This window comes from Cenococcum geophilum, assembly GCF_001692895.1.
Source record: "Cenococcum geophilum 1.58 unplaced genomic scaffold K441scaffold_22, whole genome shotgun sequence".
NCBI classification, from domain to species: Eukaryota; Fungi; Ascomycota; class Dothideomycetes; order Gloniales; family Gloniaceae; genus Cenococcum; species Cenococcum geophilum.
The window spans coordinates 1,772,209-1,844,297 of NW_027137580.1; the positions used below are offsets into that span (position 1 = coordinate 1,772,209).

General features: G+C 34.8%; 3 protein-coding genes across 3 annotated transcripts; all 3 read right to left on the reverse strand.

Annotated features, from left to right (window-relative positions):
- Window positions 1-31,231: 31,231 nt before the first annotated feature.
- Window positions 31,232-32,213, reverse strand: K441DRAFT_687305 (uncharacterized protein; the record flags this gene model as incomplete). Its single annotated transcript, XM_067652084.1, has 4 exons — window positions 31,232-31,316; window positions 31,427-31,649; window positions 31,770-31,955; window positions 32,162-32,213. The coding sequence occupies 4 exons, from the start codon at window positions 32,211-32,213 to the stop codon at window positions 31,232-31,234; spliced, it is 546 nt and encodes a 181-aa protein (XP_067503905.1).
- Window positions 32,214-44,690: 12,477 nt separating this feature from the next.
- Window positions 44,691-45,776, reverse strand: K441DRAFT_677605 (NAD(P)-binding protein; the record flags this gene model as incomplete). Its single annotated transcript, XM_067651084.1, has 4 exons — window positions 44,691-44,951; window positions 45,011-45,147; window positions 45,248-45,345; window positions 45,469-45,776. The coding sequence occupies 4 exons, from the start codon at window positions 45,774-45,776 to the stop codon at window positions 44,691-44,693; spliced, it is 804 nt and encodes a 267-aa protein (XP_067503906.1).
- Window positions 45,777-46,918: 1,142 nt separating this feature from the next.
- K441DRAFT_660285 (kinase-like protein) lies at window positions 46,919-48,569 on the reverse strand. Its single transcript, XM_067648681.1, has one exon. It carries the CDS (start codon window positions 48,525-48,527, stop codon window positions 47,133-47,135), a length of 1,395 nt encoding a protein of 464 aa, XP_067503907.1. The 5' UTR covers window positions 48,528-48,569; the 3' UTR covers window positions 46,919-47,132.
- Between the last annotated feature and the right edge of the window lie 23,520 nt (window positions 48,570-72,089).

Here is a 72,089-nt window from a genome sequence, read left to right on the forward strand (position 1 = left end):
TTAAAAAACATTAAGCCATTTACGTAATTAATAAAAAAAGAAGAACTGTGGGCATAGGGAGAGGAATAGAAGGAACTCTTTAAGAAAGTTAAAGAGTTATTTACCTAGGAGCCAGTTCTTAAGATCTATTAACTAGGACTAGAGATGGTTATAGAGACGGATATATTAGACTATATACTAGGGGCGTACTTTATATAAAGGCATTAAGATAAATAGTACCTAGTAGCATACTATAGTTAAAAGATAACACCACTAGAGTTAAACTATAACATCTATAATAAGGAGTTATTAGGTATAATTGCAGTATTAAAGAAATAGAGAGCATTCTTGCAAGGTATAGAAAAACTATTTATAGTTAAGACGGATTATAAGAACCTAATAGGATTCCTAACGATAAAGGAACTTAACTAAAGATAGGTTAGATGGGCAGAGATGCTTACAGAATACTATTTTAAGATTTAGTATACTAAGGGTACAGATAATATATAGGCAGATGCTCTAAGCTATAAAGCTAAACTATAAAATAATAAGAAGCCATTAGGGGCTTTACTGCGAAAAGATATAGACGGATTAATTAGGTATAATTATCCAAAAATTATAGCAACTTAAGAAGATAATAAACTAGAGAAAGTCTATGAGATACCGGAAAGCTTTTAGGTATAAAGAATTCTAGAAGCATAACTAGAAGATCTATAGATGGATATATATGAAAATTAAGAAGTAAAGTATATCTTAAAAAGCATAGCAGAGCAATTTATGGAAGAATTCTATAGGGGATTAACTTAAGGATATAATAGGGCTATGGGCTTAGTATTAAGACTCCAAGAGGAGTATATTATTAATAGAATCTAAAGGATAGCTAGAAGGGTCACTAGAGAGTGTCTAAATTACTAAAGGAATAAACTAATGAGGTATAAGCTATATGGAGGGCTATAACCTATTAAAACACTAGAGAGACTATAGGAGGTTATATTATAGGACTTTATTATTAAGTTACTAAGGTTAAGAGACCCTATTACTGGATAAGATTATAACGCAATCTTAGTAATAGTAGATAAGCTTATAAAGTAGGGATACTTTATAGCATATATAGAAGAAATATTAGCGGAAAATATCGCTAGAATCTATATTAAAGAAGTGTTCGCAAGATATAGAGTACTAAGTAAGATTATATTGGATAGAGATCTAAGATTTATAGCAGTATTTTAAGAGGTATTCTTAGCGGAGTAAGGAGTTTAAGCAGTAACTTCCACCGCATATTATCTATAGATAGATGGTTAAACGGAAAGATTAAATTAGACACTAGAGCAGTATCTAAGGCATTATGTTAATTATGTACAGAATAATTGGGTATCGCTATTACTAGTTATATAGTTTGCATATAATGCAATACCTTAAGAAGGAATAGGCATATTACTATTTAAAGCAAATTATAGATATAAGCTAAGAACATTATTATTACCACGGTAAGTAAAGAAAATAAATAGTATAGCTAAAGAGAGAATAAAGACGTTAATAAATCTTTATACAGACCTTATAGAATTAGTAAAGAAAGTATAAAAGAGAATAAAAAAGTATTATAATGCTAGGAGATCTAAGGGACTAGATCTTAAGGAGGGAGATAAAGTATAGCTACTACACAAAAATTTCAAGAGTTAATAACTAAGTAAGAAGTTAGACTATGTTAGACTAGGACCTTTTAAAATTACGTAAAGAATTTTACTGGTTACGTTTAAGTTAAACCTACTAGCTAAAATAAAGATCTACCCTATATAGCATATTGCAATGTTAGAGCCAGTATATAGGAATATTAAGCCGCTAGTCTACGAAGCAGATACGTATAAAGGATAGGAAGAAGACAAATAGTAAGTTTTAAAGATTGTTAATTATAAGGATATTAATAATAAAATATGGTATAAGGTTAAGTAAATAGGCTACACTAAGACTACCTAGGAGCTACTAAAGAATTTAAAGAACGCTATAGGAAAGGTATAGGAGTATTAGAAGAGATTAGGTTAGGTAGTATTAATAAAGAAGAATCACCAAAGAATAAGTCACCTAAGGGGGACCTAAGAAGAGCAGTTGCCGAGCTACTTAGATCTATTTCCTTCTCTATTAGAGGAGAATTTGTTTTTTTATCGCCAAGTTTCTGTAAACCTTATTCTATAAGTTTCTACTCCTTAAAATAAACCTTCTTATAGACCTTCTTAAGACGGATTAACTAAGCGGATGCCGCAAGACGAGATTTAAGAGCCTATTGTTAAGCATCGGCAGCTTCTTATTTAGTATTATAAGAACGGCGTAGTTCCGCTAGGGCAATAGACAGTTTATTATCTAGCTGCGTAGCAGCAGATTAAATATAAGACCCTAAGATAAATTAATTAGGGAACTAGACAACTATTAAGAGTAATAGGTTACGTATATTTAGTATTAGAGATAAAGTAAACGTTATAGGATAAACGAATATTCGCTTTAGTGTACTCTAAGCAAGAAAATAGTTGTCGCGAAGATAGGTTCGCTAACGCAATATAAACTAATCCCTCTTTTAAACAGTGAGAATACAGAGACGGTATAATCTTACTAAGAGATAATATCGCAGCGATAGTGCAAGCACGACGAGCAGTTAAGGAAGAAGAAATTGCTTTAGGTATAATAAGCAATAATATTAACCAAATTAATTAGACGGATATTACACCTTTAGTAAATAACTTAGAGATATTCCGAATCTTTAAGGACAAAAATAAGGAGGAGGAAGATAGTATTATGGACGCTTTAAGTATAATATTACAACTACTTAGGGAAGAGTTAGAAGAAGCTAGTTAGTTAATTTAGGCACGGTCCAAAATAGAACCGGTAGAACTATATAACGAGGAATAGTAACTGAGGTTATATAATATAATCTATATAATCTATATAATCTGTATAATTTATAATAGAGTAGATAGAGTATATATATATTACGTATAAGAAGGATTTTATAGGAGTACGGTTATGTATTTAAGGACCCTTAGTCCCTACCTAAATAGTTCCTTCCTTATAGTGATTCTTAGAATATAATTAGAGTTAATCTATTAGGCAACCACTCCACCAGTTATTATTACGTTGTTGACTTTTGTACTTACCTTTCCTACACACCTAGCCCAATAACGAGCCTATCGTAGTTCTTGCTATAAGGTTCCGTTATAGTTATAACCGTTATAGAGGGTGTCTACGTTTTCCTTAGTAGTAACTATAGGTGTGCGAGAGTCTTTAAGCTCCTAAAGCATCTGGGTATTAGGGCTTATTCGGCCGTCTTGCCTAGAGGGTTATATTATTGCAATCTCTCGCTATCAAAGGGACCTTTCTACCTTTGCGCGACGGCTTTCTATAAGGTATCTATGGAGTTTCCGTTTAGGTTATTACGAGATTTTAAGGGAGAATGGCGGCTATAAATAAAAGATGTAAACAAACAATCTGGTCCTTAAAGCCGACTACCCTTTTAAAAAAGAGTAGGAAGGATTCGAATATAAGGGGATCTTATAGATAGGGGGCTATAAGGACACGATTGGAACAGGATAGATTAGTAAGAGAGACAAATCTTTAAGGAGGTAAGGCCTCTAGGATTGTAGAGACTATATACTACAGGCACGTGCCTTTAGTACGTAACTGGTAACTATCTAAGGGGCGTTTAGGGGTTGTCCTAAGGGCAACCTAAAGTGTCTATAATAATATCCCTTATAGGAGCAATCTAAGCGGGCTACCCGCTCTACTAGCGCTGGCGCTATTTTAGCTATATAAAGCGTAGCTCTTCGTATTATAAATACGCAGAAGCTACTAGAATAGCTAGATAATATAAAACAATAGGAAGAGATCCCTATATCTTATATCCTAAAAATACCGAATCTTATTCACTAACAGCGTGGCTATTATCTACTAATAATTTTATTGGGAATAAGGTAAGCGGTCGTCACGTAACGCCGCGGCACTAGCGTGGCGAGGAGTCTTAGGCTCCTTACCCTTCCTCATTCCAATTAAGAAGCTTTATTAACTAATATCACTATAACCTACTCGAGTAGTCGTTATTAGTAAGTCACCGTATATAACTAATACTAATTAGTAGTTAAATATATAGTTAACTATAGAGCAGCTAGGTTTTTAAATAGAAGAGATAGTTTTATATAGGGGTGCTATATACGCTTATATAGAATAGATTCCAGTAATACTATACTACCTTAAACTTACGGAAAACTAGTAATAGAAGTGTTACTAAACCTAAGGTCCTAAGTTAACGTCCGAAACGTGTTAAATAATATCTAAAACGCGTTAAACAACATCTTAAATTGCTTACCTCTTAATAGCAAACCTATAAGATCCTATAAAACCGAAAATCCTACCTACCTTTAATGTACGACACCCTGTTAATTTTATACCTACTATAGCGTTAACCTACCTAAAGAAGTATAAGGAAGATATTAACCTAAAGATATAGAATAAAGCTATAATTAACCTTGTAAATGCTAATAAATAAGACTTAAATAGATTTTTATTATACCGTATAGCATATTATAAGGACAGTAAATACAATAATACCGCGCTATGGGAATATATAAAGGAGGACTTTATTAAATAGATAAAGGAAATATAGGCCCCCGTAAACAAGGATATTGTATAGAACTTCCGTAACTTCCTTTAGGAGAATAGAGTATTTATTTCTAAGGACGGGGGTATTATTAGAGATAATATTTAGGAGTAGGTTATTAACGCAAAAGAAGAGCATAAATGGACTTTATAAGAGATTAAGCACCAACTACGTACTATAAGGAAGCTTAACTTACGATGGAACCTAAGTAATACACCTTTAGAGACAAACCTACCTCCGCCTTTAACTTCTCTATATCTAATTTAACCTATAACCTTAACGTTAGATACTATACCCTAATGAAAGTAGGTATAGGATTTTATTGCTTTATAATTTAATAACCTTTAGACTCTACTGACTAGACCTATAGCCCCACTGTAGCCTATAATATAACCCCTACCTCCTCTATTTTAATCTTAAATTAGAGGTAGTTTAAAATTGCTTACAGAGCTTATAAAGCTCTATTTAGATTAGGAGAAGAAGTTTAGTAGGGAATTATATAATGTTCTTAATTTGGAACTACGTATCTTTTATAACTATTACTAGAAGGTAAGAATAGAGTCCGATTAATACCATAACGCCTATTCCGTTATACTTAAGGGCCGAGCTAGTACCTTCTATTATAATTATTTAGTAGAAAAAGGATATAATTTTAACCGCATAATATATAAGTTAAGATACTACTTTAAAACAGAAGAGAATAAGTAGCAGTATATATTAGAATGGAGAGAGACTACCTTTTTAAAGATTATTGCTATAAACCTAGGTGTCCCTTAGCTTAATTATCTTTAAAAGCTTTTTAATTAACTTTAGATAATTTAGCGTAGTTTATCCGAATTATATTAAAAGGACTTTAGCCTATATAATTAAGTTATTAGTATATGCTAAGGTATTAAAGAATATAACCTTGCTCTCTTTAATCCTGTAAATACTTATAAAGGAGTATATACTTAATTATGATCTTCTATTAGCACCGCTCTACGCTTTTAAGAAGTATAGCAATTTAACGCCTAACTCTAACCTACTTTAATTAACCCGCCTAACTAATATAATTATAACTAGACTAATTAAACATATAGTAGCTAGGGTAGGCAATACGGTAGAGGGTATAATTAACGACTATAAGGTAAAGGTAGAGGTTCTTATAGAGGTTTATTTTAAAGTAATTGCTAAAAGAAGTGCTATATTTATAAGAAACCGAATTACTGGTTAACTAGGTATTCTCTTAATAAGTAAAAGGAGGTATATAATAAGTTTCGCTAGAGTATAAAAAACGTTAGAAATTATAAGGTTACTACGGCCTACTTTTAAAGCTTCTTAGTTTAATATAAAGGTATAAAAGATCTTAAGGGTAAGGTTAATAAGGCCGAACAGCTCCTTATAAATATAGAAATTGAGGAGTACTTACCTAACTAATACTTTACTAAGTATGGTGAGGTAGATAGTATATAAACTATTACTATTTTTAATAACCAATCTACGCTCCATTTTACTATAAAGTTAGATATCTTTAATAAGCTAAGGGAGAGTTCCGCGTTCTCCTTTAATAATAGATACTTAGTAAACGTCTTCTATAGTATTATACCAGATACTAGAGCCGCAGGAGTATCTATAGTAGGAGAACCTTAAGTTTAAGCCCTTTAGCAGCTTAATAGCTCTGTTTAAATTAACTATTTAATAGCAGGCTAACATACAATTCGTTTTAGCAAGGGTACTATAATCTCTCTTAGCATAATTAGGGTCTAAACCCCCTTAGGGTATATTGCCTTTTATATCGTTCCTATAAACACCCTATTTCTATTTTACATTAGAGATATAAATTAATTAGGTATTAAGCTTAATAACCTTAAGGATATACTTATTTAGGGAGATAATTAGGTGCCTGTTATACGTAAGTAGGGTTACCTCTAATTACTCCTTTATTAACTAAAAAAGAGTGTTGCTTAGAGCCACTTAACTAAGTTAGAGTTACGCCAACTATACTATTATTTTAGCCACCTACCCGTTTATTAATTACTTAGGGTTCTTTAGTAAGTAGGCTGTAGGGTTAAGGTTAAGGTAATTAAGCATCTTATAAAGTACTGCTATTACTACTAAATAAACCAGAAGTCCTCTAGCCAATTTAAGTTTACCCTTAAAGATAACTATAACTTTAACTTCTATATTATTGTTAATATTATATATTTTAGCGGCAAGCTAGTACTCTAAGTTATTAACTTTTTAACCTTCTTCTAAGCCGCATAATTCTTAAAGGATATATTAGCTAGGAATGTATAGGATACCCTTTAATTATACTAGATTAATATCTACCTAGGATCCCCTAATTAAATCGTCTATAATATAGGAAAGAACTTCTTATTTATAGAGTTTTAATAATAGATAAAAGTAATGGTAATTAAGGTTAAGGAAGTCCCTATTAAGGCATATAATAGTATTAAAAAAGTAGAGCGATATTATACACCATTACGCCATATATATAAGATTATCTCTTTAGAACTAGAGGACGCTAGCAAAGAACTTACCTTATAAATAGCTGTTAAAGCTATTAATAATTCCGCTGGCCTAGATAGACTCGTACCTACGTTACTAGTCTTTAGCGCCTACCCTTAAATAACTAATAATTCTTTACTATCTCCCTCTATTATATAATGAGCTAAGGCTATTTATAAGGTAATAAAGGAGGTATAACGTTTCTACGCTATACGCTAGGTTAATAATATACTAGGAATAAGAAATAGCCTAAACACCTTAACTATGCTTAATTTGCTACTTTAGTCTAAGGTACGCGTATAGCGTAAAAAGGGAGGATAGTTAGGCCTATATTAACTTATTGTAATTAGTAGTTAAACTTATACTATTTAGATGCCTTACAGACCTACTTAATTCTATTTAACTGTTATTAAGCCTTATTATAAAGATAATAGTTCCAAACCTTTATAGGATGCTATAGAAGATACCCTAAAGGAGAGCTATAATTAATGTACTCTAGAAGGCGACTACGATTCTAATATAATTGTAGTAGATACGCCGCAACTATGACGCGGTAGAGGTCGCCTAAAGGAATTACGAAATTACCAACATCTTATTAATTTTAAAGAGTAATTTATTACTGCCATTAAGAATAGAGTTAAGCTATTAATGGCCTTTATAACAGCTAAGGAGAAGGCTAACTTTAAACTTATAAAATAGCTCTAAAAGGAAGGTTATATTATAACTTTAGGAGCTCCTTTCTAAGCATCTAATAAGTAGGAGATTAATAGTCTTATTATAAGAGGAGTCTTTAAATTTAAAAAGTATAACTTTACTAAATTTAATAGAGTCCGTATCTTTAAGTTAAGAATGGTTAATAAGATTAAGGGTAAAGCTACTAACACCCTATTTAAGAAATTAAGGCTTATTATCTAAGGCTATAACAACGATAGTAAGGAGGTAATTCTTATATAATCTTCTATGATTTAACGAGCTAGTTAGCAAGTTATTATTGCGCTAGCTCCCTCCTTAATAAAGAATAGAATAGCGGTTTATTTATAAGATATTACTTAGGCCTACACCTAATTAGAGACATACCTTTAGCGCTTAATATTGGTATACCTTCCAGAGTAAATTCGCTACCAGTATCCTAAAGATACGATTATGGTTATGCTTAAGCTATTATATAAAATCGCAGAGGTAGGAACTTATTAGTAGGCTACCTACAGCAAGCACTATAAAGAGAAGCTTTTAATAACTACTTCTATATTTAATCCCTGCTTCCTTATTANAACTATAGGAACCCTATTNNGAATCGTTANTATATAAACTAATAANATAATTATCTTAGGAGACGACCAATTCTTAGCTCTTAAAGAGGATAAGCTAGTAAAGGCAAATCTTATAGNAAAGCTNAAGGAAAAGCTTAATTTAATAANANTANTACTTTTTAATAAATGCATCCTCTCCCTAAATAAGGATTCTATTGCTTTACGCCAGAAGGGTTAAGGTAAGAAGATTAATATTATTAACGTTAATTCCCTAAAGTAAGGATATGTAGAGCAACGCGCTCGCGGAGCTTATATTGCTTCTATCTATTAACCTAAGGCTTTATTTAATCTCTCCGTTACTACCTAATACTAGGCACTAACTAAGGACGACATTCTTGCCCTAAATAAATATCTTTTTTAGTAAATGAACCATCTCGATTGGGGACTACTCTACGTGCCTATTAATCTCCCTACCGCTAAGCTCTTTGTATTTATTAATAGATCGTTTATAAATAATAAAGATTTTAGCTCCTAGTTAGGATATAAAATTATTATTACGAATAAATTTACTAGAGAGAATAACTTTATAATTTATAGCAATCTTATTTATTAGAGCTTAACTAAAAGCAAGCGCGTTACCTAAAGTATTTTAGCGTTAAAGATATATAAAATGGTTGGCGGAGTTAATATAGCAATTGCAATTAAAACTACCCTAAAGATAATTATAGATTAACTTAAAGTTCCTGTTATCCCTATAATCGTATATACCAACTTATATTTCCTTTATAAATATTTAGTTAAGCTTAGTACTATAAAGGAGAAGCGCCTTATAATTAATATTATAGCACTTTAGTAATCCTATAAGCGTTAAGAACTCTTTAAGATTTAATAAATTAATAGCTAAGATAACCTAGTAGATATAATAACAAAGGCAAACCCAAATAAGGCACTAGAGATGTTTATTAATATAAATACTCTACGTATATAAGTTAAAGGTTAGGTTAAAAGGGAGTCCCTAGAAATTTCTTAATTACGTAAGGTCTTAAGATGTCTAGGAACTTTAACTAGCGGTTAAAGTTATCTAATTAGTTAGATTCTCTTACTAAGACTTTTCTAAAGGGGGAAGTATAACATTCTACAGACCCTAATTTTAACTAGCTAATTAGGATTTCCTATACCCAGTATGGAAAATCGCTATTGGCTTGCTTATAACTAGCGCCTTAGCGGCCCCAACATAATATCTACCTATGACTTTAAGTAAGAAAGCACCACGTGCTAAGAGGTAAATTTTAGGATAGCGAGACTTATATTATAATGGTAATAGTAAGTAAGGAGGATTGATATTTATTACGCTAGTTAAGCAGTATTTATATATAGATGGCAACTATAAAAGAAGAGTTGCCAGTGTCGGGAATAAGGTAAGCGGTCGTCACGTGACGCCGCGGCACTAGCGTGGCGAGGAGTCTTAGGCTCCTCGCCCTTCCTTATTCTAATTAAGAAGCTTTATTAACTAACATTACTATAACCTACTCGAGTAGTTGTTATTGGTGAGTCACCCTATATAACCAATAAATTTAATACCTAATTCTTTAAGATCTAGGCATCTAACTTACCTACTATAAGCGTGATATTACTTATTCCCTTTCTTAATACGGAGGTGCCTTTTAAAAGTCTTTGCCGCTAAGCCGGCTTACCGCTAAGGCAGAAAAATAAGATTTTATGGGCAGAATTCTGCCACGTTATTAACTAACTTAGTTTTTACCAGGTTAATTCCGCAGCTTTTAAGTTCTTTTAATATTCTAAATGGCTACTAAAAGATCTACTACTAAAAGTTCTGTAGGCGGCTATAATTTAGCTACAAGGGCTTAAATTGTAACTCTTAGAACTTATGGAATCTTAGCTACTAAAATTGTAAAGACAATATAAATTTCCAAATAAACTATACGCGATATATATCGCCGTGTAGTCGATTAAGGCTTTAACGCAAGATCTTCTCCTCCTCTCGTCCTTAATACCTACGTAGATAATGCTTCTTGCCTTAGCTATTTATCTAAACAAACTAAAGACATTAAGAACGCAATACTAGAGAAGGTCCATTGTAATAGATATAGCAAAGAGAAAACATGCGCTTATATTGCTGTAGAAGTTAGAGGAGTTAGTGCTATAACCGTATAGCGAATACTTAGAGCCTCTGGATTAAGAAAGACTAAGCCTACGCAAAAGCCTGGATTAATAGAGAAGATAAAGCTTAAGACGCTTAAGTTCTATATAAATTACGCCGATTAGACTTTAGAAGATTAGAAGAATATTATCTAGTTAGACAAGATATCTGTTATATCTTAGGTTATCGCCGTAGTAGATATTAAATTTAATATGTTATAAATAAGCGCTTTATTAAGAGCTATATACTTAACTACTAAAAAGGCTACTTAGAGTTTATATTCTCTGGCTGTTTTTTATATAATAGGAAAGGACCTTATTATATCTAGTAGCTAAAAATAGCTATAGAGCGGAAGAAAGCTTAGGCTGTAATTAACGAGCTAAATAAGAAGCTTAAGCCTTATATATAGTAGGAGTGGAAGCTTAATATAGGTATTAAACAGATAAGGTTACGTAAACTTCCTAGACTAAAGCTAGAATAAAAGTTTATTAAAGCGATTAGTAGGCTTATACAAAATAAGGACTATAAAGGTATTAATTACTAGCGATATTAAACATTAATTCTTATACTAAAGCTACTACCTTTTACTTAAGAGTACCTTAAGGAGAGGCCTAATATAATCGTCTAGGACGATAAGGCTCTAGCTTACGCCTACTAATATTAATTAACCGTCTATAACGCATGGAATATTTAACGTCTTCTTTAGTATAGTAACTCTTTTAATCTAAATATAATTTAGCCTTACTGGCCTTATAAAAGAGGGTCATTACGCGTAAGGGAGCGCTATAGTAGAGAGAGGTTATAAGGAAGGAATAGTAGGCGGTATAGATATAACGGAACCTTATAGCAAGTACTACGATAGGCTTATTAATGGGCTAGGTATATAGGTAATGTAAATTAAAGTTAATAACGTAATAATAACTAGTAGAGTAGTTGCCTAACAGATTAACTCTAATTATATTCTAAGAATTACTATAAGGAAGGAACTATTTAGGTAGGGATTAAGGGTCCTTAAATATATAACCGTACTCCTATAAAATCCTTTTTATACATAATATACGTATACTTTATTTACTCTATTATAGATTATATAGATCCTATAAATTATATAAATTACGTTATATAACCTTAGTTACTATTCCTCATTATATAGCTTAACCAGCTCTATTCTAGACCGTGCTTATATTAACTAACTAGCTTCTTCTAACTCTTCCCTAAATAGTTATAATATTATACTTAGAGCGTCCGTAATACTATCTCCCTTCTCTTTATCTTTATTTTTTAAAGATTTCTAATATTTCTAAGTTATCTATTAAAGGTATAATATCTATCTAATTAATTTGGTTAATATTATTACTTATTATACCTAAAGTAATTTCTTCTTCCTTAACTACTCGTTATACTCGCACTGTTGCTACAATATTGTCTCTTAGTGAGATTATGCCGTCTCCGTATTCTCATTATCCTAAAAAGGGGTTAGTTTATGTTATATTAGCGAACCTATCTTCGCGATAACCGTTCTCTTACTTAGAGTGCATTAAAGCGAATATTTATTTGTCCTATAACGTTCGCTCTATCTCTAATACTAAATATACGCGATTTATTACTGTTAATAATTGTCTAGTTTCCTAATTAATTTATTTTAGGGTCTTATATTTAATCTACTGCTACGCGGCTAGATAATAAACTATCTATTACTTTAGCGAAGTTATACCATTTTTATAATGCTAAATAGGAGGCTACTAATACTTAGTAACGGGCCCTTAAGTCTTATCTTACGGCATCTACTTAGTTAATCCGTCTTAAGAAGGTTTATAAAAAGGTCTATTTTAAGGAGTAGAAACTTATAAAATAAGGTTTATAGGAACTTAGTAATAAAAAAACGGATTCTCTTTTAATAGAGAAGGAAATAAATTTAAGTAGTTTGGTAACTGCTCTTCTTAGGTTCCCCTTAAGTAACTTATTCTTTAGTAATTTTTCTTTATTAATGCTGCCTAACCTAATTTCTTCTAATACTCCTATACCTTTCCTATAGCGTTCTTTATGTTCTCTAGTAGTTCCTAGGTAGTCTTATTATAATAATAATTTATTACTTAACGTCTAATTTAGATCCATATTAGGCCCACGTAGACTACTCCTTATTTATATATAGGGAGAAAACTTAACTTAAGAAAGACTTAACTTGAGAAAATCCCGTAATCTATCTCCCCGCCTTTTAAAACTCGCCTTAGGTAGTTTTATTATAGCCTATTTATTTTACCTTATACTATATTTTATTATTAATATCCTTATAATTAATAATTTTCAAAACTTGCTATTTAATCTCTTCTTATTCTTTATATATGTCTACTTTGTAAACTAGTGGCTTAATATTCCCATATACTGGCTTTAGCATTGCAATATACTATATAGGGTAAATTTTTATCTTAGCTAGTAGGTTTAATTTAAATGTAACCAGTAAAATCCTTTACTTAATTTTAAAAGGTCCTAGTCTAACATAGCCTAATTTCTTGCTTAGTCGTTAACTCTTAAAATTTTTGTATAGTAGCTATACTTTATCTCCCTCCTTAAAATCTAGTCCCTTAGATCTCTTAGCATTATAGTACTTTTTTATTCTCTCTTATACTTTCTTTATTAATTCTATAAGGTCTATATAAAGATTTATTAACGTCTTTATTCTTTCTTTAGCTATGCTACTCGTTTTCTTTACTTGTTATAGTAATAGTAATATTCTTAGCTTATATCTGTAATTTGCCTTAAATGGTAATATACCTATTTTTTTTTATGGTATTATATTATATATAAACTGTATAACTAGTAATAGCGATACCTAATTATTCTGCGCATAATTAATATAATGCCTTAGATACTGTTCTAGTGTCTAATTTAATCTTTTTATTTAACCGTCTATTTGCAAATAATATATGGTAGAAGTTGCTGCTCTAACTCCTTATTCCGCTAAGAATACTTCTTAAAATACTGCTATAAATCTTAGATCTCTATCTAATATAATTTTACTTAGTGCTCTATATCTTATAAATACTTCTTTAATATAGATTTTAGCGACATCTTCTACTAATATTTCTTCTATGTATGCTATAAAGTATCCCTACTTTATAAGCTTGTCTACTATTACTAAAATCGCGTTATAGTCTTGTTCGGTAATAGGATCTCTTAATTTTAGTAACTTAACAATAAAGTCCTATAATATGACCTCCTATAGTCTCTCTAGTATTTTAATAGGTTATAGCCCTCTATATAGCTTATGCCTTTAGCAATTTAAATACTCTTTTATAACTTTTCGTGCTAAGCTCTAGATTCCGTTAATAATATATTCTTCCTAAAGTCTTAATACTAAGCCTATAGCCCTATTATATCCTTAAGTTATTCCCTTATGGAAGTCTTCCACGAAATGCTCTGCTATACTCTTTGGGATATACTTTACTTCTCTATATTTATATAGTATTTCTTCTCCTAGATGTTCTAACTGTTCTTCTAGCTGTGCTTTAAAAATCCTTTATGCCTAAAAGCTTTCTAGTGTCTTATAGACTCTTTCTAGCTTATTATTTTCTTAAATTGCTATAATTTTTAGATAATTGTACCTAATTAATCTATCTATATTTTTTGTAGTAAAGCTCTTAATAGCTTTTTATTATTTTATAGTTTAGCTTTTTAACTTAAAGCATCCGCTTATATATTGTCTATCCCTTTAGTGTGCTAAATCTCGAAATGGTATTCTATAAGTATCTCTGCCTATTTAACCTATCTTTAGTTAAGTTCCTTTATTATTAGGAATCCTATTAGGTTTTTATAATCCGTCTTAACTATAAATAGTTTCTCTATGCCTTATAAGAATGCTCTCCATTCCTTTAGTGCTGTAACTATACCTAATAACTCCTTGTTATAAATGTTATAGTTTAACTCTAGTAGTGTTATCCTCCGACTATAATATGCCACTAGGTGCCATTTATCTTAATGTTTTTATATAAAGTATGCCCCTAGTATAAAGTCTAATATATTTATTTCTATAACCGTCTCTAATCCTAGTTAATAGATTTTAAGAACTAGCTCCTGGGTAAACAACTTTTTAACTTTTTTAAATAATTCTTGCTACTCCTCTCCCTATACCTATAGTTCTTCTTTCTTTATTAATCGCGTAAATGGTTTAATATCCTTTAACTATTATGCTATAAACCTTCTACAGTAATTGCAAAACCCTAGAAATAATCTTAACTATATAACGTTCTCTGGTTCTTACTAATTTACTATAGCCTCGATCTTCTTTAGATCTATACTAAGTTGGCCTAGTTTAATAATAAATCTAATAAAATTGGTTTTCCTTATAAAGAACTTATATTTCTTAATTGCTACTAGCATCTATTCCTCCTATAGTCTCCTTAAAACCTATTTAATATATTCCCCGTATTCTTCCTTAGTTATTAAGTAGATAATAATGTCGTTAAGGTATACTATAATAAACTTATTTAAGTATTCTCTTAATATATTATTAATGCGTTTCTAAAACGTTACTAGTATATTTATAAGTCTGAATTATATAACTAATAGTTTGTATAGTCCTTTCTTTAACCTAAAGGCTGTCTTTTATTTATTACCTTCCTTAATCCTAATCTAATAGTACGCCTATCTTAGATCTATCTTTGTAAAGATTTATGCATTGCCTATCCTATCTTAGATTTCGCTAATTAAGGGTAAAGGATACCTATCCTTCTAAGTAATGCTATTTAACTGCCTATAGTTAATGTATAACCTAAGTTTTCCATTTTTCTTTAGTATAAATAGTACTGGATAACCCGCTAAGAACTATAATAGTCTAATATATCATTTTCGTAAGTTTTCCTAGACAAACTCTTTAAGTGCTCTTAACTCTTCTTTAGTAAGCTTATAGGTTAGAAAGAACCTTAGACTTATTCTTAGTTCTAACTCTATTTTATAATCCTAGGCTATATAATTTGCTAGCTTTTTACTTTTTGGGCTCTATAGTTTCTCACTATACTTATAGTATCTTTTTAGTATATAACTTAAGCCTCGCTTAGTCTCTTTATATATTATTCCGACTTAGTACTATACTAACTTAGTTTACTATTATATCTTATGGCGTTAAGTATCTTTAATATTAACCTAACCTATAATCTAATTAATCTTTAAATTATATTCCTGTAACTAAGGCATCCTTAATACTACCTTATCCCGTCCTAATAGTAGGATATTAAAAGATATCTTGATTTGTTTTCCTTTAATGGTTATCTAAATAGGTCCTATTTTAAGATTAATAATCCCTCCTCCGTAGGCTATTGGATCTCCTAAAATTATAACTAATAGGTAAGGTTGCTCCTTCTATCTATAAGGTAATCCCATTCTCTTAACTACTGCTAATAAGATATGGTTTCGCGTTGCTTTACTATTTATTAGCGCTTTAAACTGCTAATTTTACTATTTAACTTATAAATTTAGGTATTATCCTTAAATTCCTTTAAGGGTCTAAGGCTCTACTACTAGCTCCCTTTAGTCCTATAGGCCTCTAGTTTTCCTAACTATTAGCTGCTTAATTCTATTGCATTTAGCTTGTTCTTTAGCTAATGCCTAGTTTGTTTTTTGTCTTTAATATACTATAGATATATATTCTTTAGGTATTTCTATTACTATTATCTGTCTAAGTATTCTTCCATAAGGAATCTTTTTAGTTAAAGCGTTAAGTCTCCTAACTCTTAAACTTCCGTTAGATGCTAACTATGTATATACTTAGCATTTATATATTATTGCTTATCTAGCGCCCAATACATCCTTATAGGGTATTTTCAATTCTTTTCCTTTAGATTCTTGTGTATTTTATATATATCGTCTACGTATATAATCTATAATAGCGTATAGTATGCTAGGTGTTTTAGGTTAACTTTTAGCTTATCTTTATCCTTAAGTTTAAACCTTTATTATGCTAATCTAAACGTTATAACTTTATTCGCAGGTACTAAGATATGCCTTTTACTTCTTTAGTCCTCTAATTATTCCTCTAGATCCTTTAATGTTATAATTAAGGCTCCTTTAATATAAGTTATAGCCTTCTCTATAATTGGGTAGTCTTAAATAACTCTTTTATCTAACTACATATAGAAATCTTCCTACTCGTCATTATGTCGCTACCTGTACCACTTTTAGTATAGCTATTAGAGTGTATACGGCTTATCCATAAGGAAGTATCTTCTTATTACTGTATTATAATAGCCCTTTATATATCGTTCTTTAAACCTAGTAGGGATCCCTAGATCCTCTTTATTTTCCAGTTTAGTAAGCTACTTAGCTTTTAGTATGCCTGCTCTAGGCCTATTTGTAATTCTTTATACTAGTACTCTGTCCCTTATACGTCCTAATATGCTAGATCTCTTATTTAGTTTCTGTTCTTACTATGCGATAATTCTTTACCTAAACTCTTTTATGGTTTCTTTTAGTTTGCGTTTTATAGATAGATCCTTAAAGTCTACTTACTTCTTAATCTTAATATTAACGTTTTAATCCTATTGCTGAGCCTTACTCGCAATTTCTTTAATGGTCCTTATTCTGTTGCTAAAATCTTAGTCTTATAAGATTCTTAATCCTAAGCTTGCTTTTGTCTTAAGCTTAGCTCTAGCCTTAGTTTAACTAGGCTTTACTAGTGTTCTTATCTTGTTTTAAGAGTCTTAGATCTCACTTATCTCTTCTTAAAAATCTTATATTTTTAGGAAACTTTGTCCTAAGCTTATTTGTATATCGCTAAACTAAGCTATTACTCTGCTTTATTAGTTATCGTTTATTATAGGTCCTTAAGCTTGCCTTATCTTGTCTTAAGAATCTTAGTTATCTCTTATCTCGTCTTAAGAATCTTAAGCCTTTGGCCTTTTACCTTTATTAAGTGCTAAAGTGGTTTACTACCCTACTTCTCTTATGTCTTGCGAAGCGATAGATATTATATCTAGTAGGGTCTTAATCCCTACTAATGTTCCCTATTCTATAGTGGAATTATCCTTTACCTCTTATATAATATCTCTAAGGTTTATATACTCCTAGTAAGCTGCCTTCGTTACCTTATTATTATAAAATGTTTCGCCTATATTGAATTATTATCCTTAATATCCGATCTGTAAACTGGTTTATTAGTTCCTTTATATTCTGCTAAATATAGCTCTTATAGCTAATAGCTTACGCCATACTTAGCGTCCTTATAAATTTGGTATATGTTATTATAATAAAACGTAAAACTTTTAATTAAACATTCTTTTGTTCCTTGTAGTATATTATTATCCCTCTATATATATATATCGTCTACTAGTCTCGTTTCTTTTACTATATAGTAACTCTAACCACTTCTATAGTCTTTAACGTAATAACCTTATTTTCTATAATTTATATAAGCTCCCTCTTTAAACTATTTTTCTTATTATAGAGTCTGCCTAAATGTCTTCTGCTACTAAGATCCCTAATTTAGCCTCTACTCCTTAGATCTTTAATTACTTAATCCTTATCCTCTAAGTTTCTATAATTTTTTATTCCATCTTTTAGATTTTTTAGTACTACTTAGGTTTATTAGCTCTACGCTATACTATAGTTTTTAACTTAGCTTTAGTTGTTACGTGCTTTACGCCTTATATAACTATAAAACTCTATCCTAACCTTTCTTAGCCTGTTCCCTTTAGTAGATCTAATTATTAATCTTAATCGCTTAATTTATTAGTTTCTGTAGGGTTTCCGCATCTTCTATAGGATAATTATATTCTAGACTTTAGCCTTAAGTCCTTGCTTATACTATGCTATAAGCGCCTTATTATTCCACTTTACTTATATTACTAATGTCTAGAACTACGTTATATACTTAATTACTAAGGTTTATTACGTAATGTTTTGGAGTTTTCTTTCCGCTGTGGTTACTACCTCTAGGTCTCTAAATATTTGTATAAGTTGCTCTGTAAACCCTTCCTAGCTTATAAATATAAACCGTACTTCTTAATTAGTGGTTATTATTTTATTTACTTATATTTCTATAAGATAAGGCTTAAACTACTTAAGTGCCCTTCCTAATAGGAATAGTCCCGTATATGCTATTTGATCTATAGGTGTTAGTAGCTTAGCTCCTTCTTATATAACCTTAAAGTGCATTTACGTAAGAAATCCTTTAAGTTTTAATCTTTTTCCTAAGTACCTTTTAATTGATAGTAGCTTAATCTTTGCTGCTTCTATCCTGTTAATCCTATTTTCTAATATTATATTATTTTCCGTTAACTAGTTAACTATCTCTTATAGCTATCCGACCATTATAGGTTGCTATAAGTTAGTATCTGCTATACTAGTGTCGTTACCTAATCTTAAAGTAGTTGCCGCCGTCGATAGCGTTATAGTGGCTGCTTTTAGTGGCATGTTATTTAACTTTTTGTATTTAATACTATAACTAGGTAGTGATTATATAACGGAACCTTATAGCAAGTACTATAATAGGCTTATTAATGGGCTAGGTATGTAGGTGATATAAATTAAAGTTAATAACGTAATAATAACTAGTGGAGTGGTTGCCTAATAGATTAACTCTAATTGTATTCTAAGAATTACTATAAGGAAGGAACTATCTAGGTAGGGACTAAGGGTCCTTAAATACACAACTATACTCCTATAAAATCCTTCTTATACGTAATATATGTGTGCTTTATCTGCTCTGTTATAGATTACGTTATATAACCTCGGTTACTATTCCTCGTCATATAGCTCGACCAGCTCTATCCTAAACTGTGCTTATATTAACTAACTAGCTTCTTCTAACTCTTCCCTAAGTAGTCGTAACATTATACTTAAAGCGTCCGTAATAATAGAGAGATTTTAAGCTGTGGAGGATTCGGGCTTAGATTAAGCGGATTGTTAGGTATATTAAAGAGGTTATTAAGCTTATAGGGGGTAGTAAGTATAGGGAGGGTGCTATAGAGGCACTAAGACGCTTAAAAGCACCTAAGGATAAATAGGAGGATATCTAGATTTAGAAGGCGGTAAGCCAGGGCGGTCAATTTCTTAGCGGTAAAGACTTTAAAAAGGCATCTCCGTACACTAGTTAGAATTACTAAAGAATTGCTACCTCCCTTAGTATACCTTGCAGAACTATATTAAATTCTCTTTAAAATCTATATATCCCTTAAAAGCAGTAAGGAAAAAAGCTAAATATTAATACTTTAATAAGACAGCGCCTTATTACTAAGGCTAAGCTTAATTACTTTTACCAATAGAAGCTATTTAAAAAGATTACTTTCCTAGAGGGCGTTTTTACCTATAAGTAATCCTTATATAAGGCCTTTTAAAAAGAGGGCTATTTCCGCCGTATTACTATAGAGAAACTGCTTATTATACCTAAATAATAAGAGGCTAGGCTAAAATAGGCCTATTTTTACCTAAAACGGACTTTTAAGATATAGGCAGTAGTAATTTAGATAGATAAAGTGTCTACTTAAGCCAGTAAAGACTAGATCTTTATTACTAGAAGTGCTAAGGAGAAATATAATATTAATTGCTATATCTCTAAATTTAAGGAGTATTTAAGCTAAATAATTTATAGTAGTATCTCTTATAGAAATAAGGGGCCTTTAGTTATTTTTAAAAAGGACTAGTTAATTAAGCTTAGCTATAAAAGGAAAATAATAAATAGCGACGTCTGCTAGATATATATATTCCCTAATATTAAAACTTTCGCATAGGAATTATAGTAAATACTATAATACCAGCCTATCCTTATAGAGGATAATACCTTAATTTACTTAGTAAAAGTAACGCGCTTAGCCTAAGAGTAGAATAGGATACTTATAATAAAATAGCCGGCGAATTCCCCTAATTTAAACCCTATTAAAAATATTTAAAGGCTGTTAAAAAGGAGAATATAACGCCAGTTTCCTATAATAAAGGAGAAAGCTAGGTAGTACGCTAAGGAGGAATGGGAGAAGCCTAAGCCTAAAGAATTTATAAAGTATATAGGCAATATAAGGGAGCGTTACCTTGCTATAATTGCTGTAGATAGAGGCCTAATAAAATATTAATTATACTAAATAAGTATCTATTTTAATATAGCGAGTAAGTACTAATAAAAGGCGCTTATAGAGAGGGCGGGCAGCCCGCTTAGGTTATCCCCTTATAATACCTCTTAAAGTAATACCCACGGCCACTTTAACGTATTTTTACCTTTTTTTAGGTATAAATCTACGCGTTTTAATTAGCGTAATTAATACGCGCTTTTAACTAAATATATATATATAGTGTATATATATTCTAAAGGCTTATATTACGTATTATACGGGCTATATACTTAGTAAATAGCTTAATAAAGAATCTTTCCTTAAGATGGCTTACCTATGCCAAATTACTAGAGCAGAGCATCTATTTGCAATGCCGTTTATTATACTCTTTTTTTAAGCTATATACTCGTCTTTGCCACAAGCTTAGCGCAGTATTTTAAGCACTTTTTTTAGTTAAATTGTTTAACTAAGGGCTACTGTTACTAAATATAAGGCTCTATAGCTGTTACGGGACACCCCCGTAATACCTTATACACGTCCACCTATTTCCACCGACTTAGCAACCAGAGACCGACTACGAGATAGTAATTTAATAGCAATCTGCGGCAACCTAACGGTAACTTCTTATATTCTACTATATTCCACTAAGTTCTACTAAGTTCTACTAAGTTCTACTAAATCCTACCAAGTTCTACTAGGACTATTACCTAAATCCTATTCTGCTCTATATACGTATTAACTAAGCAACTAAGTCTATAATATACACCCTTTTTTCCTATTTTCCTACCTTCTCTCTTTACGTAACGCCTTAACTTCTTACACAGTTTATATATATAGCTTAATAATATCTACCTTACTATATATTATCGCCGCTTATACTTACTCTGTAATATTATATTACGTTAACTTTATATATTACCTCTAAAATATAGAACGACCCTAAAGCCCCTATAACGGCCGCTAGTATTATATCCGCACTTTAAGAATAACTAGTAGAAATATAGAAGTCTTTTATAGATACCCTTATACAAAACTAAGCTACTTTAAATTAATAATAAGCCGAATAAGAAGTATAATACTAGCGATTAATTAAGAACCTCCAAGAGGAAATCCGTATACTTAAGATACCTATGTTAGGGCCTTAAGACCGAATACTATCTCTAGAGATAAACACGCGGAATGTAAGCCCTAAACCTATAGCAGCTGTCTACCTTAAACTAACTACTATACTAAAACGATCCGAATAACTACTAGATCTCCTAGTATTTACTAATAAATAATAAAAACTCTAATTATTTTTAAGCTAGCTTAAAAATAAACTAACTAGTAATGCTAACCGCTACCTAACTAAAGCTAACCGACTCTATTACGCCTTAAGCCGACTAAGAGAAGAAGCAGCTAACCTTATTAAACTTCTTTAGCCAAACTTAGTATAAAGCCTAGTTGTACTTCTTAAAGCCTTATATAGTAACCTAAACTACTAAGCTACTGCCTAAAGAAAGATAAACTATATAGCTTAAGGAACGAAAGGTTTTCTAGTATACTTCTCCGAATTTAACCGTTATATAAGGGAAACAGGCTGGAACGACTCCGCACTAATCAACAGCCTCGTTAAATCTCTAAGCCCTAAACTAAAAACCTCCCTAATAGGCGTAGACCTACTAGAAGCCCTTAATGCTTACGTAAACGTTATTAATAAATGGTATAATAATATACTACGCCTAACACCAAAGCCCGCCCCCTAATATAATACGGCAACCCTATAAACGTCTACTAAGTCATTATCTTAGCCTAAGCACCCCAACGCCATAGATATTAACACTAGGACCCTAGGATATACCCCACTAGGGTTCTCTAAATAAGAATAACGTATTAAGCTAGGCCTCTACTTTAAATATAGAAGTAACTCCTACCTCTTTAACTACTGCTCCGCCCCTTTTTAAAAAGATCTATAAATAGTTAACGCTAGCAGCCCACCGCCCTAATCCTCTAGCCACCGTCTCTAATCTTTATCTAGCTTTAGCTTAATAATTAGTAAGCACCATTTGCGAGGATAAAGCTTTAACTGACGTTCTATAAGAACCTTACCCTAATTACCTCTAAAAGGAAGGTTCCGGAGCTAAGTCGCTCTCTAAAATAGCTCTGCTATAGGATCTTATTAAACGTATTTAACGTTATAAACTCTAACTCTTAGGACCGTAGCATAACTATTAACTACCGTCTTTGGCAGAATAGTTAATAGGCTAACGCTTAAATCCTAATTAATATAGGAGTTAGCGGCATAGGATTTATTAATAAGATCTTTATATAAGATAATAGTTTTACCCTAACCCCCCTTAACCGGCATATTAATGTATTTAGATTTAATAGTAAGCGCACCGTCTTAAGCCGTATTACCTATATAGTAACCCTAGGACTCTAATACCTAAATTATAAAGAACTGATTAAGCTTTTTATTACTACCCTAGGTTACCTAGTAATCCTTAAACAACCCTAGATAAAACTATATAAGGTAACCATTAATTAAGACAACCTTAAACTTCTATTTACCACCTCCTGTTATAAGCAGAAGTACCTTATTACTCGCTGCTTAGACCTAGAACTAAAATCTAAAAAATTTACCAGAATTTACTAGTCTAAAATTTCTACAACTATCCACCCCGTACCCGAGGAATCCACTAGATTCTACTAGCACAAGAATTCTACCAAATTTTACCGATATAAGAATTCTACCGACATCCACTAAAGATCTGAAAATTCTACTAAACTCTATAAGTTATTACTAAGTACTATACTGCCCTAAATTAAGCAGAAACTTAAGCTTAGTATATAAAACTACTAGAAGGACTAGTATCCTATAATAAAAAGAATACTTAAAAAACCCGAACCTAAATTTAATACTAACTCCGTATCTAATACTAAACCTAAACCTAAATAAGAAACTATAGACGAGCTAAATAAGTTTAGTACCCTAGATATCCGTATAATTGGAGCTACTCTATTAGTATAACTTGCTAAGAAACCTAAACACACGATCTTTGCTGTTACTATAGCTAATATTAAGAAGGCCTTAGCACCGAAGAAGTATACCAACCCCGCTATAAAGGTACTAGTAGAGTACTATAACCGCCTAAAGGCATTCTTATAGAAAGAAGCTAATAAGCTACTGGGATACCGATTATACAACTATAAGATTATACTTAAAGAAGAAAAGCAGCCTAGATTTAGACCCCTATACGGGATATCCTAAAACAAACTCTAAGTGCTATAAAAGTATTTAAATAAGAACCTAAGTAAAGGATTTATTAGAGCAAGCTTATCGCCTATAGCCGCACTAGTAATCTTTATTAAGAAACTCGGCGGCGGTCTATACTTCTATATAGACTACTAAGCTCTTAACGCCGTTACTATTAAGAACTAATATCCGATCCCGTTAATATAGAAGATACTAAACTAACTAAGTAAGGCTCGCTACTATATAAAGCTTAATATTATCTCTATATTTAACCACCTCCGTATAATAAAAGGAGATAAATAGCTTAAAAAACCATTATAGTTTTTCTATCTTTTCTATAAATTTATTTGCTTCTACGACTTATAAGGTATAATAGGCAGGGCAAGGAACATTACTAAAGGGTTTAAAACCCATTTGTAGGTACTAGCCGTAATTAGCTAGAAATAGGGAGACTTTCATAGTTTCTAAGACGGAATTATTTATAGTAAACTCGGCGAATACGAGCTAGTTAATCTAGTTATCTTATAAATATAATATATATATCTAAATATACTATTCCATTATAGCATTTACGCGTTCTATTTAACTATCCGTTTTTAGGTAATATATAGTAAATAATAGTGCTTTAATGCGGAGTTAAGTAGTTAGTTCTTTCTAGAATGCTAAGATAAACTAACTACCTTTATCGGAGATAATTGTTTTAGGGAGTCTGTAGAGTTTTTATATATAGTCTAGAAATAGTTAGGCGATAGTAGGCGTTAATATATTAGGACAGGCGATTAAGTGTCTTATCTTAGATAGTCGGTCTATAACTACTATAATGTTTATATAGCCTTTACTTTTAGGGAGGTTAACAATAAAGTTAATTAAGATATTTTTCTATCTTTGGTCCGGAACAGGTAGTGGTTTTAAAAGACCGTTATATATCTTATATAAGGCTTTAGCTTATTAGTAGGTGTAGTAGCTACAGATATACCTTCGTATTATATTATATATATTTAGCCAGTAATACTCCCGTTAGAGTAGTTCTAGGGTCTTTCCTTAGCCTAAGTAGCCGGCGATAGGTAGATCGTGTATATATTTAAGGAGCTTAAGCTTAAGCTTATTATAATTAGGGATAACTAAACGGTTCTAGTAATATAAGCGGTTTTCGCAAGCTTTATATTTACTTAAAGAAATCTTTTTAGAGCGTCTAACGCTATCTTAAATTAGCTTAAGCGTTTCTTAGATAAACTCGTTATTTAGGTATTTATTAACTATAATCTGTTTAATTAGTTAATTAGTTATTTTAAGGACGTATACCGTAAGGTTTTCGGCAAAAGGGTTAAATAGTTTAGGGCGAAGTAGGGTCTGATTTTAGTAAGAGCGCGCTTCTTCTAAGGCTAGCGCGTTTTGCAAGCATTAGGTTAGGGTATTAGGCTTTTAACCTTAAACGCCTAGGCGGTACGTAATTAAGAATTAAAAGCATAATAGATATTCTAACTAGCGGGCCTAATAATAACTTAGCTGTTTTATAGTTATAAAGTACTATAGGTTCTTATAGTCGCTAAGGACCTTAATTGGAAATCCGGCGCCTTCTAGTTTATGTTGCTATTACTTAAAGTATTTAATAATAGCTAGCAATTCTTTATTATAGATCTTATAATTATATTTAGTAGGGCTTAGTTGTTTTAAGAAGTATACTACGGGGTATAATACTTCTTCTTTATTATATTAAGACAGAATGCCTCTAGTAATATAATTAGATAAGTCGGCTTCTATAACACTTATTTGTTCTAGGCTAAAGTGTTAAAGTATAGGTGCAGTAGTAAACATAACCTTTAGATAAGTAAAGGCCTTCTTATATTCCTTATTAAAGATAAAAGCTTTATCCTTTTAGGTTAGAGCAATAAGGGGTAAAACTAGGGCGGAGAAGTTATTAATAAACCGTTAGTAGAAATTGGTAAATCCTATAAAGGCTCTTATATCCTTAACGTTCTTAGGTTCTTACCAGTTTACAATTACCTTAACTTTCTTTAGGTCTATTTATATGCTATTTATAAAAATAAGGAGTCTAAGGTATAGGACTTCTATTTTATAGAACTTATATTTATTTATATCCAATTATAGACTAGCTCCGTGTAGGGCTTATAGGATAAAGTTAACGTATTTCCGATATTTGGTTAGGTTATTACTATATATTAGGATATCGTTAATATAAGTAGTATAAAAGATATCTAGATAGGGACGTAGGGTATTATTTATATAATATTAAAACGAGCTTAGAGTATTTATGAGGCTAAATAGCGTTATTAAGTATTTAAATAGTCTATACCGAGTACGAAATATAGTACTAATAAGATAACATGGGCTTAATCTATCTATAAATCCGCAGTAAATAAGAAATAAACCCTAGCACCAGCCTACTAAATTAGTAATTTCATCTAGCTAGATATAAAAAATCTAAACACAAAACGACCTACTAAGAAACTTAATTAGAAGAATGCTAGCCCTTATAAGGTTAAAAAGGTTATCTTTTCTTATGCCTACCAACTAAAGCTCCCTAATACGATTAAAATCCACCCTATATTCTATACGTCAGTCCTCCGCCCTACTGCCCCTATATTAAACGCCCTGCCTAGATAGATATAGGACCCTCCCCCACCAATTAAGGTAGATGGTAAGGATAAGTACTTTATTAAAAGAATTAATAATATTAAGTATAATAAACGGAAACGCTAATATATATATCTTATAAAGTAGAGAGGCTATACTAAGCCCTTATAGGAACCCGTTAACTCTATAGGACTTATATAAGCCGTAAAAGACTTTTATAAACTCTACCTAGAACTACTACAGCCCCATCTCGCAGAAGCTTAAATTTAAAGAGGGGGTACTGTTATAGGACACCTCCATGACACCTTATACACGTCTACCTATTTCCACTAACTTAGCAACTAAAGACCGACCATAAGACGGCAATTTAATAGTAATCTGCGGTAACCTAATGGTAACTTGCCATATTCTATTATATTCCACTAAGTTCTACTAAGTTTTACTAAATCCTACTAAGTTCTGCTAGGACTACTACCTAAATCCTATTCTACTTTGTGTATATATTAACTAAGTAACTAAGTTTACGATATATACCCTTTCTTCCTATTTTCCTGCCTTCTCTCCTTACGTAACGTCTTAACTTCTTATACAGTTTATATACATAGCTTAATAATATCTACCTTGTTATATATTATCGCCGCTTGTACTCACTCCGTAATAATAGCTAATCTATACTAGAAAGAAGAATAAGGATCTAATAGAGGCTTTTTTAAGCCAAATTTGGCGACGATAAGCATAATAATTAAGAGGACGTTAAGGATTACGATATATAATATATTATATAATACACAGTATATAAGTATATTAATCCAACTTATACTATATATTTATACCCCTAGTTATTACGCGGGTAGAGTTATAAATATATATCTTAGACTAGCTAGTCTACTCTTACTACTCCGCCTCCACCTTATCTATTATTATTTATTTATTTATTACTTAATATCCGATTTAGATCCCTGTTAGGCCTATATAGATTACGCCTTATATATATAGAGAGAAAACTCTATTTAATAAAATACTATACTCTATCTCTCTACCTCTAGGCCCTACCTATATAGTGCCTACGAATTACTTACAGTCTTCTATATCTTTACTTTTAGTCTTTTTAAGAACTATTACTACTATAATAAGTTTACGGACGCGCTAGTATTTTAAACTTTACCCTTCTACTATAAAGTCCCTAAGGGGCATCTATTATTATCTACTCCTTTATATTTTACCACTATTTCCTTTATGTTCTAAAACTTGTTTAGGAGACTCTAGCTAATAGGCTATTAGGTAACTAGCTAAAGGCCTTTCTATATTAAGAGTATTATATTATAGTCTTCTATACTATAAGTGCCTCTTTATTCTATTTAATCCACGTTATATATATTTAGAACTATTATAGTAATATAAAACGGTTATTACCTAGTGTTTTAGCATCTACTATATTTCCCTCTATTTATAGAGTCTTTAGATTCCCTTGTTCTTTTATATTACAAACCTTATAAGCTATTAGAATACATTCTTTTTTTCTCTTCTTACTAACTGCTTTTTTACTAACCGTTTTCTTACTAACTAATTACGACTAACTAACTAACCGACTACACTGTGATTTCCTATTTAAAGAGCCTGTACCCTCCCACACTATATTATATACTCTATTACTAATACGCTTACACTAATTCATAGGGTTTTACTTTAGCTATCGCGTGCGTCGCTTATAGTTATAGTGTAGCAGTATAGGCTGGTCCTTAATTCGACTCAGCTAGGGTGCCTTAGCACCCCTTTATATATATAAGTCTTTAGCTCTACCTCTTTGCAATAGGCAACCTTATAGGAGACAACCTTAATCTTATCCTTTTCTTCTCCTTCTACTAGTCTTATTAAAACTTATCTCGTTCTATTTCCCTTCTTTAAGTAGGAACTTTTATACCATTACAATAGTAGGCGCCGGTAACTTCAAACTGGGTTTTAATTGTTAAATTACTACTAAGTAGTGCTACTAATATTAAGTAGTAATATCTTAGCTAAGACATTAAGGTTCGCTTAATATATACGCTTACTATACGATTTATACTTAGACGATTTTATTAAATTAAAATATCGCAAGGTAATAAGCTCTATACTACTTAGCCATAGTATAAACCTATAAAAAGTAAGCGAGTAACTAGCAAGATGCTAGTTATAGCTATGCGGAACAATTTATATAGGTAAGGTAACTTCGTTACCTAATAAATATTTTAAAGATCAGCTATTTTTCAGCTTGTTTATTTAACTTCTTTAGGTTAGTACTATTTATTAATATACTAGTAACCTTATTTAGCTCTTATTAATCCTAAGTATATAGACTGTATATTTTTTCTATACTTATAGGAGTATTGGCGTCTTAGGTCTTAGGGGTTATTCTTAAAATTAGTTCCAATCTAGCTAACGTCTCTATAGTAGAGTCGTTTATAGTATTTTTAAAAGCTAATTATTCCTTAACACGGCAGTGTCTAATAGGAAGGTAGTCTATACACGAACACTATTTTTAAAACTACGTGTATATTTACGAAGAATTTAAAATACTATTCTATAATAAAAAACAAGTATTAGCTACCTTATATTAAGTGAATTAACTCTAAAGATTAAGCTTATATTCCAATATGCTATAAATAGAAGGCTTTAAATATGTGAGCACGGGCCGCCTTCTTATTAGACGTAAATTGCCGTATTAAGGGATATGCGTATTTTATCATCATTATATACTAGGATATATTTTTTATTTACAAATCTATTATAATAACATATTTAAAATTTTCAACTTACTATCTTTCTAAAAGATTTATAAAAGATTTAAATGTAAGGTATAAGGTTAATAAGAAGATATATTTATAGGTTTTAAAGAACTATACGACAAATCCTTAAGGAAAGGAGTGTCTTAGTATAAGGCGTAGAAGAGGTTTCCTAGGTTATATAGTTATATATATTTATTTATATACTATTATCTAATAATTAATTCTTTAGTAACTACGCTAAATCTTATATAGCTATTACTAAAGCTAAAGACTTATATCTCTACTTATAATTATAAGCGCTTAAAAATAATATGCTTTAATAATAATATATTAATTACTGCTAGTAATAGCTTACAATTTTTATAGAAATTAATAACTTTAATAACTTTAATATTATATAATACTAGCTAAATTACTACAATAACTAATATAATTTTACTTAATTTACTTTTAGTATTCTTATAGCACTGTCTATATTAGATAAGTGTAAATAACTCTTTAATAGCTATAAGATCCTTTTAAAAGGCTATTACTTTTACTTATAAATAAATGTTATATTAGGTGACGAAGTTACCTCGCCTATATATATTGTTCCGTATAGCCATACCTAGCATCTTGCTAGTTACTTGCTTACCTTTTAGGGTTTATACTATAGCTAGGTAGTGCGGAGCCTATTACCTCACATATTATTAAAGTAAATAAATGTCTTTACTATTAGTGTAGCCCTTTAGTTAAGGGCTTATTTAACAATTTAGAAATAGAAATCATTAAAGGGAAGCCTATACTTCTATTAATATTACTAAAGGAAGCCTTAATAATACAAGTTACTATATATAAGAAAGTTATAAAGAATATTATAAAGTAATGGCAGCAGTGGAGAATACTATAAAGCTAGTAGTAGTAAAGGAGGATACTTTAGTAAAGTTAAGTAAACTAGATTTAGATAATAAGAATAATAGCAACAATAATACATACTGCCTTTAAGGATATTCAGGATATTAAGGATATTAAAAGTAGAAAATAAAGGAGACTTTATATTAGACTTAGTAATCTAGGCTTTAATTAGTAAACTTAATTAAATTTCCTTTTTTACTTAAACACCTACTATTACTAAGACTTACTATATATAGTATATATTTAATCTAGAGCTGCATTGGAGTCCTGGAGCTCCACCAGCTTTTTAGGGTATAGAGTGGATTTGGTGGTCGAATCACACTCCCCTCCAATCGAACAAGGTCACTACGTGCAACGCGTCACAGTGTATATTATCTAGAGTTCCTTCTTGATCGCCATCTACCTGTATTTATACCTACTGACCTAATTAAGAAGTCAGTATATAGCGACAATAATCAATGCAATCAATTAGAATCAGATAGGGCGATTTTATAAGAACCGAAATCTATAAGCCGATTATGGTTACGTTGATTGCATGCAACCCTAGGCGCAGGACACAAGCGTAGGGCGCGATCTGAACCGCATTAATATACAGCTAGGAAACTGTTGCTAAGGCTGCCAAAGTCAGAGCCGGCGATACCATTTGGTTTATGCTTGGATTGGCCACTTAGTCGTCTTTATATCAAGACACGGATAACGTGGAACCGAAAAAGGAATTTTTACACGGTGGGAAACTAGCATATTCACTGCGCACGCTTGTAGAGATAGTGGCCACAAAGATAATTGATTTTAAGACGTTATCAACCTGCGTGATTTTGTTGGTTGCAGCCCTGCAGCAGCTAAGTGTTCAGCAATAGGCAAATTTTCTGGAAGTCCAAGTGTATTTTTATTTTCCTAGGTTGACGAAGGATGGTTATGTTGAAACCGGTGAAGGAAACCAAGATTTGTACGCTATTTGCGAAGCTGTTCTGATGCAATGAGCCTTAAGAAGTGTCCGCCATAATTAATGAACAGGAGGAGGCGGCGGAAGGTAAAAGTATAACTTAGGTTTATTTCCTAGCAATTTTTGTTTGGCTTTCAAAGCCGCCAGAAAACTTTCCGCGCATAGTCCACTATCAGCGAACCTAGGTCCTATAAAGGCGCTAATAGATCTAGAGGCAACTTGAATTTCATGGCTTGATACATTCATGTCTCAGTCATCCAACCCAGGGCAGTCCTCCGAAATCGTACTAGTGATCTGGGAATAAGGATATGGATCTGTCCAGATCAAATTGAAACTGTGCCAACGTCAGTCCAGTTTCGACGTACACTGCTCCTACGCCACTTTCATTACAAGACTCATCATATCTACAAACAAATCACAACAGTTTGAACACAATTAACGTACCTATTATCCGGATAATCTGGTGCGTCATCGTCTCCTAACGTCTTTACAATATCGTGCAACGCATCATGCTCCCAACAAATCAGAATATTTCCGCTCCCCTGATATCCATCCACCACATCTTTAACACAGTCCGAGTCATCGCGGTCACAGGTTATATCTACCGTGAGCCCAAGGTCAGACGCAAGCGGCGCCACCGTGTCGTAGGGTCGCTGGCGGCTACCATCTGGAAAAATTAATTCACAACAAATTCGAGATACCCTTCGTGACACTCGCAGCGCTCACGTGCCTAGTCTGATAGAGCGATGTAGACGTAGCACTATACAGGGAAAAACGAAGAACATACCACTCTTGGGAGTCTGCGCCATTATATGGCCAATGCTGTAGGCTGAGCTAGCCCCAAATACAGACCGCAGACACTGGGCGCGCTGTTGGCCTTCCGCGCTTAGTCCATCTCCACTGTCTGGTTTTTCACCATGGCGGATAAGGTAAACGGTTGGCTGCGCCGAAGCGGCGGCTGCAACGAGGGATGCTTAATAAGAGAAAATGCTGAAATTTTATATTGCTCCACGGTAAAGTGCGAGAGTAGGCCATGACAGGTCACAAAGATATACACAGCAATGACAACAACACTAATCAGAACAAGGACGAGAACAGAAACCTGAATCTTGCTGCAGTAGAGATTGAAAGAATTTTTGAATATCTCAGCATTTATATACAAATAATTTAAGTCCGGACTTCGCTTTTTGCTACCAAGAATATCATGCGACTCGTGCAATGTCAATGTCATTTCGATGTTGCGATCTGCACCACATGCCAGCCCCCTCCCGTCTCATTCGCTCATAAATAAAGAGCGTCCAATGCTCCTGCCACTTTCAAATAAGCTTATCCGACGAAGTGTTCTCCTTCCTTTTCGTTCTGGCTTCGTATGCATCTTTACTTGTAGAATTCGCGGCGCGATTGGTTTACCACTCAAAATTCCTTTTTTTGCCAACCGTGAGATTTTAATTGAGGATGAAATGAAAGGGCAGGTCAAAACAGGCTTGATAACAAGCAAGCTGTCAAGCCCGCTTTGACTACTCCGAGCACCTTGCACATCGTCACGGACCTTTAGAAGTACCTTGCACGGGTGCACCTACCATGCACTCTGGCTTGACAGATTGCTGTTACCAAGTCTGCGGTCAAATATAACGTGCCTTGGCGCACCAAATCAGAACAATGCAACCTCCTAAAGAGCAGTGCATTTATCAATATTCAATATTAGTATAAAGCTCTATTGAATATTGAATATTGAATATAATATAGTCTTAGCATGGTGTTTTATTTAAAAGTAGGCTCCGTACGCCTCTAGGCTCTAATAGGGCTTTAAAATAGCTACTCTCTCGCGACCGCTCTCACCACTATCGTCACCTACCATTACCTAATACCACCCCCCCCCCCTCCTTTTTAAAAGGGATTGTCTCTAATCCCTTACCTACTCATGCCTTAGGCCTCAATAAAACCCTTGAAAAACTCCCTAAAAAAAGGAAATAAAATAGTAGAGAAAGAGCGTCTTAATTATATGTAATAAGAGCTATTGAGTATAATATATATACGTTATTGTAATGCATGATAAAAAGGGACTTTAACAGCCGGTTAAAGTTATCTAATCAGTTAGATTTTCCTTACTAAGACTTTCCCTTAAATAATAATAATACTAGTTTTTATTTACCGCTTTTAACTAACCTAATAGCGATTTTCTATCTATAAGGGTATATATATTAGATCCCGCCACAGTTACAATAGATTCGCGAGGACTGCCTATTTTTTAGCTATCTGGCGACATAGACCGGGACATGTTACACTATCCCTAAGATAGAAAAGTAGTGTGTCTAAGAGTTAGCGTCGCTGCCAAGAGGCTAATAACGTAAGCAGTCAGCGAGCTTATAAAGTTGTGACAGTTAGTTAGCTATAAGACTGCAGCTAGCTAGCAGCTCGCTACCTTAGTGGTAAGATTTAGTAGTAAGTTAAAGCTTTTGGTAGAAGTTGAGGATATTTAAATCTTTAACTAAGATTATACGCTAAGCAATAAGAAACCTATAGGAATCTCTTACTTAACTATAGTAAATAAAGCATTTCCCCTAATATCTTTATTACGCGCTATAAACCCGTTCTCCTATGCCACCTATATAAAATATAACATTATATTTTACGCATTAATTAGGTAGTAAAGCTTCTTCCTTTACTTCTTCCTCTACTTCTTTTTTATTAAATCTATAATCTATATATTACTTAACTCTTCTAACACCATGTAGAGTTTATAGATTACCTCCTCCCTTCCCTCCTCTAATTAACAATATATAAGGGATATTATTGCAGTCACCTTAGGTTACCCTTAGGGCAACTCCCAAACACCCCTTAGATAGCTATTAGTTATATACTAGAGGCATATGCCTATAGTATATAGTCTCCATAATCCTAGAGGCTTTACCTCCTTAAGGATTTATCTCCTTTATAATCTATCTATTTCTATAATCGTGCCTTCTAGCCCCCTATTTATAAAAAGTATTAAGTATATAAAATCCGTAGGCATAAGCTATAGGGTTTACTTAAATTAGTCCCCCTTGCTAGTAAGGTATAGCGATATTATATTATAGATTTAACTACAGATCTCCCGCTATTTAAGGATATATAACTAACTACTAGCACTATATTAAGACACAAGGATGCTGCCTGGAAGGCAGTATTAGCGCTACCTTATATACCTTATATACGGTTAAAATAAGTTATAGACTCTAAAGTTAGGGGTCTACTTTTATATATTTATATTACTTAATTTCTACAGATTTAGAATCAAGTCACTTGTTTAGTTCCTATACTGCGAAAGCTTATAGGATAAGTAAAGACGAATATATAATTCGGTCCTCGTACTTATTAATAGGTTTTTAAAGTACGTTTAATACCTTCCTATTAACAAAATAATTAATATATAAGCGCTTAAAAACCTAATTAGGAGGAAATACTTTCTTAAAGTAGACTAGCTATACTTTATTATTACTAATAAAGGTCGTGTCTTTATAAGCTAATACTAGTTAGATCTATGCTTTTACTTAAAGATAGGTCACTATTATAGTACGGCTTTTTATCTTTAGATAGATAAGTAAATAGAATACTAGAACTAGAAACTAGAGTCTTATCCACATATATATTTAAACTATTGGTAAGATAATTAATATAAGCTACTTCTATATGCAGAATATGCTTATAACTTAAAGCAATATATATTGTATTAGTTTATATCTATATAGATTGCCTATAGTGTCCAATTATTAGGATTTAATAGTATACCTAATAATTACTAGCTAAGGCTTATCCTTAGGCTTTGTAGTTAGTGCTCTTATTAATATTCAATATTAGTATAAGGCCGTATTGATATTGAATATTGAATATTGAATATTGAATATAGGCATGGTGTTTTGATTGAAAGTAGGCTCCCCCGGGGTCTAGTAGAGCTTCAAAATAGCTGCTCTCTCGCGACTGCCCTCTTACTGCTATCGTCACCTTCGCGACCCTTGGCGTGGTGTAGTAGATGTCAGCTGCTCTCTAGATTCTGCCAAGGCCTCCGAAGCCTCTTGTACCACATCCGTCGCCATAAGCCTCCCTCTGGCGGTAATATTACTTAGCAGCCAGCTCTTCAAGCACTCCGTGCGTTTAATATTGGTACTCCCTAGGATCGCGGGTAAGCTGCCGCGTAGAAGTAGCTAACTGGCGCCTTTTACGAGGCGACTTTGGGGTAGTGTATTTAGTGTAGAGCCGCTTGATGCGTCGTTGCCGCCAGAGTGGGTAAACCGACTAGAATCAGGTTCAGAAATAGGATAGGATATATCACCGTCCTCAATTACGTTGGTAGATGAAGGAGGTATGGCGTTGATCAAAGGTAGAGTGTCGGGGGGAGGGGGCGTGAGCTCTGGGGGGGTGCAAAAATTGACGACGTTGAGCGCGATGACTTGCAAGATCTAAATTAATATTGGGTAATTTTTACTTTTTATAGGTTTACCTAACAAATTTGAAATGAACACGTATTGTAAGGAAGCCCGAGAGTTATTTACCGATACATTTTACCACCTCAGCTCTAAAAATCTTCAATATTTAATATCTTTCAGTATTGAACACATTGTATTGATACTGATATTGATAAGAGCACTGTTTGTAGTTATTGCTATAAACGAGGCAGTAAAAGTTAGATAGATTAGCTGTTAAAAGTCTTAGCAAAATAAATCCGACTAATTAGATAACTTTAACTGCATAGTCGAAGTTCTATAATATCCATAAATCTTATATAATCTGCGGAATTGAGTAGGCTTATATTAGGGCCTTAGGGCGTTCTTATCCTTATACTCTTTTAGTAACTTATTATTTTAATTATACTAGTATTCTATCTATTTATTTAGGTACTTTAGCGGTATTGGTTAGTTAGGGTAACGGCTATAAAACTCCTAAAGCTTATAGAGACTACCTATAAAGTTTTATATAGGGTACTACGTGGGGTCCGGGTTATATCCTATTGGTAGGGGGGGTACTTGGGCAGTCTCTTTGAGCTCGGCGACGTGTCACGTGACGCACCACACGGGCCATCTTGTAGATATCTTCTCGGGCGATCGAGCCCCTTAGATTCTTCCTTATAGAGTATTATATGTATTACTTCCATCAGCCTGCTCAGCGTCTAACATATCCTTTTTATCTAACACAATACTTTAGCGTTCCTCTCGCAAGTTTCTAGGCTAGTATTTCTTTAATTTCCTATTTACTGTCGCTATTAACTTAAATTAGTAGGAGAGGTTTATTCTTTTATCTAGGTAATAGGTTATTTATAGCTTTCTATAGCTTACCTAGCGAGAAAATAGGGTGGACCTTAATTAAATCTAGGAGCTTTACTTTATATAAATTGCCTATCTTTTTAAGGACCTTATATAGTCCTACTATCTAATAATCTAGCTTATAGCTAGGCCGATCCGTCTTTTAGTTTTTTATTATAACCTAGACCATATTACCTACAGTAAGGTTAGGCTCGCGCCTATACTTATTTATCTACTATTTTATTAATTTCTAAGCCTTATTTAGATTTATATAGGCTACTATCTAAGCTTCTTTTAAGCGCTTAGCGTACTACTAGGCTTTCTTATAAGATAGTTTTTTATATACGGTTTAGGGTCCTTTTAGTCTTTCCTAGTTAAAGCTAATATAGTCTATTTCTAGTTAAATAGGGGCGAATCCAGTAGAGTTATAGAGTATAGTTACTTAGGTACAGCCTAAAAGGGGTAATGGTTTAGCCTAGTTATTGTTAGCGACTTAGTCAATTAAGACATAAGCACGGCAAAAGGGTCGCGCAGGCCTATACGATTGGATTGTCTATAAACGAGAATCTAAAGCTAAAGAAAGGAAAGGAGAAGAAGGGGAGCGCCGCTCGAAGCTATATACGATCTTCGCGTCACNTNACCGCAATATGCGGCAATCTGTNGCAACTTGCCGGTGCGTAGTTCTGCCAAGTTCTGCCAAGTTCTGCCAGTGCCGTAATATTACCCCCCCTCTAAAAAAGCCTGCCCTTAGGCTTTGCCGCTAAAAGTCTTAGTAAGAGAATCTAACCAATTATATAACTTTAACCGCCGGTTAAAGTTCCTAAATATCTTAGCACCTTATATAACTAAGAAATTTCTAGGGCGTTTTTGTCCTTATGTTCTTCTAGTAGCTTATTATCTTTATTATACCAGCATTTTATCCACTTATTTAGGTACTTTAGCGGTCTGGGTTTATTAGGGTAATAGCTATAAAACTCCTAAAGCTTATAGGGGCTACCTATAAAGTTCCATATGGGGTACTAAGTGGGGTCTAGGTTATATCCTTTCCAACTAATATAATACTTTAACGTTCCCTTTATAAGTTTATAGGCTAGTATTTCTTTAATTTCCCATTTATTATTATCGTTAACTTAAATTAGTAGGGGAGGTTTATTCTTTTATCTAGGCAGTAGGTTATTTATAGCTTTCCGTAGCTTATCCGGTAAGAAGATAGGGTAGACTTTAATTAAGTTTAGGAGCTTAACCTTATACGAGTTACCTATTTTATTAAGAATCTTATACAGTCCTACTATTTTATAGTCTAGCTTACGGCTAGGCCGTTCTGTCTTTTAGTTCTTTATTATAACCTAGACTATATCGCCTATAGTAAAGTTAGGCTCGCGCCTATGCTTATTTGCCTACTATTCCATTAATTTTTAAGCCTTTTTTAGGTTTATACGGGCTACTTTTTAGGCTTCTTCTAAGCGCTTAGCGTACTACTAGGCTTCCTTATAAGATAGTTTTTCGCGTATAGTCTAGGGCCCTTTTAGTCTTTCCTAGTTAAAGCTTATATGGGGTAGGTAACCTATTTCTAGTTAAATAGGGGCAAATCCGGTAAAGTCGTGGGGTAGGGTCGCTTAGGCGTAGTTTATTAAGGGCAATAGTTCGGCCTAGTTATCTTAAAAGTAGTTAACGAAAGGCCGGAGTCTCTGGTCCAAGTATTAATTTATAATCTCCGTTTAACCGTCTATCTAGGGGTAATATACCGTAGAAAGCTTTAGCTTAATACTTAGGATCTAGGTAAACTTATTCCAAAAGGCTAATATAAACTACGGCCCGTAGTTGGATATAATAGTGTCTAATAGTCCGTAAATTTAGTAGACGTAGTAGATATACAGTCGGGCTGCCTTTTTAGCATTAATATTTTTATAATAGGGAATTAAGAACGGGCGCTTGCCAAAGCGGTTAACTAGGATTATAACTATATTATATCCATTACGGTCTAGAGGTAGCTTATAAAAGTCTATAGAGATATATTACTAGGGGCGGTTGGGTATTAGAAGGGGTTTTAATAGTCCTAGGGTCTTATCTTATGGAATTATAGACCTATAGCAGTTGTTGTAGTTCCGTATATAGCGGTTAATATCTATAACTATTTCGGGCCAATAGTAGCGGTTGCCAATAATCCTATAGGTCTTATTCTTTCTAGGGTAGGCCGTAGAGACCTAGGTATATACTTTAGCAATAAGCCAAGTCCGTAAGTTTTATTCCTTTACTACTACCAGCCATTCCTAATGCTTAAGTAATCCATTTTTAAGGGACCATAGGCTAGTAACGTTCTTTACCTTTTTACAATACTCCTATAGAGAAGGGGCCGTACGGTTTATCTATAGCAATTTATTAATTAAGTTAAGTCCTAAAGGGTTAATAGGATATATCTCGGCGCCTAAGGAGTCTATACTTAGTTCTGCCTATATCCAAAGGTTAAAGTGCTCTAGTCGTAGTAGCGTCTAGGTCTATAATAAGATCTTTACAGCTATATAGTCACTTAGGTCTTATTTGCGCCTAATAAGAGTATCCACACAGTTTATAGCGCCTAGTCTATATATAATTAAGAAGTTAAACTAAGATAGGATATCCGCCTAGCGTGCCTGCCAGGCTATAAGGGCCTTAGTTATTATAAAGTATTCTANGGCCTTATAATCTAATACTACTTTAATAGGTTTAGGGGTCCCCTCTAGCTATATACACCAGTACTAAAAGCTAGAGATAATAGCTAGCATTTCTTTATTATAGATGTGGTAGTTCAGTTTAGCATCTATTATAGTCTTTAAATAGTATACAATAGGGTGCTATTCTCTGTCTAGTTACTTCTAGGAAAAAATACCGGCTATTACGCCGTTTAAGGCATTAGTTTTTAGCATCAAGGGCCGTTCTAGGTTAAAGTAGGCAAGTAAAGGGGCCGACACTAGCCGTTTTTTAAGCTTATTAAAGGCCTGTATATATAGAGCGTTAAAGTAAAAGGGCTGGTTTTTCCTAGTAAGGCGGTTAAGAGGCTAGGTAATTCTACTATAGTTCTTAATAAAGCGTTAGTAGAAGTTATAGAAACCTAAAAACGATTATACCCCCTTTACAGTCCATAGGGGCGTCCATTAGTCAATTACGGTCGTTTTCTCTGGGTTGGCCTTAATTCCGTTCATACTAATAATAAAACCTAGGTACTTTATACGCTTAACACTAAATTCTAACTTTTTAATATTGGCCTAGAGGCTAGCTTCGCGGAGCCATTATAGGACTTTATAGACGTACTCCTTGTATTCTAGTTCGTTCTTTAAGTAGATTATAATATTATCTAAATAGGCCATATAAAAGTCGTTAAGGTAGTTAAAGAGTACATCGTTTATATACCGCTGGTACGTAGCTAGTCCGTTAGTTAGTCTAAAAAAAAGTACCTTATATTTATACATCCCGTAACGGGTCTAGAATATAATAAGATTCTTAAACCCGGGGTCTATCCTAATTTAGTAAAAGGCCTAGCAGATATTAAGCTTTATAAAAACCTTAGCTCTACTTATTTAGGTAAGAGTCTTATTAAGTAAGGGCAGCGGGTAGCGGTCCTTACGGGTTATATTATTTAGCTTACGGTAGTTAATGCAGAAGCGCAGTCCTCTATTTAGCTTTTTAATAAAGAGAATAGGTAAGTTAAAAGGGGCTTAGCTAGGCTCGATGAAGCCCTTATTTAGGTTATTAATAAGGTACTACTTTATAGCCTATAATTCGGCAATAGACTATAGGTAGAGAGGGCTAAAGCTAAGNNTNCTTCCCTTNTCTTNCTTNATCTNNATCTTATAGTTATANNGTTAGTANGGTANAAGNATATTAGACGCTGCCTTAGAGAATATATCCTTAAATTTCCGGTGTTAATTGGGTAGTTTTTGCTCTACTAGTTCTTTATCCATAAGCCCGCTTTTTTATCCGCTAAGCTTACTTTTTTTTTCCTTAATTATTCGGTTAATTTTGTATAGGCTAGTTATAAAGGTAACGGTATTAGGCTAAACTAGATTCTAGTAGAATCCTACAGCGCTAATATAGCAGATATTAACTAGTGGGAGGTCTATAGGTTTCTTTAGCGTCTATTAGGCCGTGGTTTGCGGTATAGGGTTTATAGTCTTCCTTAGCTTACATTCTATTTTCCGTAAGTTATCCTTCCTATCTATTAGTTTAGTATAGCGTTTAATATCCCTAGCTTTCCTTTATAGCTTTATAGGGTTCTCTATAGGGAACTTAGCTAGGTTATTACTAACTTCCTAGGTCTTTAGTGCGGGTAGCGTAATATAGGTAGTTTAAGGGCGGCGTAGTATACGGATCCGTTGTGGGTTAAGCTATACGTCCTTTTTAAAGGCCTAGTCTCTACGCATAGCATTAGCCTAGTAAATAGTATTAATCTAGGGCCGTATAAGGTTTTCTATTATAATACTAATTTCTTTTATAAAGGGAGGGGTTAGGGGTATAGTTTTAGGCTAAATAAGCCGTCTACTCCGTACTTTAAGCTGTAAGCCTAAGTAGGCTAGCTATTTTCTTCTTAAGATTATATTATGGCTTTCTAAGTCCGTAATAAGAAAGGGGATATTATATTACCTTCGTCTATTAACGCGGAGGTAAATCCGTAAGATAGTTGTAATAGGTGGCCCTATCTGTCCGTTATAACCGTAAATAGAAATTAGTTTAGGCAGTTCTTTAAGGGGTGCATTTAAAAAATCAGCCAGTTTTGCAGCGCACTTTATATTAACTAAGGTAAAGGCATTTACTTCTAAGTTAGCTAAAGCAGAGGTTAAAACTTAATATTTATTACAAAATAAAGTATAAGGGATAGTATAGCTTCTTCTATTAACTAGCCAACCCAGATTAATATATAACATATTAATCCCTTTTAACCCTAGAGAGGAGTCTTCCTTTAGGGTTCCTCTTTTTCTAGCTCCGTACTATCCTCCTAAATTAACAGGACCTCGTTTATCCTTACCTTTATTAGGCAGTTCCTTATAGGGTAGCCTATTTAACCGCATAAAAAGCAAGCTTTTTAATTGCTAAGGGCCTATATATAGGGGTCGCTATATATAGGCCGGGTGTATACTAGGCCTATAGTAGGGGTAGCTGCGCGGCTAGCTACTAGATTAGCTATAGGAGTTGCCAATTATGCCGGGGTACTATAGGCTGTACTTGTAGTACTTATGGCCTAGTTTATAAGGTTTCTAGTTTTTAGCTAGTCGGCGCGTGCCTTAATTTAACAAAGGCCTTAGTTAATAGCTAGGCAATAGTCCGTAAGTTCCTTTAACGTTTATACCGGAGTATAAGCTGGTAATACGGCCCGCTATAGGTCTAGGGTAAGCTTATTAAAGAGGTCTAGTAGTAGGTCTTCCTAGGGGATCTAGGCCTATCTGGCTAGGTATAGAAAGCGGGTTTAAAAGGCCGAAAAGGTCTCCGTTATTTTTATATTTAGGCTTTTATAGCTAAGGCGGGCGTTTTATACTTTAAAAGGGTCTTTATAAATAGAAGACAAGTATTTAATTATTTCTTCTTTAGAGATAAAGGGGTTTGTTAAGTCTTCCGTATATTACGGGCGTAAATACGTCTAGACATCTCCGCTAGTACGGCCAAAAATATAGGCTATTCTGGCTTGGGCGTTAGGGAAGTAGTCTATATTAACTTTAAGCTTATCCTATAATTAAAGCTTCTAATTATTAAATATAGGGTCGGTTCCGTCTATAAGTAGTAGGGGGTCCGTAACCTTTGCTAACCACTTTAGTACTATATAGGCCTTAGTAAATCCACTAAGGCGCTAGGATAGGGCCTAAAGGACTATAGTAAGTCTTTAGTTGTCTAATAATAACTCATTATTAGATATAGGGGTATCTCTAGCTTTAAGCAGCTCTTGCAATTGTTTAATTTCGGTATTAGTAGCCGTAAGCTCCGCCTAGGGGGTTAAAACATTAATTATTTCTTTATCTGAAGTATTTAAGGGTCTTATAGCTGCTTTACCTACTACTATAGTTTGTGGCATAGTAGTAGGGGTGTTAGGTAATTCTAGGTAATTTCTTTAGGGGTTCTAGTCTGTGCGTGTCTTATAGGTCCTTTCCTTAAGGTTCTGTTCTTTTCTTTTAGGTCCTGTCCTTATAGTCCTAGTAATGTCCTTAGGGTCCTATTCTATATTCTCGTAGATATATTTAAGTTCCTTCTTAGAAAGAAAGAGTAGAGTAAGCTTTAGATAATATTAGCGACTTAGTTAATCGAGACATAAGCATGGCAAAAGGGTCGCGCAGGCCTATATGATTGGATTGTCTATAAACGAGAATCTAAAGCTAAAAAAAGGAAAGGAGAAGAAGGGGAGCGCCGCTCGAAGCTATATACGATCTTCGCGTCACGTGACCGCAATATGCGGCAATCTATGGCAACTTGCCGGTGTGTAGTTCTGCCAAGTTCTGCCAAGTTCTGCCAGTGCCGTAACAGTTATCTTAAAAGTAGTTAATAAAGGGCCGGAGCCTCTAGTCTAGGTATTAGTTTATAATCTTTATCTAACTATTTATTTAGAGGTAGTATGCCATAGAAAGCTTTAGCTTTATACTTAAAATCTAGGTAAAACTTGTTTTAAAAGGCTAATATAAACTATAGCCCGCGATTAAATATAATAGTATTTAGTAGATATAGTAAATATATAGTTAGGCTACCTCTTTAGCATTAATATTCTTATAATAGGGAATTAAAAATAGTCATTTACTAAAGCAGTTAACTAGAATTATAACTATATTATATCCGTTATAGTTTACGGGTAGCTTATAAAAGTCTATAAAGATATATTACTAAGGGCGGTTAGGTATTAAGAGGGGTTTTAATAATCCTAAGGTTTTATCTTATGGAATTATAGACCTATAGTAACCGTTACAGTTCTGTATATAATAGTTAATATCTATAACTATTCTGGGCTAGTAGTAACGGTTACTATTAATCTTATAGTTTTTTTTAAAAAAAAATAAGCCGTTAAGACCTAGGTATATGCTTCGGCGATAAGTTAAGTCTATAAATTCTATTTCTTTACTACTACTAACCATGCCTAGTGCTTAAATAGTCCAGTTTTAAGGGACTATAGGCTAGTAGTATCCTTTGCCTTTTTGCGGTACTCCTGTAAAGAAGGAGCCGTATAGTTTACCTACCGTGGTTTATTAATAGGATTAAGTTCCATAGAGTTAATAGGGCATATCTTAGCTTCTAAAGATTTTATACTTAGTTCTACCTATATCTAAGGGTTAAAGTACTCTGGTTATAGTAGCGTCTGGCTCTATAATAAGATCTTTACGGCTACCTGTTTATCTAGGTCCTATTCCCATCTTATAAGTACATTCGCACGGTTTATAGCGCCTAGCCTATATATAATTAGGAAGTTAAACTAGCTCTGGGGGGGGCTCGGGGGAGGTGCAAAAATCGTCGGTATTAACGATGTTGTGCACGATGACTTGTAAGATCTAATTTAATGTTTGGTAATTTTTACTTTCTATAGGTTTACCTAATAAATTTGGAACGCGCACGTACTGTAATGAGGCCCAAAAGTCATTTACTAATATATCTACCTTATCCTTACCATCTTAACTCCAAAAATCTTCAATATTCAATATCTTTCAGTATTGAACCTATCGTTTTGATATTGATATTGAATGTTCAATATTCAATATTCAATATTCACTAATCAATACTGAATATTGATAAAAGCACTGATATATACATCAAGAAGTCGTCGTCGTCAGCTTCGATGTATTTGGTTAATCAGTTAGAGCTTCAAACGTCAGTCGTTTGATCAAGGACTGATGTGACTTCTGAGGTTTCATAGGTCGACAATTGGGAACTGAGGCATAATTTATGGTAGGTCAGGGTGGGCCGGTAGCGGAAGTGGAAATACATAAGTCTTCCCTCTCCTAATCTAGTATGTAAGCTAGGCATAAAATGTTACCAACATTCTGGACTCTTAGTTTAAGTATCGCAAACAAATTAATTCAACAGCCGCACCTATTATCAGATGAAGATATGCCAAAAGAATTATCGTTGTAAAGCTCGAGCTTCTCTAGAGCTAGTTGTAGGTATTGTAGAGGAACTGACGCCCCTTATCTTTATAATGAAAATTTAGAAAACAGTGACCGACCAGAACAGAGCGGAATATATCAAGGAATTTTCTAACCTTACATGAACTAAAATGTTCAGGTGATGAGCGACGAACAGACACGAGAGCCCTTACGGCGCGAAATAAACGTGCTTTGTTTTGAGATGGGCGCGGTCGATGTGATGGATGAATTTTCGTCTCTAGTGTCACGAGGGATTTACAACTCTATGCAGCGGTGGCGGCAGCAGTGCATACGGAGGATTTCTTGTCGTGTATTGACGGCCTCCCTAGCTAATCTGGCATCTGGCATTCAAGCATCGATCCCCATACTCTCGAGAAGCTTCCCTAAGCTGCCACGCCATTCATTCACTCTCACTTGAGAGGACCCGGTCGCGACTTCCTTCAGCTTACTCGCCTCACCACTTTCAAGCTGTCTCATCGTGGCATCCATGTATTCATTGAATAGCATTGGCTTTGGTGCCTTCCCCCCCATTATAGCATTGAGACGGTCCCGAAAATCTGCATCCAATGTGGTGTCCACGTATGGTGGTGCGATCTCGATCACATTGACCTACGAGAATAACGCTGTCAGCATCAAACGGCGTTAAGCTTGAACGGCAGATCACCTACTTGCGCCCCGGTAGGCTTCAATTGCTGTCTCAGAGCAACGCAGAACGCATGTATGCCTGCCTTAGCGGAGCAGTACACAGGATAGGGACCCATCGGGAGATAGGCAAGGCCCGATGAGGTGAAGACGATGTTGGCATCTGGGTTGTTGTAATTGGTCAGCACTTATGATGTAGCCAGAGGCACATCGTACGCCTGTAGTGTCGCGAATACCCCAATACAGGAAGGATCATGGCTTACGTTTGCCAGCTTTGGCCCTTTCGATCAGGTACGGAACCACCAGTCTCGCTAAGACGATAGGTGCGGTAAGGTTCGTGTTGATCTCGTCGATGATGTCCCTGTCTTGTGTCAGTCAACTGGTATTGAGCAAGTAGAGGCCGCCATGCCACCAACGCAGCAAACCGGCCGACTATTCGGACCTGCCCAGTAGGTGGTGGAACTAAATGGACTGAGGTACTCACTCGTTGCTTTGCGTGCTTGCGTCGGCAAATGAGGGGCTCTTCATTATACCAGCGTTGATGAACACAGTATCGATGTCGAATGTCTTGAGCAGCTCGTCGACCTTTCCGGGCAGAGCTGCAAAGTCCGTGATGTCGAGCTGGCGAGCATCGACTCGAGACCCAAGGCTCTGCTGCAGTGCTGAAAGACGGTCTTGCCGGCGACCGGCGACGATGAGATGCTTTCCCAGAGTGTGAAACCGTCTGGCGAAACCTTCACCGAGACCTGAGGTCGCTCCGATGAGGAGGACTGTGGACATTGAGGAAGTCATGGTAGGTGATGTAATGCGTTGATATACAAGACTGACTTTTCAGATCTATTGTGTGTTGTTGGCTTATGGTTCATTTAACTCTGCAAGAATGCTGGATTGATTGCTTCGATACCGGAGGCTTGCCATTGCTTATACTAACGCAACATCTCAGTTCATGGATTCATCGGCTCGGACATCCTTTCTCAAGATCCGAGTCGCCTGCAAGCTGCCTTGGCAGACGTGCTGTTCCTGCATATGAAATATCTGCGTGTCGGGGTAGAGGGTGCTTCGTTTCGGGTTGATAATCGGTCGAACGCGCTCCTTCGGCTCCGAGCGGCAGGATAACAACTCCGAGGCGTGTCTAAAAGCCGAAAGCCCGAGTAGTCAATGGACGTCATTGTACATTTGGTGTCCACTATAGAGGCACGATGTCGTCTCATGCCTGCGCTGTTTTGTTGCAGAATGTTGTTTGCGACAGTAAATTAAAAACATTCTCCATGAGATGGGTGAGGAGACGCAAAAACTTTGAAAACAAACACTTTCGAAAATTGACCCCCTTCGCCTTGCCAGAAAGGCCTGTCGAGCCCCAAGCAGGACCGGAGAACAAAGCACCCTCAAAATCAACGGCCAACAATGCCGGCGCATACCTTCTCTGATCTATTAACCCGTTTCAGCCCTACTGGACTGGGTATGCGGGTGGCGCTATCTGCACTAGCTGCACTAGGACACCCCCAGCTCAGCGTCTATTATGTACTGTTTTAACTTCAGTTTTTCCCACGCTGTCACTAAGCCTTCTATTTACCCGCGTTTATGAAGAACAAGACCGAAGATAACAAGCATTGTAAGTTCTCAGCTTTCTTGTGATAGTCTGCTAGCTCTTTTGCCGTCTGATTCCGTTCCTGTGGACATTCCATTTCCTTGAAGGCTCCTGTTGGTGCTGCCTGGACGGTGGTATTAATAAAGAATGAGGAGCATTTTCCCGCGAGCGGGGTAGTTAGTGCGGGTCTGCAGCCGATCTGCTCGCCCCGGATCGGGGGCGCCCAATCATGCCGCATAACTTTGCCGTGGAGGCTCAGCCTCAATAAAACCTCCCAACCGCCGAGGCTTACCTATATGCAGTGACGTGTCAGCACTTGTTAATTCACAGCCTAACGCCTCCACGCCTGAGACACCAGTTGCTTTCTAGCTATGTGTTAATATTACGTTCGTTTATTGCGGAGCGGGCCGGATAAGATCTTTCTATGAACCCTCCAAAGTAATGTACATATCATTAAACATTATCCTCCGCGGCACCCAAATAGCTTATTAGGCGGTTCGTACGACCAGCGGCCGAATCCAATTACCAACCCCCAAGCCCACTGTAAAAAAAATAACCTGTCATGAACAAGAGCACTCCAGAGATTTCCGAGGCTGCCTTGTCCGAATGCTCTCCAAGACCATGTCCGCCGTCGGCCGTTCTTCTCGATCTACCTCCAGCATCGGCTTGACGCAAGCTTGGTACATGAGCTTAGTCGCAGTCTTCGCGTCATCAAACCACCGCTCAGTCTGCCTCGACGACCGGCTATACAGCAGAGTCTCCCAGGACTCCTCCGCCCCTGCTTGCGCTCTTGCAGCCATTTCCTGCCGCAGGCAGAAGTCGTGCAAGTCTTGTACCTTGCGTCCATCGAGCACGGTAAGCATCTCCACAAAGACGCAACCGAGGGAGAATATGTCGCTGCTGAGTCCGTGCCGGCGGTAGTGGTCATCCCGCCGCCCCTTGATCGCTTCCGGCGCAGCGTACATGATCGAGTTGCGCGCGGGTTCCTCGGTCGATGTGGTGGCGCCGATCTCGAACGCGCTGGAGGAGCTGAAGTCGGTGAAGAATATGTCTGGGCCGCGGTGGATGATGTTCGAGGGCTTGATGTCCTGGTGGCGGAACCCGTTTCGGTGCATGTAGGCGAGAGCGGAGGCAAGGCATTGGAACCACTTCATTAGCCACACAAGCTCTTTTAAGCTTGTGGGCTTTGCGACGAGGCCGGGGGTGTGGAGCTGGCGCGAGAGCTTCTCGCCGACAATGTGGAGGAAGGCCCGGAGGTCGTTGTCGCCGACTGGAGCCATGAGCAGAGAGTAGAAATGTCGGCCCGTCTCTACACCCTCTTCGTAGGTTCCGAGGAGCTGGACGATGTGCTGGTGGCTGAGAAATCGCAGGGCTGCCGCTNCATGCTCGACTATCCTTAACCGTTCCTTACGGTTAGAGTACGGGAGATGGACCTGCTTTCGGACGAAGCTCCTCTTATACAAGGAAGTCCGGACTTCTTCAACGACGCCCAGAGATCCGTTGCCAAGTCTTCCAACTACGATCAAGGGTACTTGACTCATATTGTCGAAGACTTTGTGGGTAGGACTAAGTCCGTAGAGCGCAGCAACGACGTCAGTAGAGGAATGTACCGTGTTCGTGTGTTGGGGATGCTCCTGCGCGGGGTCTCGATGCTGCTCTTCTGTGCTCGGTATTGGTGGCTTTTTGGGGTTCAATTGGCGTGTGAGAGGAGCTTCTCTGGGTGCTTCGGTCCCTGTAGTCCTCCGCCGCATTGGCATGATTATGTTCCCAACTCTCACAGCAGGCACACTTCTTCCCTCCCATGCAATATGCAATGGTGATAGAGATGTGCCTGGTGTTGCCGTGAGATATTCAGCTTGACTTACGGTAGGAGGCTCGGAGTCAGAACTGCTAGACAGCTCTTGCGACTGTTGGGAAGACTCGTCTTCTACAGCCATGCGCTCACAGGCAGTCATCAGCTCTTCCAGGAACTGGGAATATGGGGTCCTCTGTTCAGCTAGATCTCAATTAGCCCCTAAGTTGGTTGTTCCGCTGATTGCTACTTACCGTTTATCGATCGTTGATCTTCGCGATAGGCTGCAAGTTTCTTGATGTTCAATGCCTGCGGCCGTGCACGCCTTGAAGCTCGGGGGAGATCCCTTGTAGCTCGCTCTTTAGAAGTTGCCATTATGGTTCGCGAAGAAGGGTTATGCTCGGCGGTAATATGGCAAAGAGGATTGAGGATGGACGAGGTAGCCATGAATTATGCGTGTCAAAACGAATGTCAATTGTGAGCTACTGCTTGGTGTTTCGGGCTGTTTCAACCTCTCATGTGCGACCAATAGGCGTGGGCTGTGCCCCTCCAGGGGGTTTACAGGCCGTTTCGAATCTGACCGGAGCAGATCTGTGACAAAGCTGGCGTAAAGCTGAATCGAGGTGAAGTAGTAATGACAGACAAAGACAGAGAATCAATTTGACACGACCAGCGTAGTCGACAGGGAATTTGGGGGAGAAAGAAGAACAGAATACAATCAAACGGGACGGGGCCGTGTTTTTGAAATTGCTGCACAGCCCCGAAGCTGCGCAAAAAACGCCAAGCGGGCTGGAACTCAGCCTTAGGGGTGCGAGCTTACACTTATACATTCCTGGAGTCTTACACCGTGTATTTCACGGGCCATATGCTTAGTAAACAGTGTAATGAAGAGTCTTTCGTTTGGATGGTCTATCCCTGGTTTGCGTCCAACCGTATCGATAAGGATCTAGCCAATTAGACCCTCTCGTTTGAGCTGGATATCGCAACATGATACTGGTGTTCATATGCTTGGCGCCAAGGGTTGGACGCCAGCGTGCGAAGGGATAGTATTAAATTACTATAAGCAGAACACCTATTTACAACGCCGTTCATCGCACTCTTTCTTTGAGCGGTATACTCGTCTCTATCACGAGCCTTGGTGTAGTATTTCCAATTAAATCGTTCACTAAATAGCAGGCTCTACAGCTAATCTATGCTGGAAGGAGGTTGCTGTCTATAAACTCTGGGGTAAAACCCACCCAAAGGTTGTCTATATTCACTGCCAGAAAACATGGCACTCAAATAGTCGTTAGAAGGTCGTCGCCCACCTAAAAAAGTGCCAAGAACCTGATATATATAGATTCGACGACAACCAGGAGGACGTTGAGGATTACGATATATAATATATTATATAAGCTTACACTTACACGGTGTATTACACTGTGTATACACCGTGTACACGTGTAATATTCCGACTTACACGTTGTATTCACACCCTTACTCAGCCTCCGCCAAACGATGGCAAATCAATTCAAGCATCCCCCGAAAAAAAGCAGTTAGAAGGATTTAAATTTTCTGCGAGGCTGCAATTAAATGAAAAGTTAAGTAGAAACTAAAAGTTAAGGTAGTATGTAGGCTTTTCACTAAAATGGAGGAGCTGTTGGGAGGATGAGTCAAGTACATCTGGCATCCCAAACTAGGGCCTTTAAAAGCTGTTGTGTAGAATTGATAGAAGATAGAAGCGAGGCTCTGGAAATAGGGTCCGATAAGACTTTAGATTAGTAGCCGTGTAACAGACCCGAAGTTGAGCTACCCCACAAGCCTAGCCTACTCATTCGGTCATTAGGATATACACTCAGTGTGGCCAACAGGCAGCGTCGCTGGCAGCGAGCTGCTGATGTAAGCAGTTAGTCAGCGTACATAGTTATAACAGTTAGTCAGCGTATATTTATGTAGCGCGCTAATAGCTCGCTATATAGATAGTAAGGAAGGACTAATTTAGTAGTATTTTAAAGCCTTTAGCAGAAGTTAAGAACCCCTAGATTTTTAGCTGTAATGCCTTAATTATATAGTACCCTATAAGGCGCCGTATGAACTTATTTAGGTTTTACTACCTCTGCTTAATGTCTACGAACTGCCTCTGCGAGCACGCCCGCGCTTGCGCCTGTGCCCGCGTACGGGCCTACACGCACGCGTAGTATACCTAGTATTCTATCTAAATACTGATCGCTTATAATAAGTTAATATATTAATGCGAATAGAGCTAGCTAGGCGGCTGTAGCGGCGCTTAACAGTTAGAGGCTAGGGTGGGTATAGGTAAGGCAAATGCAAGGTAATGTTTTGAGTATACGCGCGACGGTTGCTTACTAATGCAGATATAAATAACTTAAATTTATATAATATTCTAACTTAATCAGGAAGGAACTAAATTTAATTAGTAGGGAGTATCTATGTATTAATTAGGGTGTCCGCATAGTGTCCCTCTACTACTATCCTTCTTTAAAGCCTCTACAGCGTACTAATTAAATTTAATAATATTTAGACACTATCTAAGGTTAAATAAGGTAGATTTAAGACTAGGTAACACTAATATATATATATATATATAGTAGTAATTCTTAATTAACGTCTGATACGGATCCTATCTAGGCCTACGCAAACTACTCCGTTATAGGGGGAAAACTTATAATTTATAGGAAGAAAACCCTATAGTTTGGGGAAGGAAAAACCCTATAAGCCACCTTAGTAGGATAAAAAACCCTAGTTTACTATATTTGTCCGTAGCGGCGGCCCTACGGGCCTACGGCTATATCCTATCCTCCTTAGATATTTAAACTCCTTAGAAACCACTATTTCCTTCTCTAGCTTATCCTAGCTAGGGTTCACTACGTCCTAGCTAGGCCTTGCCGTTTAATTACTATACACTTATAGTTATATTCCGTATTTTAACTACCCCCTATATACTATCTCTTGTTAACCATTACTATATATACTATACCTCCCCCCCCCCTAAGGCCTATTAAAGGCGTAAGGGGAATTTATCTATAAACTACTATACTAAAAGGCGAGCGGGACGTATATACCTGAGTATTTTTTATGCCTAGGCCCTAGTTACTAGGCCCTCGCTAAGGGTTACTACTCCTTAAGAGGAAATAGAAAAACCGTACGGTGTTATCTAAGCTATTAGGTAGTATTTAATAGTTAATAGTAAGTAACCGTATGCTCCGTGGGCGATTGCCCTAGGGGTTAGAAGGGGCCGTATATTTACTTGTTACTCGTTTATAATTGCTTATTCGTTAATATAAGAGGTTGTTGATGCTCTCTACTAGGGGTTAGGGGATGTTATTGAATGCTATATATCTATATTGGATCGTATAGGTGCCTTAATAGGAGAATAGTATTGTTGTTATTGCTATAAGGGGCACTTAGTAGTTATTTTTAAGATCTCACCATCCTATATAAAAACTTTTTACTACCGCCCACAATACCTATAACCACCACCACTAGGTCGTATTGCACGCTGTGCGATGTCTCTGCGTTGGCTCTAAGTCTAAACTTCGAAGACTTAGGTTCGTAGCCGTCACCACGTACAGGTACAGAGTCCGTTTTCGACGGCCTATATATATATATATATATATACTACTAAAAATATAAAATATAACTCTATAACTCTACTAGATCTATATAATTACCCAATTAGGATAAGCGCGCTGACAGCTTTGCAGTTAGCGTATATACTTTTCCAGCGAGCGTCCAGCGAGCGGCTTGATTGGCTGCAGTCAGTCAGCGGAAGACGTCTTCGCTCGCTGAACGCTGACTGTTGGCCACACTGCATACACTTTTACCTCACTCTACCTACAGAGCAAAACTGCTTCTTCGACCCCAGACGCTCATTAAAATTTAATAGTGAGTCTCGATCACCTTCGAGCTAATTCAATTTTCAGAGCCCTAGGCTTCCTTTTAACTGGTAGAGAGCGCTAGGGGAAGCAGTGTACAATAGCTTGTTGCTGAGCGCTCGATGCGACAACCCTAATAGGTACCTTCTCCCTTTGCTCTATGGCAGCCTATTCGCGGCACAACAATTGGCCCAAATATCTACCGATCTAGACAGCACCGTGACTTTCCACCTGAGAGTGGTCGTACCCTCCCACACTATTAAGTGGCGCGACCTCCTACTTTAGTAGCTATTTTATATATATATCATAATATATAAAGAGGATTAGCTATATAACTGGATTAATATTATTATTATTAAAGTAGGTAAAAAAAACATTTTAGAGGAAAACTTTATCTTATAGTTAGAGTAATATAACTTTCTTTAGGAGTCGCTAGAGTAATAATAAGGTTTAATCCGTATTATAATAACTAATATTAATGGATTTACCGCTTTAGATTAATTAAATTAGACTTTACTATTATTAATACTAGAAGTAATTAATTATATTCCCTATATTAAATTTTAAGCTTAGCGCGAGTATTATAATACTAAACGCCTATTACTAGATTATAGCGTAGAGCTTCTAGATCGTCCTACTATTATATAAAAAATATATATAAATCTATTTAAATAGTTAACTCTAACTAAACCGAAGATCTATGGTTTGAATTATTTGTTTATTAGCAAGTCTTGTCGATTGAGGGTTCGTGCGCAGACGTCAGGAAAGGAAAAACTCGTGTGAAGATTGATCTATGAAGAAAATGAGGCTATATATACACGTGGTTGACTGAGTCGGTGACCGAGTCAAGGGGTCGGTGACCGAGTCAAGGTGGCAAAATCCGATTCAGGTCGACAAGTCTGGACCCTGCTTAAATCTGCCCAGAACTCCTCAGTCACGATATGGCTCAAGTTTAGCTTGGGATTGCACAGCTATAGCTTAAGACTAGTTGATTGTTTGTCCGGATACTGCTCAGTACGCTATATTTGTTCTACCTAGACCCCTGCGTAACACGAAACTAACCTTATGTTGCCGATTATCTTAGTGAAAGTTGTCTGTAGTTAACCCCTACCGCATATCATAATACAGTCTTTACAGGCCTTCTTTTCTCACAAGGCCTGGAACCCGCCCTAGTTGCCAGCGCATGTCTATAATAGCGTTAGTTTGTATAGATCAACCCTCGTATAGATTATTGTCAATAAGAGGGATTTACTCACGGGAGCCCCGAGGCATTGTCCACTGCCGATTTGTTCAGTAGTGCAGCACTATCAGTGCCAATGTCAGTCTGTGAACGTGCCATTTGTCAAGAGCAGAGCTTCTACACTTACCCCGCAGGAAGCGATACAGTCTGTAGCAGTATTACCCCCCGGCGTACCNCATGTACACTGGGGATTAGGAACGCCGGTCTGAAATGCACAACAAAAGCTGTCCCTTTTAATAACATTCTCGGCAGCAGAAACCTCGGTATTCTTGGAAGGTAGAGCAATAACGGAGGCAAATAGGGTCGCGAAGAGGAAGTACGAGTGATGCATCCTTTCTCTATACGTTGATAAACTTGCTTAAAGTTTGGAAATGCTCGACCTGGTAAAGTTGAGTACCGAGCTGGATTTATTGCAAAGAGGATCTCGAGTGTAAAAAAGCCGGAATTCTTTAGCCTTTCGGTCAACTAGTATTAACTCTTTTATATATGGATCTTGACGTACGAGGGATTGCATACCTGGCATAAACTTTCCTGCACCTTGAAGGATTCAGTTTCAAGTTCAGAGGATCAACATCGTAAGCCAAACTGCAGCGAATCACGACGCCACTGCCAAGGATTTGTGTTTTATCTGCACTTTAAGCCTACACAAGTTGGGATGAGCGTGAGCTAGCCAGCCGAACTGAAGGGTAAGCTGGGTGAATATGGTTAATGAACTAGGTGACCACTTGCTACGCTCGGACAAGTTTTCTAGTTATTATCCAATCACCCCGTCCACACCTCGTGTTTTCCAATGTCACCCATTATTCTCAAAAAGGTCTCCATAGAATCCGCTCTCTTCAGGATATCACCCCGAATTGGCTGCTGAATTTATGTTAATGTTTCTTGATAAAGCAGTTGTCTATCTTGGTCGAGTAACTCGTCATCTATTATACAACTCCTTGGTAAGGAAGCCCAAGTTTACGCAGGAATGGTCAGCTGAAGAATGATTTGGGATACTAGTTACACCATGCATACCTAGAGCGGCGCGGCTTTCGTGCAGTAGAGGCCATCAGCACTGTCCTTGCCTTGTCATCGCCGTATGGATACGTCGTTAGTGAATCCTAAGAGAACCTTGTCATCCAATTTCAACCTTCCATTCAGTGCTCCCATGCCGTTTGATTGAGCTGTGAAGGTTCAGCTCCCTCCGATCCTTCTCCTTGATCTTTGTTTTGGCCGTGCAACCTGGTCGAAAAGTTTCGTATAGATTTTGATCGATATAGGTCGGGAAATCTATCCGTGGCGGACACGCGAAGGAGTCGAAGGAATATTGGATATTACCAATGCTGGCCTTATTAATCAAAGCAACAGGCTTAGCAAAAAGAGTTCGGCAAGCATAGCCGAGTTTTTTATTTCCTGAACGGATCTCTTCTCCAAGTTTAGGAGCTGCCCAAGCCTTCCAAGTATGGTATACCCAAGTCCCAGGACTCAACGCTTTGTTTGGTGACCTCAAGCCTGGGCCCTAGCGCAGGGGCTTAGTGTTGAACCCAGGCACTACTTAAGCGTGCTTAGAGACATGCTTAGGGTTGTGTAAGCTTGGACTAACAATATATTAAGGCTGCTTACTTATAGCTCAGCTTTAAATAGCTCAGCTTCAAATAGTTCAGTTTAAATAGCTCAGCCTTAAATGGCTGACCCTTCGCCCTAAAACTAGAATGGAAGTTTACGGAGCTCAAAAACAACGTGATAGGGTTATGTATGGTGGGCCATACTTACATACCAAACAGTTAACTGCCTGGGGTCCGAAATTTTTAAAACTTCAAATACTACGGCCAACTTTCGTGCAGGGTAGGCGAAAATCTAATCTTATCTCGATACGATCGACGATCGACGATCAATACGATATCTCGTATCGATCAAAGTATCGTGATATTCTCTTGGCATTCCCACAAAAATTTCTTTTATTAAATTTACTGCCTTTTTACTACAATATTATACAAAACATGGCTTTAGCAGCGGATTTATCTCTTCTTAAAAATACTCCTAGCTCAATTAAGAGCTCTGGCATATAATAGGCTTAGCTTTAATCTCTAGTCTATAAATTTACTCGCCTATTATATAAGAACGAGCTAATATATAATAAAAAGAAACGAAGGCTTATATACTGCAATTAGTGCGAAAGTTACTTAGTATTATTAACTATAAATATAAAAAGACACCTTGCTAAAGACTACGCAATCTCTGTAACGGAGCCTTGTAGTAGGAACTACGGTGGACTCGTTAATGGGCTAGGTATGTAGGTATTGCAAGTAAGTTAACAACGTAATAACAACTAGTAGAGTGGTTGCCTAATAGATTAACTCTAATTGTATTCTAAAAATTACTATAAGGAAGGAACTATCTAGGTAGGGACTAAGGGTCCTTAAATATATAACCGTACTCCTAAGAAAGTCGTTACTCTATCTGCTCTATCTACTCTGTTTACTCTATTATAGATCTTATAGATTACTTAGATTATACAGATTATATTACGTAACTCTATTTACCATTCCTCGTTATATAGTTCCACGGGTTCCATCCTAGACTATGCTTATATTAACTAACTAGCTTCTTCTAACTCTTCTCTAAGTAGTTATAATATTGTACTTAAAGCGTCCGTAACACCATCTCCCTTCTTTTTATCTTTGTCCTTAAAGATACCTAGTATCTCTAAGTTATTTACTAGAGGTGTAATATCCATCTAATTAATTTAGTTAATATTGTTACTTATAATACCTAAAGCACCTTCTTTTTCTTTAACTCTTTATTATACGCGTATAGTCTCTTCTATACTATCGCTTGGTAAAGTAATGCTATCTTTATATTCTTGTTATGCAAAAGAGGGGTTAGTTTATATTATGTTAGCGAGTCCTTTATCTTAGCAACCCTCTTCTTATTTAGAGTGCACTAAAGTAAATATTTAATTGTCCTGTAATGTTCGCTTAATTCCTAACGCTAAGTATGCGCGTCCTATAACTCTTAATAGTCTCTAAGTTCCCTAAGTAATTTGTTATAGGGTTTTATATTTAATCTGCTGCTATAAAGCTTAATAATAAGCTGTCCGTTACCTTAGCGGAACTTCACCGTTCGCGTAATGCTAAGAAGAAGGCTACTAATACTTAACAACGGGCTCTTAATTCTCGTCTTACTGCGTCTACTCGGTTAATTTGTCTTAAGAAAGTTTATAAAAAGGTTTATTTTAAGGAGTGGAAACTTATAAAATAAGGTCTACAGGAACTTAGTGATAAAAAAACGGATTCTCTTCCAATAGAGAAGAAAATAACTTTAAGTAGTTTAGCAGTTGCTCTTCCTAGGTCCCCCTTAGGTGACTTATTCTTTAGCGATTCCCCTTTATTAATGTTGCCTGACCTTTTCTCTTCTAATACTCCTGTACCTTTTCTATAACGTTCTTTAGGTTTTCTAGTAACTTTTAGGTAGTTTTATTATAGCCTATTTACTTTACTTCGTATTATATTTTATCGTCTATATCCTTATAATTAACGATCTTTAAAACTTGCTATTTGTCTTCTTCTCGTCCTCTATACGTGTCTGCTTTATAAACTAGTGGCTTAATATTCCTATATGCTAGCTCTAGTATTACAATGTGCTGTATAGGGTAGATCTTTATCCTAGCTAGTAAGTTCAATTTAAATATAACTAATAAAATTTTTTATATAATTTCGAAAGGTCCTAGTCTAACATAGTCTAACTTCTTACTTAGTTGTCGACTCTTGAAATTTTTATATAGTAGCTATACTTTATCTCCCTCCTTAAGATCTGGTCCCTTAGATCTCTTAATATTATAGTACTTTTTCATCCTTTGCTGTACTACCTTAGCTATTTCCGTAAGGTCTATATAAAGATTTATTAAACTCTTTATTCTTTACTTAGCTGTACTACTTATCTTCTTTACTTAATNTNGCGATAATAAGGTCCTTAGCTTATATNNNTAATTCGCCTTAAATAATAACGTGCCNATTNCTTCTTATAGTATTGCATTATATATAAACTATATAACTAGTAATAGCGATACCTAATTATTCTATATATAATTAATATAATGCCTTAGATACTACTCTAGTGTCTAATTTAATCTTTCTATTTAACCGTCTGTCTATAGATAATATACGGTAGAAGTTACTACTTAAACTCCTTACTCTACTAAGAACACTTCCTAAAATGCTGTTATAAATCTTAGATCTCTATCTAATATGATTTTGCTTAGTGCTCTATATCTTACAAATACTTCTTTAATATAGATTCTAGCAATATCTTCCGCTGATATTTCTTTTATGTATGCTATAAAGTATCCCCACTTTATAAGCTTATCTATTATTACTAAGATCGCGTTATAATCTTATCTAGTAATAGGATCTCTTAACTTTAGTAACTTAATAATAAAGTCCTATAATATAACCTCCTATAGTCTCTCTGGTATTTTAATAGGTTATAGCCCTCCATATAGCTTATACCTCGTTAGTTTATTTCTTTAGCAATTTAGATATTCCTTTATAACTTACCTAGCTAGTCCCTAGATTCTATTAATAATATATTCCTCTTAAAGTCTTAATACTAAGCCTATAGCTCCATTATATTCTTAAGTTAGTCCTTTATAAAATAATTTAATAAACTCCTTTATAATAGATTTTAGTATATATATTACTTTTTAATTTTTATACTGCTCTAAGTCTAAATCCTCTATTTATGCGTTTAGGATTTTTTGTATCTAATTACTCTCTAGTAAATTATAGATCTTCTTTTCTTATGTTGCTATAATTTTTGGATAATTATATCTAATTAATCCGTCTATATCTTTCCGTAATAAAGCCCCTAATAGCTTTTTATCGTTTTATAGTTTAGCCTTTCTACTTAGGGCATCTGCTTGTGCATTCTCTGTACCCTTAGTATACTAAATCTTAAAATGGTATTCTATAAGCATTTCCGCCTATCTAACCTATCTTTAATTAAGTTCTTTCGTTATTAGGAACCCTGTTAGGTTCTTATAATCCGTTTTAACTATAAATAGTTTTTTTATGCCTTATAAGAATGATTTCTATTCCCTTAATGCTATAATTATACTTAATAACTCCTTATTATAGATGTTATAGTTTAGTTCTAGTAGTGTTATCTTTTAACTATAGTATGCTACTAGGTGCTATCTATCCTTATATTTCTATAGAAAGTACGCTCCTAGTATATAGTTTAATATATCCATCTTAACTACTGTCTCTAACTATAGTTAATAGATTTTAAGAATTGGCTCCTAGGTAAATAACTATTTGATTTTCTTAAACAGTTTTTTTTGTTCCTCTCCCTATGCCTATAGTTCTTCCTTCTTTGTTAATTTTATAAGTGGCTTAATATTCTTTAACTATTAAGCTATAAACCTTCTGCAGTAGTTGCAGAACCTTAAAAATAATCTTAATTATATTATATTTTCTGGTTCTTGCTAATTTACTATAGCTTTAATCTTCTTTAAATCTATACTAAGTTAGCCTAGTTTAATAATAAATCCGATAAAATCCGTTTTTCTAGTAAAGAACTTGTATTTTTTAATTACTACTAGTATCTATTCTTCTTGTAGTCTCTTTAAGACCTATTTAATATATTCTCCATATTCTTCCTTACTTATTAAGTAGATAATAATATTATTAAGATATACTATAATAAATTCATCTAAGTGTTCTTTTAATATATTATTAATACGCTTTTAAAACGTTACTAGTGCGTTTATAAGCCTAAATTACATAACTAGTGGTTTATATAGTCCTTCCTTTAACCTAAAGGCTGCCTTTTATTTATCGCCTTCCTTAATTCTAATTTAATGGTACGCCTATCTTAGATCTATCTTTATAAAGATTTGCGCATTACTAATCCTATTTTAGATCTCGCTAATTAAGGGTAAAAGGTATCTATTCTTCCTGGTGATACTATTTAACTATTTATAGTTAATATATAGCCTAAGTTTTCTATTCTTCTTTAGTACGAATAGTACTGGATATCCTGCTAATAACTGCGATGGTCTAATATATCCCTTTTAAAGATTTTCCTAGATAAACTCTTTAAGTGCCTATAACTCTTTTTCTATTAACTTATAGGTTAGGTAGAACCTTAGACTTATTTTTAGTTCTAATTCTATCTTATAGTCCTATGCTATATACTTTAATAGCTTTTTACTTTCTGGTAATTATAACTTTTTACTATATTTATGGTATCTCTTTAATATATAACTTAATCCTTAATTAGTCTCCTTATATATCGCTCTAACTTAGTACTATACTAACTTAGTTTATTATTATATCTTGCGTTATTATATATCTTTAATATTAACTTATCCTATAACCTAATTAATCTTTGGATTATATTTCTATAACTAAGGTATTCCTAATACTACCTTATTATTCCCTAATAGTAATATATTAAAAGACATTTTAATTTATCTCCCTTTAATAGTTATCTAAATTGGTCCTATTTTAAGATTAATAATGCCTCCTCTATAGGCTATTAGATCTCTTAAAATTGTTACTAATAAATAAGGGTGCTCTTTTTATCTATGTGGTAGCCCTATTTTTTTTAACTGCTATTAGTAAGATATAGCTTCTTATTACTCCACTATCTACTAATGCTTTAAACTGCTAATCTTACTATTTAATTCTTAGATTTAGGTGTTATCCTTAAATTCCGTTAAGGGTCTAAGGCTCTATTATTAGCTCCCCCTAGTTTTATAAGCCTCTACTTTTTCTAACTGTTAGCTGCTTAATCCTATTATACTTGGCTTATTCTTTAGCCAATGCCTAGTTTACTTTTTGTCTTTAATATACTATAAATAGGTGTTCTCTGGATATTCCCACTATTATTATTTATCTAAGCATTCTTCTGTAAGGAACCTTTCTGGTTAAAATATTAAACTTCCTTCCTCTTAGATTTCTGCTAGATGCTATCTGTGTATATATTTAGCATTCCTATACTATTATTTATCTATTATCCAGTATATCCTAATAGGGTATTTCCAATTCTTTTTCTTTAGATTTTTGTGCATTTTATATATATCGTCTACGTATACAATCCATGATAGTATATGGTATGCTAGGTACTTTGGGTTAACTCTTAACTTGTCTTTATCCTTAAGTTTAAACCTCTATTATACTAATCTAAACGTTACGACCTTATTTATAGGTACTAAGATGCGTTTCTTACTTCTCTAGTCCTCTAATTATTCCTTTAGATCCTTTAATGTTATAATTAAGGCTCCCTTAATATAATTTATTACCTTTTCCGTAATTGGGTAGTCTTAGATAACTTTTTCGTCTAACTATATATAGAAATCTTCCCACTTATTATTGTGTCGTTGCCTATACCACTTTTAGTATAGCTATTAGAGTATATACAGTTTATCTATAAGGAAGTATCTTCTTATTACTGCGTTATAATAGCCTTTTATATGTCGTTCTTTGAACCTAGTAGAAATCCCTAGATCCTTTTTTTTTCTAGTTTAGTAAGCCACTTAGCTCTTGGTATGCCTATTCTCAGCCTATTAGTAATCCTTTATATTAGTGCTCTGTCCTTTATACGCCCTAATGTACTAGATCTCTTATCTAGTTTCTGTTCTTACTATAAGGTAATTCTTGCTCTAAATTCCTTTATAGTTTCTTTCTTTTTGCGTCTTATAAGTGGATCCTTAAAGTCTTCTTGCTTTTTAATCTTGGTATTAAACTCTTAATCTTTAGTCTGAATATCTTATTTAACTAGTAAGTCTTCTAAGTCTATATATCTGTCTCCTAATCTAACTACTGTTTGTATTGTAGATTCTCTAATCTATAGAGAAGCTCCTTGCCTCTTGCTTATAGGTGTCCTAATTTATACTCCAAATTCTTAACCCCTTAGATCCTTTAATTCTAAGCTTGCTTCTAACTTAAGCTTAGCTTTAGCCTTAGTCTAACTAGGCTTTACTAGTGTTCTTATTTCGTCTTAAGAGTCTTAAATCTCACTTATCTTATCTTAAGAATCTTATGCTGTTGGGAATACTTATCCTAAGCTTATTTATATGTCCTTGAACTAAGCTACTGCCCTGCTTTATTAGTTTGCGTCCGTTGTAGGTCCTTGAGTATGCCTTATCTTATCTTAAGAATCTTAGTCGTCTTTTATCTCGTCTTAAGAATCTTAAGCCTTTGGCCTTTTGCCTTTATTAAGTGGTAAGCTAGCACTAGCAGTTGTCTACTTGCTTAATCGTCTTTAGATATTACTCCTTCCGTCTTATAAAGCAATAGATGCCGTATTTAACGGTGTTATAATACCCGTTACTAAACCTTGCTTTATGGCGGTCTTAGTCTCTACTTTTATTACATTATTAAGGTTTAGATACTCCTAGTTAGTTCCTTTACTATCCTTATCGCTATTAATTAATAAGTACTTTAACTCTATTGTTATTATTACTAATTATTATCCGCATGTTGCTGTAATATCTTAATTTAGCTTATAGAGTTGATCTTATTCTTTATCTAACTCTTTAGTTCCCTTAAGTCCTCTTAACTCTAGCTCTTATAGCTAATAGCTTATACTATACTTGGCGTCTTTATAAATTTGGTATATATTATTATAACAAAACGCAAAACTTTTAATTAAATATTTTTTTGTTCCTTATAGTATACTATTATCCCTCTATATATGTGTATTATATATTACTAGTCTAGTTTCCTTTACTATGTAATAACTCTAACTACTTCTATAGTCTCTAGTAAAATAACCCTGTTTTTCGCAATTTATATAAGCTCTGTTTTTAAACTATTGCTTTTGCTATAGAGTCCGCTTAAACGTCTTCCGCTATTAAGATCTCTGGTTTAACCTATGCTCCTTAGTCCTATAATTACTTAATCCTTAACTTCTAGGTTTTTATAGTTGCTTTCCCTATCTCTTATAGGTTTCTCTAGTACTACTTAGGTCCATTAGCTCTGCGCTATACTATAGTTTCTAATTTAGCTTTAGTTATTATATGCTTTGCGTTTTATATAACTATAGAACTTTGTTCTAGCCTCTCTTAGCCTATTCCCTTTAAAAGATCCTATTATCGATCTTAATCGCTTAATCTATTAATTCCCTTAGGGTATCCGCATCTTTTATTAAAATAATTACATCTTAGACTTTAGCCTTAAGTCCCTATTTGTACTATGCTATAAGCGCCTTATTATTTTATTTGACCTATATAGTAAGTGTTTAAAACTATATTATGTACTTAATTGCTAAAGTTTGCTATATTAGGTCCTAAAGCTTTTTTTTTACTATAGTTATTACTTCCGGGTCCCTAAATATCTATATTAATTATTCCGCGAATCCTACCTAGCTAAAAAAACACAAATCGTACCTTTTAATTGGTAGTAGTTATTCCGTTAGTCTATATTTCTGTTAAGTAGGGTTTAAACTATTTAAGTGCCTAACCCGTTAGGAATAGTCCCGCGTAGGCTATCTGATCCATTATTATAGCTAACTTAGCCCCTTCTTATATAACTTTAAAATGTATTTACGTTAGGAATCCTTTAAGCTTTAATTTTTCCCCTAAGAATCGTTTAATTAAAGGTAACTTAACCTTTACTGCTCCGATCCCATTAAGTCTTTCTTTAAGTATTTAGTTATTTTTGTTTAACCTATTAACGATTTCTTATAACTGCCTAACCGTAACTGGTTGTAAGTTAGTATCTTATATACTTATATCTCCACTTAACCTTAAAGTAGTTGCTACCGTTAACGGCGTCGTAGTGGCTGCTTTTGGTGGCATATTATTCGACTTATTAAAACTATAACTGTAGTAGTGATTATATAACGGAGCCTTGTAGTAGGAACTACGGTGGACTTATTAATGGGCTAGGTATATAGGTATTATAAGTAAGTTAATAACGTAATAATAACTAGTGGAGTAGTTACCTAATAGATTAACTCTAATTGTATTCTAAGAATTACTATAAGGAAGGAACTATCTAGGTAGGGACTAAGGGTCCTTAAATACACAACCGTACTCCTAAGAAAGTCGTTACTCTGTCTGCTCTATCTGCTCTGTTCGCTCTATTATAGATCTCGCAGATTACCCAGATTATATAGATTACATCACGTAACTCTGCTTACTATTCCTCGTTATATGGTTCTATGGGTTCCATCCTGGACCGTGCTTGTATTAACTAACTAGCTTCTTCTGACTCTTCTCTAAGTAGTCGTAACATTGTACTTAAAGCGTCCGTAACAATCTCTGTTAACTTAAAACAGCCTTATATAAAGAAGTAAGCATTTAAAAAGCTTAAGGAACTTTAGGTATAAACAGCATTAGAATTTAAGACAGACGAAGTTAATTCTATGATTCTTACGAAGGTTCTAAATAAGGAAGTTATCTAGTAGGCTCTTATTAACCTAGTTGTTGTATAAAACCTTCCATTTTGGATTATAGAGTGGGAAGAGTTCTATATCTTCTATTAGGCTCTTAACCTAAAGTCGTCCGATTTAATAATAACAACGTATATAGAAATTTCTTAGATAATTACCTATTCCTTCTAGTTACAGAAAGATATTATACGAAAATAAGTTCAATTAGCATTAATAAGTATTTATCTTTCTATTAATATCTAGACGTCTCCAAATAACTACCTTCTTTTCGCAGTCTACGCCTACTTTATTAATAGCCAGAAAAACCAGATAAAAGCTCTTCTTACCCTTTATACGGTACCTAGTTACAGTAAAGCTAAATAATAAAATACTCTTTTCCTAGTCTTAGAGGAGTATAGGATTATATAAAAGCTTGGAGCTATTATTGCAGATAATTCTATAACAAATAATACTCTTTGTTGTATAATCTATAAGTATCTCGCTAATAATAAGGATATTACCTAGAATCCTATCTAGCAACGTATCCACTACTAAGGGTATACTATTAATCTTACCGTCTAGGCCTTCCTCTTTAAAGATACTCTTAAACTTAAGGCTATTAAATTATATAAAAGGAACAACGTAAGCGGAAAGGAGCGAAGTTATAAGGAAGAGATTAAACAGAAATAGGCCTTTTGAGTAATAGGCCCACTTGGTAAGCTTTATAATATTATAGTATACTTTTATACCTCAGCAAGTCGTACGAAGGAGTTTAAGACTTTAGTTAGAAGATAAGTTCCACTTAATAATTATATAAGGTGGAATAGCTAGTATTAAATACTAAGCGTCTTACTTAAGCACGAGTTAGGAATTAATAACTATATTAAGAGCAACTTTAATACGCTTAAGGAGGATTATATCTCGCCACAAGACTGGAAGCTTCTTTATACAATTTATACCTTTCTAAAGCCATTTTACCGTATAATATTAGAGACATAAGGGGATCATACAACACTTAATTAAGTACTCTTTGTAATAGATATACTTATTAAACATATAGAGAACTCTCTTATATAACTCTTCTTCTAACTACTTTATTTAAGCTAAAGCTAATATTATATAATAGGTACTCTTTAAATTAAATAAAGCTCTTTTACTTTAAGTAAAGAATATATAGGCAAAGTTTAATAAGTACTACCAGAGGATAGATAACTCGCCTCTTTACGCCGCTGCGCTTATTCTTCACCTAAATTGTTATACAAAGTATATCAAAATATTTTAGAAAAAGGAGTAATAGAAAACAATACTTTTAAAGGTCTAACAGCTCTAGGAAACATACTGAGAATTAGAGAAACCTTCTCTTTAAATAGTATTATACAATAAGCCATTACAAGATAAGTATAAGGAACTTAATAAGTACGATTGAATTGTAAATAAGTTAAATAAAAAGGTTACTCAACCAGCAAACTAGGATGAGTACAATAACTACTACTCTAAAGCACCGTACGAAATTAAAGTTTCTCTACTTTAGTAGTGGTCTCAAGAATAACAAATAAAGCGCTAGCCACGGCTTTCCCTTTTTACAAGAGAGGTACTTTTAATTCTAGCTATAAGTGACGAACTAGAGAGAGTATTTTCAGGAGGGCGTTATATAGTATTATGGGAAAGAATATAGCTTAGATTATAGAACCTTAAGAAGATAGAGTATATAAAGAGCTAGCACCAAAGTGGGATTTTAAAAGAAATATAGTGGTTATATAAAGAAAGGTATATAAGAGATATATTATACAACACTAAGGGGAAGGGTATAAGATATATAAATAAAATAGTTTTAGGCAAAAGGTAACCACTAAAGGCGTATAGGTGGCATAGGTAAATATATACTAACTTTAAACTTAATAAATCATAAGTTTAAATCCCACCGACGTTGTCCTTTATCGGGAATCAGGAAATATAATTATTTAGTATACTTCCCGTTCTACCGTATAAGATATTCTTGGGCAATATTGCCATACTATAAGTAAACTCTCCTCTCTATACAATATACCTATAACTAACTAGCCTTAGAATAAGCAGAAGAGGGTAAAAGCTTTGCCGGCGATTAATGTAGAGGCTTAGGTAGGGGGTATATTAGAGAAGCAAGTGCGGACAGGGAGGCCTTTATATATAAATGTAATTCTAATTTAAAGCCGTAGATCTCTAAATACAACTATAAGTAACCTATATTACTCGTACAAGGTAGAGAGCTAATTAATGCTAGTTCTATAAGGCTTATACGGCAACTCCGCGTTGTCCGGTGGGCCCTTACCCCTTTACTAAGTATAGGAGTCTCCTAGGGTTCTATGGTAGGTGCTATGGAAATTGCAAGTGGCGGGATCATGGAGCTTAATGTTTATCGTACAATAAAAATTCTTAGCCTATAGTGGCGGCGGCAGGAGCACTAGAGGGTAAAGATCGGATCGTGGAACTAGAGGATAATGAGGAATAGATAAAAGCTACTAAAATTTAACTACTAGGTCTCCTCTCTTTTTTACTATTTTTATTTTATTTTATAGTATCTTATATAAGAAAAAGTATAAATAAAAAGGGTAGGAATTGGTAGGAAAGTTAAGGATATTAGTAGAATTCCCTATGGTCGCTTATTTAGTAGGGTTGATCAAAAAATTCGATTGATATGATATGATATGATATGATATCGCTTATCGTATCAATCTAATCGATACTGATTTTCGCCCACCCTGCTTTCGTGTCTTAATAACCTTTTAACTACGCATTCTATCTATATTCTTTTAGGATATAAAATATAAAGCTTAATAAGCTGAATTTAGCAGCATTGTTGTTGTTAGAATTTAGTTGTGGGTGGGGAGGTTTTTATATATTAAAGTTTATAACTCTATATCTGTATAGAGTTTCGCGTAGAGCTTTGCACGGAGGCTCTATATACAAAGGCTCTACGTATAGGTGCTCTGCGTAAGGCTCTATATAAGGCTCTACGCCGGGCTCTGTATTAGGGACTTTACGTACAGAGACTCTGCGTACGAAGGCTCTGCATACAGGCTCTGCACAACGCTCTGCGTTAGAGACTCTGCGTACGAAAAGATTCTGCGTACGAAGGCTTTGCGTATGGAGGCTCTACATACGGACGCTCTGCACAACGCTCTGCACGACGCTCTACATCGAAGACTCTGCGTACAAAGGCTTTGCGTATAGAGACTTTACGTACAGAAGCTCTGTACGACACTCTACACGACGCTCTGCACAACGCTCTGCATCGAAGACTCTACATATGGAGGCTCTGCATATAGAGGCTCTACGTATAGAGGCTCTACGTACGAAGGCTCTGCATATGAAGGCTCTACATACAGACGCTCTGCGTACGGAGCTCTACATATAAAGGCTCTGCGTATAGACTCTACGTACGGAGGCTCTGCACGAAGCTACGTACGCGGAGCCTCCGTATGCAGAGTCTTTATATATAGAGTGTCGTGCAGAGCGTCGTGCAGAGCCTCCGTATGTAGAGGCTCCATACGCAGAGTCTTCAATCAGACTTGGGAATAAGCAAGCTGTCAAGCCTGCATGGACAAGTATATGGTAGGTGCACCCGTGCAAAGCACTTCTAAAGGTCCGTGACGATGTGCAAGGTGCTCGTAGTAGTCAAAGCGGGCTTGACAGCTTGCTTGTTCCCAAGTCTGTCTGAGTCTTCGATGCAGAGCGTCGTGCAGAGCGTCGTGCAGAGCTTCCGTACGTAGAGCCTCCATACGCAGAGCCTTCGTACGCAGTCTTCGATGCAGAGTCATCGATGCAGAGCGTCGTGTAGAGCGTTGCGCAGAGCGTCCGTACGTAGAGCCTTCGTACGTAGAGCCTCCATACGCAGAGCCTTCGTACGCAGAGTCTTCAATGCAGTCTTCGATACAGAGTGTCGTGCAGGGCGTCGTGCAGAGCGTCCGTACGTAGAGCATCCATACGCAAAGCCTTCGTACGCAGAGCCTCCGTAAGCAGAGCCTCCCTTAACCCCCCTTTTATAGGGATTCGTGCAGGCGTCTGTTTATTAAGGTGCTCGTAGAGACGATTGTAAAGGCGTTCGGAATTTGATGTTCTGAAAATTTCAGATTTCGGGCGGTCGGCGGTTTAGTAAGTATGGACCACTATATTATAACGGCTTGGAATAGTATAGCCAAAAATAACGCATTTTAAAACGATTACGATATCGTAAATATAATAAAATATCTAATAAAATCCAATATTGATTTTTTTTAGTATAGGTATTTAACTAGGCTACTACTAATTCTATACTCCCTAATTAATATATATATACTACCTACTAAATAGGCTTAAACCTTTCTACTTTAAGTTAGAATATTGTATATATTTAATTTATTTATACCTAAATTATAAAATTTAAAGTATTAAAATATAATATTTATAATACTTATAATACCTTTAAGATTATCTTAAGTTAATTAATAAAACTATAGGATACTTTATAAGGTACTATAAGAACTAGATTAGGTACTATTACCTCTATAGGCACTCCTACGCCTATACTCGCGCCTATGTCCACGCCTACCTATAGGTAATATAGCTAGTATTTAGCTTAAATTCTAAGAGCTTTCGCTAAGTAGAGTTATTAATATAATTTATAAAGCTAACTAGGCAATTATAGATACTTTATAATTATAGACTTTTAAATAAATAGGTAAGGCAATATAAGGCGTTAATTTAGGTGTAAATGAGTTAAATATATATAATATTCTAACTTAAAGTAAAAAGATCTAGGCCTGTTTAGTAGGTAGTATATATATATTAATTAGGGGGTAGATGCGTAGTAATTAAAAGTGGCCAATATAAATTAAGTAAAAAAAACCGATATTTAATATCGGTTTATTTCAATTTACTTATTGTAATTTTTAGCTATATTAGTTTTGAATATTAAAGCTATATATAGACGAAATTTATTAGAAACTATTATAACTATACTAACTGTTATAACTCTATCGCTTACGTTATAGGATAAGTATAAGGGCATTATATTAAAAAAAATTGAAAAGATCTAAAATTATTAACTATATTAAAAATCAATATAAAATTAATTACGCGCTCCTCTTCTTAAAAATCTAGTCTTGGCCTAACCCGCATTACCGGATATAGTTCTCAATGCACCGAAATCGTCGATTATATATTATGGTATGAATTCCTATAGACCTCGCTACCTTCGCTAACGTAAGGCCGATCTAGGAATAATAGTCGCAAGCGATTCTTTCTATAGTTAGGTTTTTACAAATAGTATCTTTTCTAATCCATGTGGAATAGCTAAGAACATATAGATATTTAAATTCTATAAATAAGCCATTACCTACTTACGAATTCGCAATTAAGATATATTCGGTAGGAGTCTCGTCTAAGTCTTAATAAAGAGCCCTTCTGGAATAGAGCGAAAAGGGTAAAATATTAATACCAAAAGTATCCCTTAGCCCGTCAAGGTCCTTGGCGTAAGTAGTCTATGCGGAACATTGTTCTTAACAAAGTCAAAGGCTTCGTATTTCTTAGAACGGCGGCTTAATTCCACTGGTTTAATTAGTAGGCTCTTATTAATACCGTAAGGACTAATTTTAATAGGTTAAGGGATAACCCTAATTACAGCATAGAGTAAACCGCCAATAATAGTAATAAATGGAGCAAGAAACCTATTCTTATAACTGCCAAATATAATAGTTAAGAATAGACATTTTAGTATATAAACAATTTAAACTATAAATCTTAGGTTTAGTTAATTGGATATCTTAAAGCTTAAAGCTTATAGTTAAAATTAACTATTTAAATAGATTTTTATAAACTATATTTAAAAAAAGTTAGCCGTTATAGTAGTAGAATACATCCCTACCTATTTAATAAAGAAGTAACCACTTCTAATTATATTTAGAGTATAATATTACCTAATACCCTATCTAAATATTAGTCGACTATACGTTATTATAGTTAAATTAAATTAGTTAACCTCTCTCCCCTTCCCACCCTCCTTTTTAGGCAATTAGGTATCTTTAACTGGCAGTTAAGGGTATAGGTAGGCAAGTATTTAGCCTATATAGGAAATTAGTACACAGCTAGCACATTATTAAAAGTGTCGCTAATTGACGTTTTAGAGCCACAATATCCACTTCGCCCTTATTCAATTAATTAATCACTTAATGCCTATAGATGTAAGCCTTATATAGTATTACGGACCTTACATTAATAATAGTGCAACTACTAAAAAGAGATATAAATGGGTTAGTTAAGATAGTATAGGAGGCGCTAAAACCGATTAAGCTATAGGATAAGGGGTAGCTAAGTTATATAGGTAATTACGTTATAAGTTTAGAATATAGGAATATAGAAACGTAGAAATGTAGGATATACTAACGTATTGACGTACTAATATACTTAATATATTTCTTAGGCGTAGTATTAAATACTAAAAGAATTACAGTCCCTACCTAGATAGTTCTCTTCTTTATAGTAAATCTTAGAATATAATTAGAATTAATCTATTAGGTACCCGTGCCGCTGTCGCGATCTACTTACCTCGTTACCGAGGTAAGTGCCAGCCAGCTCAACGAGTAGAGCCCACCTCAACATCAGATTTGCCAAGACACCTAAATACTATCAATATTCTTATTATATATTATTAACGCTATAACTACTAAGTATATTCGCGTTAAAAATAAGATCTAGGAGGCTCTTAAAGAACTTTAAGAGTTTACTAAGCCTAATATTGTAGAGGCTGCGCGCTAATACGGTGTTCCTAAATCACGCCTCCACGCTCGGTAAAAAGGACGTTAATCGTGTTATAAGAGGCCTATAGTAGGTAGAAGGCTTACTAATAATTAAAACCTTGCTCTTTATAGCTATATTAATTACCTAAACTCCTTATATACCGCCGCTTAACTATTAATAATACGTTCTATAGTAAATTAAATCTTAAATTAAGCTAACGAAAATCCAGATTAGCTACTACCTCCTATTAGCTCTTACTTTGTTAAATGCTAACTTAGCCGCTACCTAGAGTACTATAAGCATAGGTAGAAGATAATAGAGCTTAAGCGTACAGTAGTATACGAGCCGAAGGATATTAAGGCGTGGTTTTATTAATACCACGACATTATAATTAAGTATATAGTTATGCCTACGGATATATACAACTTTAATAAGTTAGGATTCCGCGTTAGTATTAGTAAGGACTAGTAGATTATTATAAGGGAGCCTTATTAAAAAGCTTATATCTTTACGGATATAAATCGCAAGCTAGTTATTTTAATAGAAATAATAGGTAGTAACGGAGTTAATCTACTACCTATAATTATACTTGTGGGCGCACAGTTCCTCTACTAGTAGTTTAAGAATTTAGCCCTTCCTAACTACTATCTATTAGGCCTATTAGAAATAGGCTATTTAAATAATAAATTAGCTTTTAATTAGCTTAAGTACTTTAACGTATATAGCTCTTAGCGCTAGCTAGGTGCATATAGGCTCCTAATTTTTAATAGCTACGGCTCTTACCTTATAAAGGAGTTTATTAAGTATTACGATAATTAAAAGATTATACTATATACCTTACCTTTATATACAAGCCACCTTTTATAGCCTCTTAATGTCGTTATATTTCAGCCGTATAAATACCACTATAGTAAGGCAGTTAAGTAAGCGATATAAATAGGCTGCACCAACTTTAATAAAGTTAAATTCCTCCACGTAATTAAATTAATTTATCGCCAAACGTTTAAATCGAGTATAATTAAGTTAGCCTTCCGGCAGGCAGGCCTCGTTCCTTATAACCCTTAAATCGTCCTTAATTCTATGCGCGAGGCGCGTCCTACTACCTCCCCTCCCTCTCCCCCCCCCTTTACTACCTTATAAGCCACTATCTATACTATATACACTAAGATCTTTATATATAGTTTAGAAGAAAGTTTTACTGCTAGCTTAGGAGGTATATAAAGATAATAAGGAGGCCATGGATATCTTTATAAAATTCGTAAGAGGTAGTTTAGTAAATATATATACACAACTATAAGCTAAACGCGAGCTTATAAATACACAAGCAGTTACTAGAGCTCGTTAGCAACGCTAAAAAGGTAATAGAAAGGTTATATAGAAGGGAGGGGTTATATATACAGCAAATGCACAGTTAATTATATAAAAGCGCGAGCAGAAGGAGGCTCTAAAAGCTGCACGTGTATTACTGAGGAAGGAACGGGCAACTGCGAAGTAGCTT